General features: G+C 39.7%; 6 protein-coding genes and 1 long non-coding RNA gene across 7 annotated transcripts in view; 5 read left to right on the top strand and 2 right to left on the bottom strand.

Annotated features, from left to right (window-relative positions):
* The window catches only part of LOC148098941 (dehydrogenase/reductase SDR family member 11-like), a 3,335-nt gene extending 956 nt beyond the window's left edge, over positions 1–2,379 (top strand). The window contains exons 2-7 of the mRNA XM_087851085.1: positions 1–2; positions 268–362; positions 1,455–1,584; positions 1,727–1,819; positions 1,905–1,970; positions 2,094–2,379. The exon at positions 1–2 is cut by the window's left edge and continues 208 nt beyond it. Coding sequence (XP_087707211.1) covers positions 1–2; positions 268–362; positions 1,455–1,584; positions 1,727–1,819; positions 1,905–1,970; positions 2,094–2,123 — 416 coding nt within the window. The 3' untranslated portion in view covers positions 2,124–2,379. The remainder of the gene's footprint in view (positions 3–267; positions 363–1,454; positions 1,585–1,726; positions 1,820–1,904; positions 1,971–2,093) is intronic.
* Positions 2,380–3,950: 1,571 nt separating this feature from the next.
* Positions 3,951–5,348, top strand: LOC118454975 (dehydrogenase/reductase SDR family member 11-like). The gene is made up of 2 exons (XM_035912426.2): positions 3,951–4,034; positions 5,085–5,348. Exons 1-2 carry the CDS (start codon positions 3,951–3,953, stop codon positions 5,346–5,348), a joined length of 348 nt encoding a protein of 115 aa, XP_035768319.2.
* Positions 5,349–21,328: 15,980 nt separating this feature from the next.
* On the top strand, positions 21,329–34,123 carry LOC102799627 (dehydrogenase/reductase SDR family member 11-like). The gene is made up of 7 exons (XM_087851083.1): positions 21,329–21,571; positions 30,852–31,061; positions 31,327–31,421; positions 32,514–32,643; positions 32,786–32,878; positions 32,964–33,029; positions 33,153–34,123. Exons 1-7 carry the CDS (start codon positions 21,440–21,442, stop codon positions 33,180–33,182), a joined length of 756 nt encoding a protein of 251 aa, XP_087707209.1. The 5' UTR covers positions 21,329–21,439; the 3' UTR covers positions 33,183–34,123.
* A 164-nt stretch (positions 34,124–34,287) lies between these two features.
* LOC102799907 (dehydrogenase/reductase SDR family member 11-like) lies at positions 34,288–39,620 on the top strand. The gene is made up of 7 exons (XM_006801503.3): positions 34,288–34,579; positions 35,531–35,740; positions 37,075–37,169; positions 38,837–38,966; positions 39,086–39,178; positions 39,277–39,342; positions 39,458–39,620. Exons 1-7 carry the CDS (start codon positions 34,352–34,354, stop codon positions 39,485–39,487), a joined length of 852 nt encoding a protein of 283 aa, XP_006801566.3. The 5' UTR covers positions 34,288–34,351; the 3' UTR covers positions 39,488–39,620.
* A 6,320-nt stretch (positions 39,621–45,940) lies between these two features.
* On the top strand, positions 45,941–47,311 carry LOC148098940 (uncharacterized). Its single transcript, XR_015720038.1, has 3 exons — positions 45,941–46,171; positions 46,341–46,404; positions 46,742–47,311. It is a non-coding gene; the product is annotated as an uncharacterized LOC148098940 (long non-coding RNA).
* Positions 47,312–52,691: 5,380 nt separating this feature from the next.
* On the bottom strand, positions 52,692–57,689 carry LOC102779004 (dehydrogenase/reductase SDR family member 11-like). Its single transcript, XM_087851612.1, has 7 exons — positions 57,459–57,689; positions 55,181–55,390; positions 54,558–54,652; positions 53,608–53,737; positions 53,402–53,488; positions 53,250–53,315; positions 52,692–53,120 (listed from the first exon to the last, which is right to left on the bottom strand). Exons 1-7 carry the CDS (start codon positions 57,588–57,590, stop codon positions 53,088–53,090), a joined length of 753 nt encoding a protein of 250 aa, XP_087707738.1. The 5' UTR covers positions 57,591–57,689; the 3' UTR covers positions 52,692–53,087.
* Positions 57,690–63,609: 5,920 nt separating this feature from the next.
* LOC102779297 (dehydrogenase/reductase SDR family member 11-like) lies at positions 63,610–68,795 on the bottom strand. Its single transcript, XM_087851610.1, has 7 exons — positions 68,638–68,795; positions 65,741–65,950; positions 65,119–65,213; positions 64,187–64,316; positions 63,975–64,067; positions 63,823–63,888; positions 63,610–63,707 (listed from the first exon to the last, which is right to left on the bottom strand). The coding sequence occupies exons 1-7, from the start codon at positions 68,767–68,769 to the stop codon at positions 63,678–63,680; spliced, it is 756 nt and encodes a 251-aa protein (XP_087707736.1). The 5' UTR covers positions 68,770–68,795; the 3' UTR covers positions 63,610–63,677.
* Positions 68,796–70,613: the final 1,818 nt, after the last annotated feature.

The raw sequence follows: 70,613 nt of genomic DNA, 5'->3' as shown, positions 1-70,613 counted from the left end.
ACGTAAGAGCTCAGATATTTTAGAAAACATAATTATCTTGATTTAGACTTCAATAATATTTTGTGTGCGGTATGTGGAAATACATTCACTGGAATGTTTTCTTTGCAGAATATTGAATGAAATAAAATTATCACTTTTATGTAGCTCTAAATGTTGGGGAATTATTCTGTTACAGCAGCAAAACATCAAAAACAATTTAGCCCATTAGAATAATAATAATAATTATAATAATTTTTACTTTTTATATTTCTGCATGGTTTCTTGCAGGTAAACGTTCTTGCACTGAGCATCTGTGCACGTGAAGCTTATCAGTCAATGAAAGAGAGAAATGTGGATGATGGACACATCATAAACATAAACAGGTGCAGTTTTATTTACTGATGATCAACGACGGCCATGCCTGTGAAGTCTGATGATTTAAACATCTTTCAAATATCTTTGAATATAATCATGCTCAGATTCCGATTGAGATTATGAGCTTCTGTTGGTAACACTAATGGCAAACAAAGAACAATCAAAAGAACAAGATAAAATATACAAACAATAAGTTCACAGCGAACATGCAGACTTGAACAGAGAGGTTTTAAGTTGAGATTTCAACTGGGGGAGAGAACCAGTGTTTCTTATATCTGGAGGTAGAGAGTTCCACAGGCTGGGAGCAGAGCAGCTAAAAGCTCTGCTTCCCATGGTGCTGAGGGGGAAAGAAGGCAAGCTGGATAGAAGAAGAAGATCGAAGTGAGCGGGCAGAAGAGGTAGTGCTTGACAGGTCAGAAAGGTAAGGAGGAACAAGGTTATGAAGGGTCTTGAAGTTAATCAGATGAAACTTGTATACCATTCAGAATTTCATAGGGAGCCAATGACATTCCTGAAGGATATGGATGATGTGCTGGTATGTGGGCAGCGCAGTTTTGAACCAGTTGAAGCTTATGGAGGGATTTTTGGGGGAAACCATGCAAGAGAGAATTACAATAGACAGTGTGGGATGTAACTATACTATGATCAAGAAAGGATACAGACTGGGTGGAAAGAGAAGGATACAATCAGTCAGTGTTGCGTAGATGGAAATAGGCAGAACAAGTGAGATCATTAATGTGAGATTTATAGGATAGTGAGCTGTCTAGGATGATGCCAAGACTCTTAACCTGAAGTGAATGGAAACTGTGAAGTTTTCAATAGTGAGAATGAAATGATTTGCCTTTATTCCTAATATTGGGAATAAATAGGCATATTTGTGCACATTTTTGTATATTCAAGCCTGGAATTCAGTTCAGTAGATGAGTTTGAGGTGAGGAGGAAGAGGGTGACATTTTATTAAGATGCCAGTGGCGCGGACTCTTTTCATTTCTTTGGTAAAGAGGACTCCTCCTCCAAGGATAAAACACAGGTGTGATCCTGAAATCAGATAAAAAATATGTTGGTAAATGCTGACCTAGTGAAATGTTCTTCTGTTGTAGTGTGGGTGGACATCATGTCTATCCCTTTCCCGATTTACATTTCTACACGGTGACCAAGTTCGCTGTAACCGCGCTGACTGAGGGCCTGAGGCAGGAGCTGCGTGCAGAAAAAACTCATATCAGAGCCACGGTAAGGTTTTAAAGAACACTGATAAACCCAAAAAGTGCCCTTAAAACCAATATCAGCTGCTATGAGACACATTTACAATACTTTCCGAAGTTGACACACAATCACACTTCTTTTACCTTTGTTTTTGTTTTGTTATTTACAGAGCATTTCTCCTGGTTTAGTGGACACAGAATTTGCATCACGGCTCCACCCCGATGAACCTGAAAAAGTAGCTGCTCTGTACCGTGAATTTAGGGTATAATTATTAATCTCACAGTTTATAGACTGTTAATATGATTTCTCTGATAAAAGTTATCAAGCATTTTTCACTTCTCTGACAGCCTTTGGAACCAAAAGACATTGCCAGTGCTGTCACATACGTGCTCAGCGCCCCGCCTCATGTTCAGGTTTGTGGGTTTTCTCTTATTTTCAACTTTTTAAATGTTCACTTATTGAATTTAGCTCATTAATATTCTAAATATCACCAGATTACTCAAAATAAGATAATATTTCTATAACTTTCCTTTCAGGTTGGCGACATTAACTTTGAAGGTGTGTAGCTGGTATCACAGTGCAGGCACACAATCCAGCCTGCACAACAAAGTGGTGTGAACCTCCTGACTGCTCAACACTGCTCTCCATTTATCCTCTGCTAAGAAAAAATAAATAAAAACCACCAACCATTACTGAGCATACTCCTACGTGATCCTAAAATGATAAAAAGCCAAGTCAAAGTTGAATTTTTCATCAAACAGAACTGTCAAAATGACTGTGAGAAAATGACCAAAATAAATTTTTCTAATGCGAACGAAGAAAGACTTGAGAATGTTTTTGTTCAATTCAGATGCACACTGACCTAACATGAAATTGAACACAACAGAATTAACAATAAACTGTTCTTATTAGCTATGCCCTAGAGACTGGTAAGTGGCCTTTGTTCATTAATCTATGTTCTCCAACCAGTTGGTGAATGGTTGCTGGAAGTTGTTGGCAGTCACTAGGTAAAATTCGGGCAAGGAGGTATATGGTGCTGTACTAAAAACTCTGTTGTGGTTCCTTTGTACGGTAGCAGATTTCTACACTCTCCAACAGTTTGTGTAGATGATGCAAATATTTCTGAAAACAGTCACCAAATCGCTGAGTGTCTTGACAATTTGACACTGCTCAGCAAGCACAATGCTCCATTGTCAAGGATGCAATAGAGAACTGTTTGCTAGTGTTAATTTTGGTTGTAATAAATAATACATTTGGTGTAAATAATTAAATGCAGGTATCTGAGAGAGTACACTTTTAAAAGAGTTGTCAATACAAAACTTAGCCTACCAAGAAATCATATAAGTTTGGTTTCAGAAACTGACAGCAGAGTGTCAAAGTGCTGGCCACCTTGGTGTTTTGGTCCCTTTCAAGTGTGACTTGACCAAAGAGCAGTAGATCCTGGCCACGACTGTACTATGACCTGTAGTGGTTAACACTGTAATGGAAGTAAAAGCAGAGCTTTGAAATGCAAAATAGTGATGATCTTCAGAGGTATGTTTTCTTGGGACATTTTGTGCTCTTCATGAAGAACCAGCCATGATTTAAATTCCATACATCAGTATTGCCATGTTTATACCAGTGTTATCTTAATATGAGTAAAGTGTTTGTGTTTAAAATGCAATTAAAAGGAAAGTTCAATAAGTCACAGTAAAAAGCATGAAACAAGAGAAAATCACGACTCTGAAAATGCAGAGAGGCGCTGAGCACATATTATGATGGCACTGGCAACATCTGTTTTTTTCTAGAAGCTATCAGAGAAGAGAAAGCATGTCTGTCAGTCTACAGACAAACTCAACATGTCTTTTCTCCACAACTGTTCCTAAAAGAGAAATCCAATTTAAAATACTCCAACTGCTGCAACTAATACTACTGCCACAAATAATAATAAATTAAGTTAATGATAATGAGGTTTTTCTGCTGTGTCATGCTGAGATGACACCAAGAAACTGGGCGAGCAGCCAGTTTATGTTACTCTATAACCGAGTTCCAAATCATCATCCATTATAACTCTGTACACATGACTCTGTGTCAAAGTTCATTTTTATCAGTATAATTATGTAACAATGTTTGGTGTAGTTTTTTTATTTTATATGGATCGTTTATGTAAGTTTGTTTCTACCCTAACCTAATTCTAACTAAGTAACAAAGTAACTATTTACTTTTAAAAATAAGTAATCAGTAATTAGTAACTACTTACTATTTTCACGTAACTTGATCAACACTGCTGATAACACATGAGAACAATAAACGTATCATTTTCGGTTGTAACCCACAAACTGAACAGTAATGTAACGACACCCGTCTTTAGGTTTTTGACAGTTCGTCACTGTTTCTACGTCTAGTTGGTTGGAATGGAGGCGGAGTCTGTAGCTGTGGAGCTGGTCCGGCTCGGTATGAAAGTGGTGGGCTGCGCCAGGGACGTGGGGAAAATACAGGTTTGCTCTGAAATAACAAACTCGATTTCGGAAGAGTTATGTTATGCCGATATGCAGTTTTCTCCGTTAGCAGTAGTTTACCGTTTTCTTGCGTCTTTTTTGTACATCAAGCTAGTTACCGTTACAACATTCATTTTCGGTCACACGGGAAGTTACCAAAATAAAAGCACAAACGTTATATTACGTGTTGTTGAGCTAGCTTTACATATCCGCCGTTACACTGTTTGTTTTACAGTAAATCATTTAGGCTGTATATATTGGTCTATATGCATGGTTTAAAATAAGCTGCACAATAACAGATCCAAGCTGTGTACTATGCAGTAAAATAAAATAAAAAAAATGGTATAAACAGTATGTTGGCAGTATAGGAGACGGAAGTCAGACATGATAACTTACATACTGATGAGTTGTGTAAATCCACAAAGAGCAGTATACCTCAGGTAAACAGCCACAGCACAGATCAGCTGATCACAGCCTGTATTGTGTATTGCCCCTATTGTGACTCCTGATTCCTTTCCTCACACTGCTATAACCACTACAGTGATCTTAGGGTTCTCAAATCTGCAAATCCCACTTTAGCCCCTGACTATACTCATATAGTATATTAATAATAATTATATAATGATGTATTGTATTAATATTATTAAATTAATATATGTATATTCTGTTTAGATGTAGAGGCAGATTCATCCATCTACAATGTAGGCTGCAGCAAATAGAGCTATAAGTTCATTTGTTTGTCTATGCTTGTGTTCTTACTATCATTCAGGTGTTCATTAGAGTTTAGGTTTAAATTAAGTTTTCATTTCCATGACTAATTTTGCTATTATGTTAAAGTTGTATGAGGTTGGGTTTCCTTTGCAAAATAATTGAAAAGTCCTTATCTTCTTACTTTTTTGCTTTGAATTAATTTCAGAGTCTGGAAAATTTCTATTTTATCTTAGTAAAGAAGTTTAATCCATAATTCAACTTTTACCAGAGTATTTTTACCACAAGAATCTGAATGCGAAAGTGATTATGAAGGTATCATCTTTTGCTTTTTGTTTTCAGAAACTGGCAGCAGAGTGTCAGAGCGCCGGCCACCCTGGTGTTTTTGTCCCTTTCAAGTGTGACTTGACCAAAGAGGAGGAGATTCTGTCCATGTTCGCCGCGATCAAGGAGCAGCACAAAGGCGTGGACGTGTGCATCAATAACGCTGGCTTGGCTCATCCAGAGGCGCTGCTAAATGGCAAAACCAGTGGCTGGAAAAACATGTGGGATGTAAGAACTCAGAGTTATTTTAGAAAGAAAATTGTCCTGGTTGGTATGCAGTAATATGTTGTTGTGTGCTACATATGAAAGCATTCACAGGAGTGGTTTCCCAGCAGAATACTGTATTCTAATGAAATGACAAATCTCTGCGTAGAGTATCACTTCCTGTTGCAACACACAGTGATATTTTTGTGTAGCATATGTGTTGTGATAAAAACTGTATTTACTCGCTAAATTATAGTCACTGTATTCACTCACTGTGTCTTTAGGGATTCACTAGCTTAGCTTAGTTTTTAAATTTTTTATTTTAATGATATTGAATTCGAGCCTCGGTTTTGCACCCTTGAAAACTCTCTAGCTAGCCAGCCTCCTGTAGTCAGTGCAGCCGAAGGTAGAAGGTAGCGCAGGCCCCATTACGTGTCCCCCGGCAGACTGTCGAGTAGCTGGGAAAACAGGATGGCTGGATGACGGGGAGGAGGAATCATAGCCCCCGGTACACTACCAACCTGTTCATGTGGCTAATTGCTTTTCCCCACTCAACGACACACTCACAGGAGATCAGACTCTAGTAATTGCCGATCTATTGTGTTTTAAGACATGTTGGCTAAGGGTAAATGCAAATTCAGTAAAATATTAAAAATCAACAAAAATCGACTTAAACGTTAAAAAAGTCACAAAGAAAGAACAATACAGTATCCTCATGAGCACCAAAGAGTAAAACATAAACATTAGGTCTCTCTCTTTCAAGTCTCTGTTAGTACATGAATTAATAATTGGTCAACAAGTCGATTTACTCTGCCTTACAGAAACCTGGTTACAGCAGGATGATTATGTTAGTTTAAATGAATCAACACTCCTGAGTCTCATTTACCATCAAAATCCTCGAGGCACAGGCTGGGGGAAGGTGTGCCTGCAATTTTCCACACCAGCATATTAATTAACCAAAGACCAAGACATACTTTTAACTCATTTGAAAGCCTGATGCTTAGCCTTGTCCAACTCAGCTGTAAAACTCAAAAACCAGTCGTATTTGTTATCATCTATCGTCCACCTGGGCCTTACACAGAGTTGATGAACTGATTTAGTGCTCTGTTCAAATAAAATAATTATTATGGGTGATATCCATGTAGATGCTGAAAATGACAGTCTCAATCAACGTGGTATTTAATATTTTATTAGATTCAATTGGCTTCCCTCAAGAGGTGAAAAAATTGACGAAAAGCACAGTTGAGCAAAGTATTCCTTTAACGTCAACTAGGAATGACTTAATGAATTTATTCACAAATCAAATTTTAACAATTAGAGAAAAAATTACTCATAATGATCTCACAGATCTAACATTATCTACACATACTTTGAGTACCATTTGTATTTATTCAGTCTTTTTTTCCAATTGACCTTTCTGAGTTAACATAAGTAATTACTTCCTCCAAACCATCAACGTGTCTTTTAGACCCCATTCTTACAAGACTGCTGAAAGACTGTTGCCTATGTACCGCAGGCCTTCAAGCTGGCAGTAGTTAAACTTAAAAAGCCGTTACTTAAAAAGCCATCTCTTGACCCAGCGGTTTTAGATGTTTATAGGCCAATTTCTAACCTTTCATATCAAAAATTGTCAAACAGATCATCTGCAGACAAATGGCTTAGTTGAAGAGTTTCAATCAAGTTTCAGAGCTCATCAAAATACAGAAACGCCTTTAGATAAGTCCCAAAAACTTGATTCTGTTTATCTGGACATAGCATCTCAGTGGGAGAAACGTTTCGTCACTCATCCAAGTGACATCTTCAGTTTCAGATGGCTGAGGGTTTCCCCAACCTCATAAACAGTACCTTTGCACAATGACTGAAACTAGCCCACTGAATGAAAAAAATGGGCTGTGAGGTCAGTTCCTGGATTATTAGTATCCAAACTGGCATGACCAAAGATCAACAACTGCTGAACAAAGACCATTGCTGAACCAATTTTACAATGCTGTGATTGCAGCCATTTGCTAACTCACTTTTAGTGAATGTTACAAATGATCTTCTTGCCCCCTGACAGTAGTGAGTCTAGCTTATCCTGCTAGACCTCAGAGTTCGATAATGTTGACCATAATATTCTATTAGAGAGATTAGAACATGCTGTAGGTATTACAGGTACTGCACTGAAGTGGTTTGTATCATATCGATCAAATAGCCTCCAATTGTTCTGTAGTTTCTGTGCCAGGACCAGTTTACATGCTTCCCTTAGGCAGTATCATCAGAAGGCATAGGATGAATTTTCACTGCTATGCAGATGACACCCAACTTTATCTATCCATGAAGCCAGATAACACACATCAATTAGTTAAAACTGCAGAAATGTCTTAAGGCATAAAGACCTGGATGACCTCTAATTTTCTGTTTCTGAATTCACAAAAAACTGACGTTATTGTACTCAATTCAATTCAATTCAATTTTATTTATATAGCGCCAAATCACAACAAAAGTCGCCTCAAGGCGCTTCAGAGATACAGAGAAAAACCCAACAATCATATGACCCCCTATGAGCAAGCACTTTGGCGACAGTGGGAAGGAAAAACTCCCTTTTAACAGGAAGAAACCTCCGGCAGAACCAGGCTCAGGGAGGGGCGGCCATCTGCTGCGACCGGTTGGGGTGAGAGAAGGAAGACAGGATAAAAGACATGCTGTGGAAGAGAGACAGAGGTTAATAACAGATATGATTCAATGCAGAGAAGTCTATTAATACATAGTGAGTGAGAAAAGTGACTGGAAAAGAAAAACTCAATGCATCATGGGAATCCCCCGGCAGCCTACGTCTATTGCAGCATAACTAAGGGAGGATTCAGGGTCACCTGGTCATATGCTTTAGCAAAAAGGAAAGTTTTAAGCCTAATCTTAAAAGTAGAGATAGTGTCTGTCTCCCAAATCCAAACTGGAAGCTGGTTCCACAGAAGAGGGGCCTGAAAACTGAAGGCTCTCCCTCCCATTCTACTTTTAAATACTCTAGGAACAACAAGTAGGCCTGCAGAGCGAGAGCGAAGTGCTCTAATAGGGTGATATGGTACTACAAGGTCATTAAGATAAGATGGGGCCTGATTATTTAAGACCTTGTATGTGAGGAGCAGGATTTTGAATTCAATTCTGGATTTAACAGGAAGCCAATGAAGGGAAGCCAAAACAGGAGAAATATGCTCTCTCTTTCTAGTCCCTGTCAGTACTCTTGCTGCAGCATTTTGGATTAGCTGAAGGCTTTTCAGTGAGTTTTTTGGACATCCTGATAATAATGAATTGCAGTAGTCCAGCCTGGAAGTAATAAATGCATGAACTAGTTTTTCAGCGTCACTCTGAGACAGGATATTTCTAATTTTAGAGATGTTGCGCAAATGGAAGAACGCAGTCTTACATATTTGTTTAATATGTGCGTTGAAGGACATATCCTGGTCAAAAATGACTCCAAGGTTCCTCACAGTGTTACTGGAGGCCAAGGTAATGCCATCCAGAGTAAGAATCTGGTTATATACCATATTTCTAAGCTTTTCAGCGCCGAGTACAATAACCTCAGTTTTATCTGAATTAAGAAGCAGAAAGTTAGCAGCCATCCAGGTCTTTATGTCTTTAAGACATTCCTGCAGTTTAACTAATTGGTGTGTGTTATCTGGCTTCATGGACAGATAGAGCTGGGTGTCATCTGCATAGCAGTGAAAATGTATGCTATGTCTTCTAATGATGCTGCCTAAGGGAAGCATGTATAATGTAAACAGAATTGGTCCTAGCACTGAACCCTGTGGAACTCCATAATTAACCTCAGTGTGTGAAGAGGACTCTCCATTTACATGCACAAATTGGAGTCTATTAGATAGATATGATACAAACCACTGCAGTGCAGTACCTGTAATACCTATAGCATGTTCTAATCGCTCTAATAGGATATTATGGTCAACAGTATCGAATGCTGCACTAAGGTCTAGCAGGACAAGCACAGAGATGAGTCCACTGTCAGAGGCCATAAGAAGATCATTTGTAACCTTCACTAAAGCTGTTTCTGTGCTGTGATGAACTCTGAAACCTGACTGAAACTGAAACCTGACTGAAAGTAAAAATTACTAGAAATATGGTATGTACATTTTAAACAAATATGTAGGACTGCTTTTTTTTCCATTTGCACAGTATCTCTAAAATTAGAAATATCCTGTCTCAGAGTGATGCTGAAAAACTAGTTCATGCATTTATTACTTTTAGGCTGGATTACTGCAATTCATTATTATCAGGAAGTCCTAAAAACTCCCTGAAAAGCCTTCAGTTAATCCAAAATGCTGCAGCAAGAGTACTGACAGGAACTAAAAGAGAGAGCATATTTCTCCTATACTGGCTTCCCTTCATTGGCTCCCTGTTAAATCCAGAATTGAATTAAAAAATCCTGCTCCTCACATACAAGATCTTAAATAATCAGGCCCCATCTTATCTTAATGTTAAGTAGTATTGTATCCTTGCATTAGAGCACTTCGCTCTCAGAACGCAGGCTTACTTGTGGTTCCTAGAGTATTTAAAATGTGAATGGGAGCCTTCAGTTTTCAGGCCCTTCTTCTGTGGAATATGTGAGACAGACACTATCTCTACTTTTAAGATTAGGCTTAAAACTCCTTTTTGCTAAAGCATATAGTTAGGGCTGGATCAGGTGACTCTGAATCCTCTCTTAGCTATCCTGCAACAGGTGTAAGCTTTTCTCTTCAACAGCATGTCTTTTATCCTGTTTTCCTTCTCTCACCCCACCCGGTCGCAGTCCCTGAGCCTGGATCTGGTGGAGGTTTCTTTCTGTTAGAAGGGAGTTTTTCCTTCCCACTGTCACCACCTTGCTTGATCATAGTGGGTCATTGTATTGTTGGGGTTTTTTCCTCTGTATGTATTATTGTAGGGTCTATCTTACAATATAAAGCACCTTAAGGCAACTGTTGTTGCGATTTCGTTCTGTATAAATAAAATTGAATTGAATTGAATTAAAATAATTTGTTCATTTTGAGTGTAAATAGCAACAAGGAAAAGTATAATTTTGATGCATTGATTACATATATTTGTTTTACCGTTTATTTCACTGCTGGTTTCTTACAGGTGAACGTTCTTGCACTGTGTATCTGTGCACGTGAAGCTTATCAGTCAATGAAAGAGAGAAATGTGGACAACGGGCACATCATAAACATAAACAGGTGCCGTTTTATTTTACTGATGAACAGTGATGGGTATGCTTGTGCAGTTTACACAAACATCTTATAATTCAGTCATTCTTTTGGCAACTCTGCACAATGGACTTTTCTCACAGCACACATTGTATCTCCCCATTTAAGAACCCTACTACAGCCAATGAGTGTTTTTATTACTGGTAGGTCCAATAAAAACAAATGCCAGACTGCTGTGTCAATAACAATATATTAAAACCAAAAGGGACATCTTCATATTGCTTTCATTGGCCGGCTAGCAGTTCAGAACTAAAAGATTTTTGAGTTTACTATGAAAATCATCAAGAAAAATGAAACCAAATCTAATTGCCAGAACTGAGAAATGTTTTGCTTTTTTTTAAATCTCAAAAGACCTCAAAGTACCTGGTTATATATTATATAGAAACTTTTAAATTACAGCACAACAGCATAGTGATGCAGTGGTTAACACTGTTATCTCACAACTTATCTCACAAATCCAGCATCTGGCCAGTGTCTTTCTCTGTGTAGTTTGCATCTTCTCCCTGTGTCTGCAGGAGTTCTCACTTTTAAATTCAAATTCAAATTTTATTTGTCACATACACAGTCATACACAGTACAATATGCAGTGAAATGCTTAGACAACTGCTCGTGACCTAAAGAAAAAAGAAAAGGCTATGAATAAGATAGGAAATAAATATGAAAATTAAAAAGGGTAAATTTAACTAGGAAGGAATAAAATAAAATATAAAAATTAAGTTAAGAATGAGATAACTGTACAACACAAATTAGAATGAAGGGTAAATTTAACTGGGAAAGAATAAGATAAAATATATAAATTAAAGTTGAAAATAAAATAACTGTACAACAAAATACACAAAACACAGTATAGAAATAAATAAGAATGTATGAAGAAATATAAATATATATATATACACAATAACACCAGCTGTACAAGTATTAACTGGAAATGAGGAATATAATGTCCAGTGTTGTGCAATCCACATTATTTAGTGTCTTGTGCAGTGCAAATATGCTTAAAGTGGTGTATAGGAATTTCTTTCACTTAGGTATTAATCACGTTATTGTAATGCCTCGGTGCCACTGGATTTTAACATGTCTGACACTCATACTTAAGACAAATGGTAGGGGGTGTAGTAAGGATGTTGGGGGAAACAGGAAGTCCAGAGGACCAGTCTTTTGTCTCTTCGAAGACTCTGGGAAGTAGCAAGGGAGTGTGAACCTTAAGGTGTGAAACAGCTGTGTACTGCCTTTGTTCCTGGAGAAGATATTTAACTGAGAGCCATGCTAGGCTCAGTGAGACTCTGCTGACCGTCTGTCCCGCGGCCATGCGGGGGCTCCACAAGTGTTGTACAACACAGAAGAGCGACCTCCACAGGACAAGATTCAGCTGTCCATCTGCATCTTAAGGATAAAGGACACTCTTTCGAGGATGCCAATGTTCACATTTTGGACAGAGAGGACAGATGGTTTGAAAGAGGAGTGAAAGAAGCCATCTATGTCCACTGTGAGCGACCATCTTTGAACAGAGGCGGTGGTTTACGACACCAACTCTCTGCCATCTATAATCCAGTTTTGAGATCCCTTCCCAGACGCCTTAACGCCCACTCACACCCTGGGCCATCTGACCTCAGGAATTCGCATGATAAGGTGGGGCCAGGTTTCACAATGAACCTACCCGAAACTCTGGCTGATTGGGACCCACACCCAGTTCCACACCTTGGCTCAGGCGATTAGAGGATCATCAGGGGGTCCTTTTGTCCCTCTGTGGGGGGACACTCCCACTAGGGTTATATCTGGGACTCTCCACCATTTGACCTTAGAACTGAAGAAGCCTCTTGGATGAGAGGTGAAACGTCTTCAAGTAACTTAAAGAAGTCCAGACGCTTTTCTTTGCAAGCTCCTTTGTCCCCCCTTCCTAAACAACTAAATGCCATGTTGCTTTATCATTTTGTGATTGGTCGACATGGTACATTTTTCGACCAATAGCAAAAGAGTAGGGGTTTTCTTTTGGTGTTGTTTTTGCTCACAGGAGAGTGCTTTTGAGGTTTTCCTTATAAAACACAGTTCTTACCGTTTCTTCCCACAGTAAATATAAACAATGATAGTATTCAGGAAGAAAACATTGCATATATTTTTTATCACAACTCTGGTTTTACGTGGCCTATCAACACAATTTAAAAAGTGGTATAAACTCCACACTTTTTCTGTCAGTTGTTCCTTCTGTCCTGCTCACATCTCCAATGATTCTACACGTTGTCATTAACGTGGCTTCGCTCCACATCAGCCATGCCGCTTTGCTAGCTAAAACACCGGTGTCGGCACATAAGGACGTTGTCGTAGCCCCTCAACAACGTTCATTAGCTGCGTATATATACGAATGTGAATCGCATCATTGGCTGGACTATGGGATAAGGTGGCATCGTTCTAATCCCATAAGGGAGCAGCCAGTCACTTACTGACTAACAATTCAGGTTAGATTTTTTTTTGGTGCGCAAAGCAGATTTTCTGTGTGCAGAGACCGTGCCAGCAGTGCGCAATTGCGCACGTGCGCAGCTTAGAGGGAACATTGGCCAGGACTGTACTATGACCATAGCTGGACTGGCCATCAGGCATACCGGGTATTTGCCTGATATGCCTGATGGTGATTTTTTGTTTTTATGGGCCGGTGATTTTTTTCTTTTTCTTTTTTTTTGTAACAGTATAAACAATGAAAGGTGGTGCATTGGCCAGATGGTGGTCGATGTGTAAAAATAACTCAGTTGTTTGGTGGCGGCTATGGCGGAGCTTCCACAGAGGCCAGCATGTGGATGAGGGAAAGGGAAGGCAGGAGGAGGAGAGACAAGTGTCAGGTGAACTGAACTTAGAGTAAGAAGTTATGACCTGCAGTCTATCTGGGTCAGATAGAAACCAAGTTTAGGTGGAGTTTATTTTTGTTCTGCTGACTTTTTACAGTCAGTGACAATAACTCGTACTGCGTACTAGCTAGCATGACAGAGTTTCTATACAGCTGGGTGGGTGCTATGATGTTACTGATAGTGAACTTTATTTTATTCATAAGGTTAGTTAGTAGAGTTGCCAACCGTCCTGTAAAAATTAAATCGTCCCGCATTCAGAGAAAATTTTGTGTTGAGCTGAAAAGGAACACAGTTTGTCCCAGACTTCAGCTACAATAGAAAAAGACACAAAGCTGGAGTTATTCTGTCATTAAGCTGCACAGCTGCCTCTTCTTCTCCTCTCATTCTCTCCCCCTCTCTCTCTTGTTGCTACTTCAATCATGAAACTGATCAATGATCAGCTGATCGGCTTTTCTCTCTTGCTTGTTTATCTTCCACTTTGCGCCAGAAAGCCGAAACCGGTGGTTGTCGCGCTAAACAACAGCAGCAAGTTTAAGCTTTATCAGCTGTTGTTAGAATTTATTTCGGTTTGATTCCCCTGAACAGTTACCCTGAGGTACCCCTGAGCAAGGTACCATCCCTACACACTGCTCCCCGGGCGCCCAATGGCTGCCCACTGTTTCACTGAGTGAATGGGTTAAATGCAGAGAGGAATTTTCCCACGGGGATCAATAAAGTACACTACATCTTCCGACCAAAGTTTTTATCTGACGTAAAATGTATAGAAATCATACATTGACCTCTAGTGGTTAATATTGCAAAGGAAGAACAGTGGGATGCAAAAGTTTGGGCAACCTTGTTAATAGTCACTATTTTCCTGTATAAATCGTTGGTTGTTACAATAAAAAATGTCAGTTAAATATATCATATAGGGGACACACACAGTGATATTTGAGAAGTGAAATGAAGTTTACTGGAGTTACAGAAAGTGTGCAATAATTGTTTAAACAAAATCAGGCAGGTGCATAAATTTGGGCACCACAAAAAAAAATAAAGAAATGAAATCAATATTTAGTAGATCCGCCTTTTGCAGAAATTACAGCTTCTAAACCAGGGGTCGGCAACCCGCGGCTCCAGAGCCACATGCGGCTCTTTAGTCTTTATTTTGCGGTTCTGGGTGGTTTGGGAAAATAAATTATAAGTATTTAGCTGAAGTGTATTTTATTTGTGTTTAGTTCTTTTTTTTTTACTTGTAGTTCTAAATTGGAAGATTATTGTTATTTTGAAATATAAAAATAAAATTATATCTTATTATTTTTTCATCGCTCAAAATAAGCGCCACACTCGCGGAAGCTGGTGTACCCGCCCAAACGCCGTGCATTTATTGAGACTTTCAACCCCAGGTAGGCCAATTATGGATCTTCGGATCCACATTATGTCGGCAGCTATTCCCCACCGTGTTAAAAACAAACACCGCTCACGCCTCACAGATGGCAGCTTACAGTCCTGCGTAAAGATGAAAGCCCCGATTTGCAGACGCTGTGCGCAGAGGTTCGGGACCATAAGTCTTATTGTAAACATATCACGGCAGACCCGACGATGTTTGCATGAACATGCTTTTCAGCATCTCTTTATTGACTGCTTTTCACACACGGTTGCTGTACGCATACAGCCGGCTGTAGCTTTTCAACAGCAGAGAGAGCACAGACTTTAAGGCAGCGAGGCGTGATTGTGGGTCCCGCTCAGGTGCGTCCGCCTCCCCTGCAGCGGCGCTGCAGACCCCGCCCTGCCACACACATTAACCAGGTAAAATACATATTTAGGCAGAATTTTGCAAATATCTATTTTTCATTTTTTAGCAGCATAGTGCTTTTTTTTCCAATTATTTTTTAAAAGTCAGGTCAAGGCTCCAAAAGCCCAAAGGCGATATAAGGCGGGCGGCTCACAACAGTTTTTGTTTGCTACATGGATCATTTTAGTTCAGCTGGGTGTCTTTCCTTTTGTTATATTTCTTTAAGAGTTCAAAATGTGTTATTTACATGAATAAAATGTAATTTTCTCTGTAGCACTTCATGGATTTCATAAGCAACACACCTTAGTTGCTCTGTGGATTCTTTTAAAAAGCAGTTAAAAACTATTCTGTTCAAACAAGCCTTTTGTTGATCTACATATTTTACATTCTTTACATTTGATCTTTTACATTGTGTATAATGTCTATTGATTGTATTGTTTATTTTAATATTTGTGTACAGCGCTTTGTGACTGCCTGTCTGTGAAAAGCGCTTAATAAATAAACTTTACTTACTTACTTTAGTTGTTCACACAAAGCATAAAGGTTAAAAAAAACAAAACAATATATACAGTGTTATCTTCATTTTAGATTTCAAAAAGTATTTGCAGCTCCCAGTGTTTTCTTTTGCGTGGAAACCGGGTCCAAGGCTACGTTCACACTGCAGGTCTTAATGCTCAATTCCGATTTCTTGATCAAATCTGATTTTTTTTGTCTGCGTGTTCACACGACAAATAAAATGCGACAGCAAACGCGCTCTAGTGTGAACGCTCAAAGCAGCCCGCATGCGCAAAAGAAGACTTCACACACAACGCGCTCTGTTTAGACCCAGAGCAAACAGTATTGTTTGACAGATGGCCGTTAATATAAAGACTTTGGACTTTACGTTTCCCAATTTTTGCTTTAAGTTATTTTGTTATTTACATAATAATGTAAATGACTTAATAATTATCCTTATTGCTGTTTAAGAGAGGAGCGGTGCTTCAAAGGATAGTTGCAGATTTCTGTCAGAATCTGCAGATTATACAGTACAAATAAAATGTTCACGTTTCTCCAACGTTGTCTTCCCAACAGTTTCACTGACATCTACACTGGATGGCCAGGAAGTGTTCACGGTGTCTTCTCGGCGCTTCTCTGGCGCTGATAATTGGCGTCTGTCTTGTGTCAGTGACGTAAAAGAAGGATTTAAAGCGACATGACCGTTCAAACAGCAGTCGCTTTCTAAAACATCGGATATGTATCGGATTCAGTACCACAATATCACATATTTGCAAAAGTGCTTCCACGTTTTTGGAGAGCTCTGCTATCCACCAGTGCGATAGCTGACCGGGAGGTCAAGGCTTGATCGAGTCCGCGAGCACAGCTAACTCCTGGCGTATTCTTTTCAACCCCCTGCGGTCTTTTGCTACTCAGGTTAAACATGATATATATAGTTAGTTAGTTAGTTATGGCTATGGATTGAAAATACCGCCCACACCCCACCCCTAAAAGCTGCACCTCCCGAAGAATTTTGTCTGGGCTCTTATCTCACTTTTTTATTTCAAACAATCAACAGAAAATTTCACAGACATATTTTTATGTAAGGTTTTTAAGGCTGTGGTGTTAATTTTTAGGTAGCATGAGCCCAGCGGCAGCAGCAACGTTGCTAACACTAACTAGCTAGCAAGATTATAAACCTGGTGCTAAACTAAGAGAAGCCACAAAATCAGTTTGAATAAGAGTAAACATTTACTCACCAAGTCAGTGTATCAGATAAAGATTCACAGCAATGAAAACAATAATATCTTGAGCTTTTTGATCAAATCCGATTTTTTTGTCTGCTCGTTCACACTACAAATAAAATGCGACAGCAAACGCGCTCTAGTGTGAACGCTCAAAGCGGCCCGCATGCGCAAAAGAAGATGTCACACAAAACACGCTCTGTTTAGACCAGGGGCGATTCTAGGATCAGAGCTTTGGGGGTGCTGAGCACCCAGAGAGCTGCCCATCCAGGCAGGGTAAACTTTACTCATCACAATGAGACTTCTTCCCCGTCTCTGTCAGTCCCTGCATCCCTAAATGCCTCCAGTTGTCCCGAGCTTCTCTGACTGCCTCCTTGGTGCATTTAAACCCCTGTTCCTCCCTGTCCTCATCGTCTGTTGTCTTCTCTTTAACTCACACCACAGATTTTCAATAATATTCAGGTCGGGGGACTGAGATGGCCATTCCAGAACGTTGTACTTGTTCCTCTGCATGAATGCCTTAGTGGATTTTGAGCCGTGTTTCGGGTCGTTGTCTTGTCGTTGTTGAAAGATCCAGCCCCGGCGCAGCTTCAGCTTTGTCACTGATTCCTGGACATTGGTCTCCAGAATCTGCTGATACTGAGTGGAATCCATGTGTCCCTCAACTTTGACAAGATTCCCAGTCCCTGCACTGGCCACACAGCCCCACAGCATGATGGAACCACCACCATATTTCACTGTAGGTAGCAGGTGTTTTTCTTGGAATGCTGTGTTCTTTTTCCTCCATGCATAACACCCCTTGTTATGCCCAAATAACTCAATTTTAGTTTCATCAGTCCACAGCACCTTATTCCACAATGAAGCTGACTTGTCCAAATGTGCTTTAGCATACCCCAAGCGGCTCTGTTTGTTCCTAACTGTGGAAACAGACAGCTTAAATCTGTGAGACAGCTTTCAGTATCCTTCCCCTAAACCATGATGGTGAACAATCTTTGTCTTCAGGTCATTTGAGAGTTGTTTTGAGACCCCCATGTTGCTACTCTTCAAAGAAAATTAAAAGAGGAGGGAAACTTACAATTGACCCCCTTACTCTTTCTCATTATTGGATTCACCTGTGTATGTAGGTCAGGGGTCACTGAGCTTACCAAGCCAATTTGAGTTCTAATAATTAGTTCTAAAGGTTTTGGAATCAATAAAATGACAACAGTGCCCAAATTTATGCACCTGCCTGATTTTGTTTAAACAATTATTGCACACTTTCTGTAAATCCAATAAACTTCATTTCACTTCTCCAATATCGCTGTGTGTGTCTCCTATATGATATATTTAACTGACATTTTTTACTGTAACAACCAACGATTTATACAGGAAAATAATGACTATTAACAAGGTTGCCCAAACCTTTGCATCCCACTGTAAAAGCAGAGCTGTGAAATGCAAAATAGTGATGACTTTCATTGGTATGTTTTCTTGGGACATTTTGTGCTCTTCATTAACAACCAGCCATGGTTTAAATTCCATACATCAGTATGTCCATGTTTATACCAGTGTTATCTTATTATGAGTAAACTGCTTGTGTTTAAAATGTTTAAATGTTAAAGGGAAAGTTCAATAAGCCACAGTAAAAAGCATGAAACAAGATAAAATCAGAAATCTGAACATGCAGAGAGGCGCTGAGCACATATTGTGATGACACTGACAACATCTATTTCTTTCAGAGGCAATCAGAGAAGAGAAAGCATGTGCGTTGGTCTACAAACAAACTTGATATTTCTTTTATCCACACGTGTTCTTTAAAGAGAAATCCAATTTAAAATACTCCAACTGCTGCTACTAATACTACTGCCACAAATAATAATAACAATAATAATAATAATAATAAAATTAATAATGATGAAGTTTTTTCTGCTGTGTCATGCTGAGATGAGACCAAGAAACTGGGATGGCAGCCAGTTTATGTTACTATAAAACCGGTTAGTTGCAATCAGTAGCGGTTTTAGATACGGGCGACACGGGCGGTTGCCCGGGGCGGCATCGTGGTAGGGGGCGGCATCACAGGCATCGGTTAAAAAAAATTTGCTTGTACTCATGCTGCCCCGACATCATGCGAGCCCATATTGGGAATGGCATAGGCACTGATCGATTTTCTATCGCCCATGGGAGTAAGGGCGCCCTCCGTTTGCGAGGTGCGCCTGCTGCTTGCTGCACAGGGAGAAGGGCGGGGCGACGGGGGATTCTCTGGCTGGCTGGAGCAGCAAAAATTACCAACTCTCAAAATAAAACAAAATTAAAAACAAACAACAAACACGAAAACACCAGACATCATGATACAGACTTATAATTTGCACCGATGTTTTTTCGAAATTCTATACACGAAAAGTGAGCGTAAGAGCCCTCGGTGCGCCTGCTTGCTGCTGAAGTCAAAGTAAACTTTATTGTCATCTCCGCTACATACAGTCCAGTATATAGAGAGACGAGACGACGAGGCTCCAGTTACAGCAGTGCAAGAAAACAAACAATAAATACTTAAGAGTAAAAAAAATAAATATACACTTTAGGACTCGGGGTAAAGGGATCAATAACAATTTAAAATGTATATTTTATATTTTGTTTATTTAAAGTCTCACACACAACCTGTTTTTAAAGTTTAAAAAAAGAGAAAAGAAGAGGAGTGTAGCGACTTCCACAGTCGCTAGAGGCCGGGGATGGAGCCTGCCTATTTGCCTGACGCGCTGTCAACTTTACGCAGTAATGCGAGAGGTGGAATTGCTTGCTTGTTTATTAAAGTGCTTGAAAAGTTTACAGAGCAATGTGATCGGCTCGCGATTCAAACTCTTAAAACATCACAGGCTCTAATTCAACAAGGGGAAACTCGTTGTGCTGCGGTCAACAAAAACTACGGCTACCCAGCCCTCCTCTCTGTCAAAATCAAACCAGTGAATGACACACTGACAACGCCCTCTTAATGTCACCGCTAGCACCCACGTGACTCCCGTTACACATCACCATAGCAACCAAACAAATTAAAACCCAGTGATCCTTAAAATTCAATACATTTAATTATGGCTCCTACAAGGAGGAACGAGCAAAAGACACAGGTAAGCAGATGTGTCATTGGATAATGGCAGGTCATGTATCCTAAAACATTAAGAATCAGAATACTTTCTTAATCCCTAAGGATATTATGTGGGTTACAGTTCCTCCAAGAAGAAATGGTAAAAATAGTAACAGTAACAGACTAAACTCCAAACAATATATACAATAATATAATATTAATTAGTCAGTGTCAGTTGTTGATTTGTCCTGTTCTCATTGTATGACAAAGTATGATGTCTGTTTAGTAGCCGTTTGCATACTATGCATACTCTCTCCCTCTTCATATGTATGTGTGTGTGTGTGGGGGGGGGGGGCCGCCAGAGGGGGTGTTCGCCCAGGGCGCCTAACAGGCTAGGACCGCCACTGGTTGCAATTCATCATCCATTATAACTCTGCAAACCTGACTCTGTGTAAAAGTTCATCTCATCAGTTGGTGCACAAAAATGGCCATTTAAAGTTTTCATTGTTACAACAGGGTTTCTGTATCCAATATAATAACAATGTTTGATGTAGTTTTTTATTTTACATGGGTTATTTATGGAAGCTTGTTTGTAACAACCCCCCCCCCCCCCCCCCCCCCAAAAAAAACAAAAAACAAAAAACAAAACAAAACAAAACAAAACAAAACAAAAAAACCTTTCATGATCAAAAATTCAACTTCCTCAGAAGTTTTTAATTTGCGAGTCACAATTCTGGTATAAAGTATTACCAAATCACGCCTTCTTTCCTTCTTGGTTGTTGAGCTATGAAATGCTGATGACCTTCACAAGTTTTCCATTTCTGCAAAATGGAAGGACTCATACTAAAAAAGCATTTCCCCCTGAAAATTAAATGTCTCTTTGCTGCTGTATAGAGCATGACTGAGGAATTATTGACTCTTCCCATATTGTCTCTAATCTTAGCGAGGAAATCCTTAACAGAGGCCGAATGGTCACAAATACTTAATATTATACAGAATGTTACAAATTAATTAGCTCACTAACTTCAGTTTTTATTGTGGCAGTCATGTCAAGGTAGTTGTCCCCGGCAGAATTTGTTTCCCCTGCGTTGAGCACAGGCTTGGTTGTCCAAATCACAGACAAACAATATAAACACAAAAAAAATGTTTATTTTACATGCCTGAATGTGCACAAAATAGGTTTAAATGTTACACAAATTTCTTCAAGTCATAGGTTGTTCCATATAATGTCACTTTTTGCTTGATGCAATGTGCATAAAGTTAAAAGATTAAAAATAATAAAACCAAATTTTAAAAGAGGATTTTTCAAGTGATCCAATTTTAGATGGATTATGCGGGGAAAAAGTAACTGGATAACCTTCTTGGAGAAGTAATCAGTAATTAGTAACTACTTACTATTTTCAAGTAATTTGGTTGGAATGGAGGCGGAGTCAACGGGATCCGTTCTCCCTACCTGGTGCGCGCTCAGACGCAGAGGAAACTAATTCTGTCGGGGATATCTATCTTGGCACGTCCCTCTCTTCATACTTTTGGTGCGTGAGCTGGTTACGACTGTATGTGATGGAGCGCTGGCGGGGCAGAGTGGCTCTGGTGACCGGAGCCTCGGTCGGCATTGGGGCGGCTATAGCCGTGGAGCTGGTCCGACTCGGTATGAAAGTGGTGGGCTGCGCGAGAGATGTTGGAAAAATACAGGTTTGTTCTGAAGTGAAAGACTCATATAATTTTTGATATGCAAATCATTTTTAATTATGTCAGAATGAAAACTCAGACTTTCTGCGAGAGTGCAAAGTATATTTTACACAAGATCTTCCAGCTGTGTCAGGCTGGTAGTTTTATTTAACTGTAATTAAACCTGTTTTACAACAGGTCAGTCATTGTCGCACGGCAATACAGACTGTGTGTAAAACTTGATTATTGATAGATGATCAATAGATTCATTGATAGATGTGGCACAACACTTTCAATTTCAATTTATTCGATTACAGAAAAAGAAGGCTAGACACCACTGAACTGATGACAAACATCTGAATTTCAGTTTTATTTTTATTTTAAGACTTTTCATCGCCACTTTACGGTAACATACTGGCGTCACTGTTGCCAGCGTCACACCGTGACGCCGTGTTACGGTAGCTTACCGTTCTGCAGGATGATACCGTTTTTTGCTGGTGTGGTATAATACTCTTGGACAAATTATGGTAACGCACCGTAGCCTTTTTTACGGTATCTCACTGGCGACAGTGGCGCCAGTGAGATACCGTTATGTCGTTATGTCGTAAATTACGTCAACAAAGTAACATCATACTGTGATTAAGAAATTGGTATACTACCGTTTATTCACGTTATGTCACTGTAAGCCCGCTGCAAGGTAATAAACTGCAATATATTAACCACTAACTTACCGTTATCACGCATCATCAGTACCAAAAATATTCATCTCTGCTAGAGGACACCGTGTCCCAACAGGCGGTCATTTACTGTTTAACAGGTTGTAATTGACCGTAATTTCAGTTAACAGTAACATACTGTAAGAGACTGGAGGGTTCCAAAAAATTGGATGGATAGATAGATAGACACACACACACACACACACACACACACACACACACACACACACACACAAAATATAATTAATGTGCTTTACACCACTTTATTTCAGTTCTGATTTTCCTCTGCAGAAATACACATTTCCAAAATCAAAAACTGAAAAGAACTGAAAACATATTTTCATTGAGGAAGCATTTGTTTTTACTAAACTATGTAATCCATTATTTTCTCAGATGGTTGTACAAACAATAACAATATTATGTCATATCCATATCATGGCAGACAACATATGCTCAAGTGTTGGGTTTTCTTAGTTATATTTTGTAAGGTCTTAAACCTACAATGTGAAGTGCCTTGGCATTCATTTTGTTGGCACCATACAAATAAACTGAATTGTAATGAATATAATATCAAGCCCCACACATCTGCCTTTATATACACTTTGTCCAAAATACTGTCTCACACCACCAAATCAATGCACAAAACAGGGTCCACAAGGACATGGATGAGTGTGTGTGGTGTGAAGGAACTTGACTGACCTGCACTGAACCCTGATCTTGCTTTGTGGACTGAGTTCATTGATTTGTAGGGTGAGCCAATGCATGTGACAATTTAAGTGTAAGTAGCTGAAATAATTTTTAACAAACGGGTAAAAGAAGGAAAAAAAATCAAAACTGTCACACTCAAAAAAAACTATTGGACAGAGACAGTGTCTTGCAAGATGGCAAGAGAGCTTGTCTTCATTGTTGTTCGTCTTGTGTAAATGTCCAGAAAGCATGGGCCATGGATTATCTGTGGAGACACAGGTAACAACACATTGTTCACTTAAATTATACAAGGAATTCACTAAAAACGGCAAAAACAGTTACCTAATTTGAAGTTCTCCACTCAAATTCAGTAAGTCGCTGGAGGAAAGTTGTGACATGAGGGTTAATCGCTTCACAGTGGTCCCAGTCTTTCTGCTTGTCCCAACCTTGGAGGTACATTTTGTTCCCTCTTCAGGGTTTATCTTTACAAAAAAACCTTAGAACATGCCATAATAAATAGTAACATACAGTAACATTGAGTTGTGATTTGAAATAATGAGTTACTTAGGGATAATTTATTCATCATCTATCACTATTAGCTAACTGTTCAAACATACCTCTGAATTAGTTCCAATGTTGCACACGCTGACTCAGGGGCGATTCTAGGATCAGAGCTTTGGGGATGCTGAGCACCCAGAGAGCTGCCCATCCAGGCAAGGTAAACTTTACTCATCACAATGAGACTTCTTCCCCGTCTCTGTCAGTCCCTGCATCCCTAAATGCCTCCAGTTGTCCCGAGTTCTCTCTGACTGTCTCCTTGGTGCATTTAAACCCCTGTTCCTCCCTGTCCTCATCGTCTGTTGTCTTCATCTCCATTATCAGTCATCATAATTTTACCCTCTCTGTGCAAGTCTGCAAATTTCTTTATTAAATCATAAGTTTCTTAAATTCATCAAGTCTCTCTGTGCCTGGGTCCTCGTCACAAAACATGACATCACTGTTTTGTACATTTTAACACAATTTAATCCCCACATTTTTGAAAGAATAGCAAAACACTTTTTTGAAAAGTCTGTAACAAAACCATCAAATCTGATCAAGGTAATTAAAATGCTGCCAAAGAAGAATGGATTGGAATAAAAAAAAATACATATCCTAACTTTAAAGTGTATGTATAATACAATACAGATACATAAAAAATACACTCCAAAAATAGAAGAGTCCTTGAAATATACAAAATATTATTAGAAAATGGAGACACTTGGCCTTTGGTACAATGTATACAATGTATGAAAATATCTTTACTGCAGATACTACTATGGCTCTGCAGATTTTTTCTTTTCTTTTAACCTATGTCGCCTCACCTTGAGGTTGGTAAATCTGTCTATCACATTTTGGTGGTCAAGTCTCTCACGCATCTCTTTCTCAACTGACATCACAGCCAGGTGCTGGAGTCTGCTTTGACCCATGGTCCTTCTCAGCCTGGTATGGAGCTGACTCAAGACACTAAAAGACCTTTCACAGCTACAGCTGCTAACTGGGTTTGTTAGGGCAACCTGAATAACAGTTTTCAGTTTGGGGAAGATCTGATTATCCAGAAGATTGTACAATGTTAACATATCTGGAATGGCACCAGCCTCACTCTTGAGCTTTATAAAGTCTTTGGCAACCGTGACTTTCTCTGACTGAAGCTCAATATGGTAATGCAGTGCCAGGGCTGACAACCCAGTTTGTTTTGCAGATTCTGTATAGCAGCTTTAATATAGGGAGAACACAACTTCCAGATTGTATGAGTTGTTTGTATTAGTTGTTTGTCTTTCTTTTTCTTTGCCAGTTTAACAGTTCCTGTTTTGCCTGTTAGTACTCCCTGTCTGTTTTCTTACCTGGTACTTCCTGATCTTGTACTTTGTCCTCATGTTCCCCTCTTTCCTCTCTCCCTCTTTGGACTGACAATCTGTACACACACACACACACAACAGGAGTTATAAGGTTAATGGGCATCCAGTCAGTTAGCTAGTTAGTACCTTGGGTTCAATATCGGCACATGCACATATGGCAAAATAACCAGTTTCTCTCATTACATTTAAAACAGGACAGTGGTAACAACAGCAGGTTACGGACAATGTTAAGTTTTAGATTTTAAATAGGCTGTATACATTTCAATGAGATCAACAGGGCAGTCAAATATCGCTAATTTTACTACAGAGCAAACATCGTCGGAAAACACGTTTTCAACTAGGGCTGCCACAAACAATTATTTTGATAGTCGACTAGTCACCGATTATTTTTGCAATTAGTCGACTAATCAGAGCATGCATCCATTGGATGTACAGCGTACAGCTTATTGCACCAGCATGCATCTGCTCTCATATAACTATCATTAGCTTACAGCTCTGTTTAAGGTATGTGCTAACTATATAATAATATAACGGGACACCGGAGTATATTCTCGAGCATCTCACACTTCTGATAATCAGTTGTCTGCTTGACGTTTATTCAGCTGTGTAAAAACTATAACTTTAATCTCAGCCTAACCGATTTACTCAGGAACAAATAAAATACTAAAAAAAGCCAAACAATAACATTTTTAAGTTATCTAAGTGACTTATATATGTTTAACCTGAGTAGCGAAAGACCGCAGTGGGTTTGAAAACCATTTGCCGGTGTTCTCACGGGCTCTAGTGAGCCTTGCCGCCGGCTAGCTATCAAGCTAGTGGGTAACAGACGTCTCCGAAAACGTCGGAGCGCTTTTGAAAATATGTGGTGTCTTGATAAACTGAGCAGATATTTGAGGTTTACACAGCTACATTCTCGCCTGAAAATATGCTAAACCTTTATTTTGTGACCCAGAAAGAATAATAAGAGTAATATTAAAACTAACTAGCTGCCGCCATTGTTGGAAACTGAGCTGGGCTGCGCTATGAATTCTGGGACACAGCTCCTTCTTCTTTTTCGGGGTTTAACGGCAGCTGGCATCCTTGTACATGCAGTGCTGCCATCTTCTGTTTCAGTCCGTTATTACACTCTTAAATTCTACTACTTGTTCCTGCGTCTTTTGTGATCTTACAAAGCTTCAAACCACGCGTCGACTATTAAATCAGTCGTCGATGATTTTGATAGTCGACGTAATCGTGACTAGTTGACTAATCGTGGCAGCCCTATTTTCAACACAGCAGGTTACCTGGTGTAATGTTTTGCAGTTAAAAAGAAACACGGTCTGACTCCTACCTAACTATATAAAGAGTAACTGAAAGTTAAATGCAGCCAATATGCCCTGTTTTAAGTCAGGCACTTCCACCTCCGCTCCGCTGCGTCTCAGCCACCATGCTCTGGCAGCAACGGCGCTAGAGCTAGTAGGAGAGAGCCGAACTGGAACAAACCATTTTGGGAGGGGGGAGGGGTTATCTATACTTTTGTTGTTAAAATGTTCCATCTCAATTAAGTACTGTATGCTTTTTATACTTTTAGTAGTGTGTCCCACAAACAGCAAATATTTTCAAAAAAAGTAAGACATCTTTGGGGGTGCTTTGATTCATTTTGGGGGTGCTGAAGCACCTCCAAGACTGGGCTAAAATCGCCCCTGTCTTCAGATATAATCCAATCAACCTTGCATTTAACCCGATTGAACATCCAGTTACCTCTGACTACTTCTAAGTTGCACATGTTAACGGTCTCATCATCACTCTGTGCTGCAGCGAACTGGATCTGTGGCACAGAATATATCACTTCATCCTCTTCTTAAAGTCAATAAAGAGAGAATTAACCTTATTCTTTAGTTTTGTGGGTGACTCAGTCTCTGGTATAACTTGTTTTACAATGATGCGGTGACTTACTCCAATTACATCATTACCCGTATCACATGAATCACAGTAGCTGATGATGCTCCAACCCAAATCTGTTCTCTGAGCGTACGGCTGGTTTTCTTCACCACATACGACCTCTCTGGGCATTAAGGCTTGTGTGCAGTTGTACCCTAACAGGAGTCCTATTTCACAGTCCAAAGGAGGGGCAATATGTTCAGCGAGATGCTCCAAATGTGACCATGCCCTTTCAGTGTCTGGAGTAGGAATATGACTACGATTAGCGGGTATAAAGTCCCGTGTGTAAACAACTGGTACAGTGAGTTTCTTCTTGGAAAACAGTCCTCTTATTTGCAGAGCTTCAAGTTTTGTGCATGGTACAGTGGTTTTCTTGGATGACATTGTAGATAGATTGAGCTTAACTTGAGTTTTGGTTGTGTCCAAGTTATTTGCTACTTCATTAAGAATAAATGAAGAAGCACTCTGTGTGTCCAGCAGAGCGTAGATCAGTACTTCTTTACTGGGCTCATTTTGTGTGGATACATAGACTGGGACTATTGCAGATGTCTGTGTGTTTTTACTTTCATGAGTCACTCTATTAGATGTGGTCTCATTGACTGTGTCTTGTGACTGTGTTACCTGATGCTGGGTTTCCTTCAGTTCACTTACTTGTTGCTCTTTAGGTGGTTCTTTCTTTGTCTCTTGTCTTTGTCTTTCTTCATGCAGGCATGTAGGATCCCGTTTTGAGCATGTGTTGCATGTCATCTTGTTGCAGTTCTTGGAGAGATGGCCACTATTTAAACAGCCAAAACATAATTTTTCACCTTGAATGAATTTGACTCTCTCAGCGACAGGTTTCTCAGTGAACTTACGACACTTGTGTAAGCCGTGTCCTGCTCTTTTACAAAACACACAAGAGACCATGCGTCTTTCAGTAGAGTTAGTTGTGAAGATTTTCACTGTATCTTGTCTCTTAGGAATGGATGTAGGTTGAGGTTTTGTCTTTGGTTGGTCAAAGTCACTTTGTCTTATGGCTTGGTATGATGTAATGGGATTACATGCGATACTTGCCTCCATTGACAGGAATGTTACAAAGTAACTGAAACGTGGGAATCTTTTGTGCTCCAGCTGGTACTCTGTAGCCTTTCGGTTCCACCTGTTACTTAACCAATCTGGTAGTTTAGCAGCAAGTCTTTGATTCTCAATGCCATCATTGAGAATGTTCAGATTCTCATTATTAGTCATTGCAGATTGGCAGCTTTGTAAAAAGTCCACAAACTTTCTTAGCTCTGCACTATCCTTTCCTGTGACCTTTGGCCAGGTGTGTAACTTGTCTCTAAAGGCCTTAGCAATGACAAAAGGCTCTCCATAACGTTCATTGAGCATATTCCATGCTGCCTCATATGAGTCTTCAGAGCCAATCAGAAAATAGCCATCTAAGGCTTCCTTAACACAGCCACCAACATACTTGTGTAGAAAAAATATCTTTTCGGCAGTGGGAATGTTCTTTCTCTCTATTAGAGTCTGAAAGGATGCCTTCCGATGCTTAAACTTAAGTGGATCCCCACTAAATACCGAGGGCTCTGGAATAGGCAGTCCATTAGCTGACATAGCTTCTGCCAAAACCTTTACAAGCTCACCTGTGCTCTCATAAGTGACATTTAACTCTCTTCGTGGTTGTAAGGGTTGATTAGCAGTATTCTTGGACTCTGTTACCTGTAAGTTTGCAGGGTTTAGAGTGACTCTTTCTTGCTTTACTGAAACGTAGTCTTCCTCATAAACTTGTAGTTTTGCCTGTGCTGCCTTGAGTCCTTTCAGATTTTCCAATCTTTCAATTTCTCTTCTTAAGTCTTCAACTGACCTTCTCCTTGCAGCACTTTCCTCTTGTCTCTTTATCACAGCCGCTTTCGCCTTTTCTCTTTGTAACTTGCGCTCAGTTTCCTCCTTTTCCTCTAGGAGACGTTGTGACATTGCAGCAGATGCTTGCTCTGCGGATATGCGTTTGTCTTCTTCTTCAAGCATTTGCATTCTTTCTCTGTACTTCTCTTGTTCTGTCATTATCTGAAGCACAGCCTTTGTGGCTTCATACTCTGCTGCAGCTTCTTGTCTTTAGGAGGAGGAACCATTAGAAAGAACTGTATTGGCTTTAAATGGACTATGAACTGAGACACTAACAGAGCTAGAGGATGTAAATATAGAGCCTGCATCAGGCCATACAATCTCCTCTTGAGTTCCTCCTTTAATGTGACATTTGATCTTCTGCAAAACTACTGTAGTCACTGATGTGCATTTGTCTAGCTTGGAACGCATATCATGAGGTGGTCCATCCATTGCTCTGTATTCATCATAAATATCATTAAGCTCGGCTGCTTCTCTTTGTACAACGTTCATGTGACCTTCAAGAATGTCAGGTGGATCTCCTTTTATAACAGATTTTTTCCACTTTGATTAATGCTTTCCATCTGTCATAAATACTGTCAAAGTGACATTGCAGCCCTTGTAACCTTTCTTTATGGAATTCTTTTCCCTTTTCTGTGAGCACGCGAGGCCTTTCACTTCTACGTTGCTCTATTTGCACTGTTTGCTCTAAAGAGGTTTCATCCACTTGCCTTGCAGCTTGTTCTGCACTGGGAGCTTCAATTTCTGTCTCATTTGTGTCTGACATTTTGATTTTCTTGTAATGCACTTATTTGTTGATCCAAAATCTCCTTTTAACTTGACTTGAGTAATGAATTGTGAACTTGGGTGCATTAATTCCCTTCTTGCTAACTTGTGATGCTGTTGTTGTCAGGCTTAACTCAGGTCCTTATTGTTTATTCCTCCTTGTGTCATCTTTCCAAACATGAACTTTAATGTCTGGCTTCTAGACATCTTTATGAAGAAGCAACTGTGAACTTGTGTGTCCATTAACATTTGCAGCAGCTTGGTCCTTGGTGCATTGGCATGATGTCACCACCAGGGGGCCGGGAATCATGCAGGTCCGAGTTCGACTATCACTTCTACCTCTTCTTAAAGTCAATAAAGAGTTCTTTTACTGATGGCATGAAGTTGGCTTTAATGTTAGTTGTAAGGTCTTGGGGTTGTTACAGCTTCACCTTGATCACAAACTACGCCACCGTCGAACTAAAACATAACATAAAATTCAATGAAATAGTAAGACGAGTGAAATAAAGACATAAAATGATCTATATAACATACAAACATACCTCGCTGGCTGACCCATGCTTTGAGGCAGAAATGAGCACTTTACAGATACTTTTAAGAAACAACTTTCTCTGAATTCTCTGTCAGTTGAGAAAGAGATGCGTGAGAGACTTGACCACCAAAATGTGATAGACAGATTTACCAACCTCAAGGTGAGGTGACATAGGTTAAAAGAAAAGAAAAAATCTGCAGAGCCATAGTAGTATCTGCAGTAAAGACCTTTTCATACTTTGTATACATTGTACCAAAGGCCAAGTGTCTCCATTTTCTAATAATATTTTGTATATTTCAAGGACTCTTCTATTTTTGGAGTGTATTTTTTATTTATCTGTATTGTATTATACATACACTTTAAAGTTAGGATATGTATTTTTTTTTATTCCAATCCATTCTTCTTTGGCAGCATTTTAATAACCTTGATCAGATTTGATGGTTTTGTTACAGACTTTTCAAAAAAGTGTTTTGTGGGGATTAAATTGTGTTAAAATGTACAAAACAGTGATGTCATGTTTTGTGACGAGGACCCAGGCACAGAGAGACTTGATGAATTTAAGAAACTTATGATTTAATAAAGAAATTTGCAGACTTGCACAGAGAGGGTAAAATTATGATGACTGATAATGGAGATGAAGACAACAGACGATGAGGACAGGGAGGAACAGGGGTTTAAATGCACCAAGGAGGCAGTCAGAGAGAACTCGGGACAACTGGAGGCATTTAGGGATGCAGGGACTGACAGAGATGGGGAAGAAGTCTCATTGTGATGAGTAAAGTTTACCTTGCCTGGATGGGCAGCTCTCTGGGTGCTCAGTACCCCCAAAGCTCTGATCCTAGAATCGCCCCTGATTCTTACCTTTCTAATCTTAAAGCTTATCATCTGCCATTTCCTTTTGGTTTCAGAAACTGGCAGCAGAGTGTCAAAGCGCCGGCCATCCTGGTGTTTTGATGCCTTTCAAGTGTGACTTGACCAAAGAGGAGGATATTCTGTCCATGTTTGCAGCGATCAAAAATCAGCACAAAGGCGTGGACGTGTGCATCAACAACGCTGGCTTGGCTCACCCAGAGCCGCTGCTAAATGGCAAAAGCAGCGGATGGAAGAACATGATGGACGTAAGAGCTCAGATATTTTAGAAAACATAATTATCTTGATTTAGACTTCAATAATATTTTGTGTGCGGTATGTGGAAATACATTCACTGGAATGTTTTCTTTGCAGAATATTGAATGAAATAAAATTATCACTTTTATGTAGCTCTAAATGTTGGGGAATTATTCTGTTACAGCAGCAAAACATCAAAAACAATTTAGCCCATTAAAATAATAATAATAATTATAATAATTTTTACTTTTTATATTTCTGCATGGTTTCTTGCAGGTAAACGTTCTTGCACTGAGCATCTGTGCACGTGAAGCTTATCAGTCAATGAAAGAGAGAAATGTGGATGATGGGCACATCATAAACATAAACAGGTGCAGTTTTATTTACTGATGATCAACGGCGGCCATGCCTGTGAAGTCTGATGATTTAAACATCTTTCAAATATCTTTGAATATAATCATGCTCAGATTCCGATTGAGATTATGAGCTTCTGTTGGTAACACTAATGGCAAACAAAGAACAATCAAAAGAACAAGATAAAATATACAAACAATAAGTTCACAGCGAACATGCAGACTTGAACAGAGAGGTTTTAAGTTGAGATTTCAACTGGGGGAGAGAACCAGTGTTTCTTATATCTGGAGGTAGAGAGTTCCACAGGCTGGGAGCAGAGCAGCTAAAAGCTCTGCTTCCCATGGTGCTGAGGGGGAAAGAAGGCAAGCTGGATAGAAGAAGAAGATCAAAGTGAGCGGGCAGAAGAGGTAGTGCTTGACAGGTCAGAAAGGTAAGGAGGAACAAGGTTATGAAGGGTCTTGAAGTTAATCAGAAGAAACTTGTATACCATTCAGAATTTCATAGGGAGCCAGTGACATTCCTGAAGGATATGGATGATGTGCTGGTATGCGGGCAGCGCAGTTTTGAACCAGTTGAAGCTTATGGAGGGATTTTTGGGGGAAACCATGCAAGAGAGAATTACAATAGACAGTGTGGGATGTAACTATACTATGATCAAGAAAGGATACAGACTGGGTGGAAAGAGAAGGATACAATCAGTCAGTGTTGCGTAGATGGAAATAGGCAGAACAAGTGAGATCATTAATGTGAGATTTATAGGATAGTGAGCTGTCTAGGATGATGCCACGACTCTTAACCTGAAGTGAATGGAAACTGTGAAGTTTTCAATAGTGAGAATGAAATGATTTGCCTTTATTCCTAATATTGGGAATAAATAGGCATATTTGTGCACATTTTTGTATATTCAATCCTGGAATTCAGTTCAGTAGATGAGTTTGAGGTGAGGAGGAAGAGGGTGACATTTTATTAAGATGCCAGTGGCGCGCACTCTTTTCATTTCTTTGGTAAAGAGGACTCCTCCTCCAAGGATAAAACACAGGTGTGATCCTGAAATCAGATAAAAAATATGTTGGTAAATGCTGACCTAGTGAAATGTTCTTCTGTTGTAGTGTGGGTGGACATCATGTCTATCCCTTTCCCGATTTACATTTCTACACGGGGACCAAGTTCGCTGTAACCGCGCTGACTGAGGGCCTGAGGCAGGAGCTGCGTGCAGAGAAAACTCATATCAGAGCCACGGTAAGGTTTTAAAGAACACTGATAAACCCAAAAAGTGCCCTTAAAACCAATATCAGCTGCTATGAGACACATTTACAATACTTTCCAAAGTTGACACACAATCACACTTCTTTTACCTTTGTTTTTGTTTTGTTATTTACAGAGCATTTCTCCTGGTTTAGTGGACACAGAATTTGCATCACGGCTCCACCCCGATGAACCTGAAAAAGTAGCTGCTCTGTACAGTGAATTTAGGGTATAATTATTAATCTCACAGTTTATAGATTGTTAATATGATTTCTCTGATAAAAGTTATCAAGCATTTTTCACTTCTCTGACAGCCTTTGGAACCAAAAGACATTGCCAGTGCTGTCACATACGTGCTCAGCGCCCCGCCTCATGTTCAGGTTTGTGGGTTTTCTCTTATTTTCAACTTTTTAAATGTTCACTTATTGAATTTAGCTCATTAATATTCTAAATATCACCAGATTACTCAAAATAAGATAATATTTCTATAACTTTCCTTTCAGGTTGGCGACATTAACTTTGAAGGTGTGTAGCTGGTATCACAGTGCAGGCACACAATCCAGCCTGCACAACAAAGTGGTGTGAACCTCCTGACTGCTCAACACTGCTCTCCATTTATCCTCTGCTAAGAAAAAATAAATAAAAACCACCAACCATTACTGAGCATACTCCTACGTGATCCTAAAATGATAAAAAGCCAAGTCAAAGTTGCATTTTTCATCAAAAAGAACTGTCAAAATGACTGTGAGAAAATGACCAAAATTTTTTCTAATGCGAACGAAGAAAGACTTGAGAATGTTTTTGTTCAATTCAGATGCACACTGACCTAACATGAAATTGAACACAACAGAATTAACAATAAACTGTTCTTCATGAAGAACCAGCCATGATTTAAATTCCATACATCAGTATTGCCATGTTTATACCAGTGTTATCTTAATATGAGTAAAGTGTTTGTTTTTAAAATGCAATTAAAAGGAAAGTTCAATAAGTCACAGTAAAAAGCATGAAACAAGAGAAAATCACGACTCTGAAAATGCAGAGAGGCGCTGAGCACATATTATGATGGCACTGGCAACATCTGTTTTTTTCTAGAAGCTATCAGAGAAGAGAAAGCATGTATGTCAGTCTACAGACAAACTCAACATGTCTTTTCTCCACAACTGTTCCTAAAAGAGAAATCCAATTTAAAATACTCCAACTGCTGCAACTAATACTACTGCCACAAATAATAATAAATAAAGTTAATGATAATGAGGTTTTTTCTGCTGTGTCGTGCTGAGATGACACCAAGAAACTGGGCCAGCAGGCAGTTTATGTTACTCTATAACCGAGTTGCAATTCATCATCCATTATAACTCTGTACACATGACTCTGTGTCAAAGTTCATTTTTATCAGTATAATTATGTAACAATGTTTGGTGTAGTTTTTTTTATTTTATATGGATCGTTTATGTAAGTTTGTTTCTACCCTAACCTAATTCTAACTAAGTAACAAGGTAACTATTTACTTTTAAAAATAAGTAATCAGTAATTAGTAACTACTTACTATTTTCAAGTAACTTGACCAACACTGCTGATAACACATGAGAACAATAAACGTATCATTTTACCACAAACCCACAAACTGAACAGTAATGTAACGACACTCGTCTTTAGGTTTTTGACAGTTCGTCACTGTTTCTACGTCTAGTTGGTTGGAATGGAGGCGGAGTCAACGGGATCCGTTCTCCCTACCTGCTGCGTGCTCCCGACTCAGAGGAAACTATTTCTGTCGGGAATATCTATCTTGTCAGTGATGGAGCGCTGGCGGGGCAGAGTGGCTCTGGTGACCGGAGCCTCGGTCGGGATTGGGGCGGCTGTAGCCGTGGAGCTGGTCCGGCTCGGTATGAAAGTGGTGGGCTGCGCCAGGGACGTGGGGAAAATACAGGTTTGCTCTGAAATAACAAACTGGATTTCAGAAGAGAAACACTTAATGTAAAACTCTAATGCAAAGGACTTTTTAATGTTATGCAAATATGCAGTTATGTAGCTCTGTCAAGCGGACATCATATAATGGCTGTCAAGCGACAGACTTTTTGTTTTACAATAAATAATTTATGCTGTACATATTGGTCAATATGCATGGGTAAAATGAGCTGCACAATACCAGATCAGACATAATATCTTACATACATTAAAAAAACAGTTAAAAACTTTACTGTTTAAACAAGCTTTCTGTTGACCAATGCTTTTTACATTTTTATATTTTTAATTTACATTTAAACTCTATATTGTGTATATTGTGCATTTTGCTATTTATCGTACTGTTTATTTTAATCTCTGTGTGCAGCGCTTTGACTACCTGTCTATGAAAAGCGCTTAATAAATAAACTTTACTTACTTACTTTACTTACTTACATACTGATGAGTTGTGTAAATCCACAAAGAGCAGTGAACCTCGGGTCAACAGCCACAGCACAGGTCAGCTGATCACAGCCTGTAGAGAAAAAAATCTGCCGGAGCTCTCAATAGAGCCTATTGTGACTCTTGATTCATTTCCTCACACTCCTATAACCACTACAGTGATCTTAGGGTTCTCACATCTGCAAATCCCATTTTAGCCCCTGACTATACTCATATATTCATTGTTTTCATTCCCATGTCTAATTTTGCTATTATGTTGGAGTTGTACAAGGTTAAGTTTCCTTTGCAAAATAATTGAAATGTCCTTATCTTCTTACTTTTATGCTTTGAATTCATTTCAGAGCCTGGAAAATTTCTCTTTTATCTTAGTAAAGAAGTTTAATCGATAATTCAACTTTTACCAGAGTATTTTTACCACAAGAATCTGAATGCGATGGTGATTATGAAGGTATCATCTTTTGCTTTTTGTTTTCAGAAACTGGCAGCAGAGTGTCAGAGCGCCGGCCACCCTGGTGTTTTGGTGCCTTTCAAGTGTGACTTGAGCAAAGAGGAGGAGATTCTGTCCATGTTCGCCGCAATCAAGGAGCAGCACAAAGGCGTGGATGTGTGCATCAACAATGCTGGCTTGGCTCATCTAGAGGCACTGCTAAATGGCAAAACCAGTGCCTGGAAAAACATGTGGGATGTAAGAGTTATTTTGGAAAAAAACTTGTCCTGGTTGGTATGCAGTAATATGTTGTTGTGTACAGTGTTGGGAAGGTTACTTTTAAAATGTATCCCATTACAGAATACAGAATACATGCCCCAAAATGTATTCTGTAACGTATTCCGTTACGTTACTCAATGACAGTAACGTATTCTGAATACTTTGGATTACTTAATATATTATCATGCTGTTTACAACTACATGAATGTACTATTGCTGTGATTTATTACTGTTACTGAAGGTCCGCGTCTCCGAACCTTAGTAAAGGGACCTCTGACTAATACAGCGGGTTCCGTGTCGGCTTGTAGCCGAAAACTAGCTTTACTTTGTTGTCTGGGTCAACTTTTCTTGCCAGAGACAGAGAGAGGCGTTGAAAGGCTGCTCCAACGGAACTTATTGTTTTTGGAGGAAAACATGAACACAGTGTACAGTCGAGTCTTAATAGCTTACTTACAACTGGGCTCGTCAGGCACTCTTCTTGGCTGCAGTGGTTATTATTATATTTACATGCTTCCAGCTCCCGTTTTTGCTCGATGACTGCTGTACTTTTCCACTATCCTTTTTCTCCCTCCTCTTGCTCACACATAACACATAACGTGTATGGCGGTCCATTCTCCTTGCAACACGGACTACACTGCCCATGATGCTACATTCTTTAGAGCTATGCTTGTAGCATTCTGCCTGTTAGTTTAGCACAACAACAACAACAACAAAAAGGCCTCTCTCACCCAGGAAACACACAGTGGCAGAGAGAGAGAGAGCAACGCCCTGTAACCATGGCAACCGTAACGCTGCTGCCTGGAACAACAGAACATAACTGTCAAACAAAACCCAAACAGTCCTGACCTGCGACAATATGAAACAGGAAAGTACCGCCGTGTAATCCATTTATTTCAACAAAGTAACTGTATTCTAAATACCACCTTTTTAAACGGTAACTGTAACGGAATACAGTTACTCATATTTTGTATTTTAAATACGTAACGGCGGTACATGTATTCCGTTACTCCCCAACACTGGTTGTGTACTATATATTAAAGTATTTAAAGGAATGGTTAATTGGAAATACTAAAATGGCCCATAGGTGTAAATGCGGGAGCGAATGTGAGTGTGAATGATTGTCTCTGTCTGTGTGTTAGTCCTGCGACAGACTGGCGACCTGTCCAGGGTGTACCCTGCCTCTTGCCCTAAGACAGCTGGGATAGGCTCCAGCGCCCCCTGTGACCCTGAAAGAAGATAAGCAGAAGTGAATGGATGGATGGATGATTCCAAAAATGTTCTTTACTGTTTATTTCACTGCTGGTTTCTTACAGGTGAATGTTCTTGCACTGTGTATCTGTGCACGTGAAGCTTATCAGTCAATGAAAGAGAGAAATGTGGACGATGGGCACATCATAAACATAAACAGGTGCAGTTTTATTTTATTGATGGACAGTGATGGGTATGCTTGTTAAGTTTATTGATTTAATCATAATACAAATATCTTATGATTCAGTCATTCTTTTGGCAACTCTGCACAATGGACTTTTTTCACAGCACACATTTGATCTCCCCATTTAAGAACCTCACTATAGCCAGTAAAGGCAATTAAAAATGTCAATAACAGTATCCTAAAACCATAAGTGACATCTTAATATCACTTTCATTGGACAGCTATCAGTTCAGAACTAAAAGATTTTGAGTTTACTGTGAAAATCATCAAAGAAAAAATGCAGGCCAACCAAATCAAATTAATACATAAATAAGTAATAAATCCGAGCTTCTCTTGGTAGGCACTAAATCAACATTATCCAGAACCAACAGTTTCTCTGTTACTATCAATAACTCGCCGGTCTTCGTTTCTTCCTCTGGGAAAAGCTTGGGTGTCATCCTCGACAGTACTCTCTCTTTCAATTCACACATTAACAATGTCACTCGGTTTGCATATTTTCAATTGTGCAACATTAATCGTCTCCGTCCTTTTCTCACCCTACATGCCGCTGCCATTCTTGTCCATAGCCTTGTTACTTCCCGGATTGATTATTGTAATTCACTTCTTTTTGGTCTTACTCAAAAATCCATCCACAAGCTCCAACGCGTCCAGAACTCTGCTGCTCGTATTATCACCAGGACCCCATCTATCCACCGCATCACTCCTGTCCTGCAGCAGCTTCATTGGCTCCCGGTCAAATATCGTATCAATTTCAAAATACTCTTGTACACATTTAAGGCTATTAATTATCTCTCTTTTCCATATCTCTCTGATCTGGTTCAGATCGCCACCCCATCTCGATGTCTGAGATCTTCTTCTTCCCTTTCTCTCTCTGTCCCCTCCCCCCGTCTTGCCACCATGGGGAGCAGGGCTTTCAGCTGCTCTGCTCCTCGACTCTGGAATTCCCTACCTCCTGATTTAAGAAATATCTCTTCCTTCTCTCTCTTTAAGTCCCAACTCAAAACTCACTTGTTCAAAATAGCTTATCCCACATAACTTCTCCACTCTGCTATTTTAAATTTGTTTTATGTCTTATGCTTTTGTGATTGTGTAAACTGCTTGCTTTTATGTTGCTTTTCTTAATCTACCATGTACAGTGTCCTTGAGTATTCTGAAAGGCGCTTTCAAATAAAATGTATTATTAGTAGTGGTAGTATTATAACTACGTGATTATAAATTATATAGAAACTGTTAAGTTACAGCACAACAGCATGGTGATGCATTGGTTAACACTGTTATCTCACAACTTCTGGGTTCAAATCCAGCATCTGGCCAGTGTCTTTCTCTGTGTAGTTTGCATCTTCTCCCTGTGTCTGCAGGAGTTCTCACTTTCCCACATAGTCCAAAGACATGCAGTTAGTTGGGTTAGTTTAGTTGAATCGTGTCTGTGTCTCTGTGTTAGCCCTGTGACAGACTTGGAACCTGTCCAGGCTGTACCCGAGGCTCCAGAACCCCGAATTAGATAAGCAGAAAAAAAGAGAGGGATGTTAAACTATATAGTAGCTGTTGCCATTGTTGTTGTAACACTAAGGCCTGAGATCAAATCAGAATATGTTGGTAAATGCTGATTTGATTAGCAGCTTGTAAATATCCTTCTGTTGCAGTGTGTGCGGTCATCAAGTGCTTCCTAATGCTGACACACATTTCTACACCGCCACCAAGTATGCTGTAACTGCCCTGACTGAGGGCCTGAGGCAGGAGCTGCGTGCAGAAAACACTCATATCCGGGCCACAGTAAGCCTTTGAAAGACACTGTAACCAGCTCCAAAGTACCTTTAACACTAATGTCAGCTGTTATGAGATGCACACAGAGTACTTCTTGAAGAATCCTCATTAATAATGTCATTTTGCAGAGCATTTCTCCTGGCTTTGTGAAGACAGAATTTGCATCACGCCTCTACAGAGATAATTATGATAAAGCAGCTGCTTTATACACTATATACAAGGTAAAATTATTATTCCTTTATTTCCTACAATTCCTACAGAATTGTTGATGTGATTATTCGGCTAAAATTTTATTAAGCACTTTTAACTTCTTTGATAGCCTCTGGAAGCAAAAGACATTGTCAGTGCCATCACATATGTGCTCAGTGCCCCTCCTCATGTTCAGGTTTGAGATTTTCTCATATTTTCATCTTTTTTGTGACCTTTTGAATGTTTGTCTTTTGCATTTTAAATATTAACAGTTTAGTCATAAGATAACATTCATCTATCTTTTCTTTCAGATTGGGGAGATTTTGCTTGAAGGTCTGTAGCAGGTGTCATGCAACTTGGCCGTGAGACCCATCCCTATCTTTACATCAAAGTAGTGTGACTGGCTCTCCTTACTTCTCAACACTTCAGATTGTAATCAGTTCATAGAAGGATAAAATAAAGGAAACTCATCCAGCTGTTTTCTGTCTAATTGTCTTCTTATCAAAGGCCCCTGTGATACCTTTTTACAAGCGTCCTACTGGCCAACTCCAGGAATGTCCATAAAAACAATTTGATTAATGACAGCTTCCTTCTTATTGTAACAGATCTCAGTTGCTGGATAGTATTTAAGCTCTAAGAGTATTTTTACTGTTGAGCAGGTGTTCATTTCATCTGGTTAGAACTAGAGATGGACCGATCCGATATTACGTATCGGTATCGGTCCGATACTGACGTAAATTACTGGATCGGATATCGGAGGGAAATAAAAAAATGTAATCCGATCCATTAAATATAAAAAAAGCACCTCACAAAACTTGCGACACAGCGTAACTCGGCTCATAACTGTAGCACGTCGGAGCAGTGTGCTCATGTGATAGAGCGGCTGTGTGTATTTGGAGCCTCGCTACCAAACCAGCGTTTCATCTCCAAGAAAGTTATCCCACAGAGAAGTGAAGCAAGTGTGTAAGTTCATCTCTGAATTTTTGTAAAGCATTCCCGCGTTAAGCTTAACAACCGATACCTTGAGCGACTGCCTCTTCTTGCTGCTACTTCGGCTTTTCTGTCGCGACTCCATCTCACTTGTTTATTTTTGGCCCACTTCGCACCAGAAAGAGGAAACCAGCGGCTGAACAACAGCAGCACGTTTAAGCTTGATAAGCTGTTGTTAGGATTTATTTAATATTAATTTCTACACCAGGATCTTTTTCTACGCAGCTGACGGCTGGTAACTGTGCAGGGGCAGATCTAGCAAAGTTTAGCCAGGGGGGCCGATAGGGCATGAACAGGGAAAAGGGGGCACAAAGACATACTTTTCTAGCTATGTCTAGCTTTTAATAAATAATTATCTGAATCTTACACCCAAAGTTTTAATCTTATGTAAAATATATAGAAGTCCATTACTGTATATAGTAACTGTTAAGTCTAATATACCCTGGTAAGCTATAGTACTTTTTCCTTTGGGAAGATACCATCTGTGCAGTCTGCAGTTCTGTTGAAGGAAGATGTTGAATCTATTTAATTATTCTTGAAAAATTTTTTATTTCTGTGCATTTTTTTTTTCACACTGCATCAAATTAAAGTTGATTACGTCGATTAAGCATCATGGGGTGGGGGGTGGTTCCCTATTTTTTTTTTTTTTTTTTTTTTGCTGGGAGTTGGCAACCCTATTAGTTAGGTTGCTTAATATTTCTGCTAAGTACTCTTTAAAATACCAGAATAGGAAGGATTGAGTAGGTTTAAGTTTATTCGATTGATCAGTATTGCTGAACTATGAAATATAGTGCAGTGTATTCTTTACATACGAATAGCTTTAGTGTTGTTGTTTATTTAAACTTGAGTATGAACTTATGCAAAATGCAGCAAGATATTAAAAAAACAGTTTTATTGATTAAAAAACACTATATCGGATTCATATTGGTATCGGCAGATATCCAAATTTATGATATCGGTATCGGACATAAAAAAGTGGTATCGTGCCATCTCTAGTTAGAACCTTCGATGAGGATGTCAGTCTGACATACACAGAGTGCATGTTCTCATCCCTGAGGAGAAACTATTGCATCTTTAATTTGTAGCCTCCTTCTTAAAACAGACTGTGAGACATTTTTTCCATCTCAGTGAGAAGTTGCAGGATGTGACCATAATGTACAGGAAAATTTTACTGACTTTATGTACTCATGAAAACACTCTATAACATTTTACTGATAATTTTCGCTAATTAATAAAACTTTCAGGAAAATTAGTTTCATTGCAGTGTTCTTGTTGCGCTAAAGGATATTTATGTGCTGTGGAGAATATCCAGTACAACATATGTATGTATATATGTATATATATACATATATATATATGAAAAAACAAAGAATATGTTTAAGGTTAAGGCAAAAGATATATGAAATTTTTTTTTTTTTAAATCAATAAAATTGCTTGAATACATTGTAATTAAAGTAAGTATAGTACATTTTTAAAATATCTGCAGAGACATAAATCTCTAAGATTTTGATAAAAACAGCCAGAAGAAATTACTATAACTAACTAGATAGCCAAGGAAATTCCATCCTCTGTCTTTGGTTGAATACATATCAGAAAAACTGTGTCATTTCTGTCAGACACTGCTTATGCTAATTGGCAAATATAATAAAAACTATTAAACGGGGTGGAAATCATGGATCAACTGGGTAACTGGGAGGTATCCTGGGGGAACTCCCAGGTCTGGACCATTGCATTACTGAGCTCCTGGACAGCCTGAGTTGCTACCTGGTGGCATCACATGGACAGAAATATAAGTTGGTTTTATCTCAGGTGATTGTGGACTCATTCAGTGGTATCAATTCCTCCAAGAACTGTAGGTCATTTGTTGGGACTCTGGTAATGCTCTTTATGTTCCTCCTTACACAAAGGAGCAGATACTTGTCCTGCTGATGTTTTAAGGACCTGCGGCGTTGTCCATGTCTCCGAGAGTAACTGCCTAACCTTTGGAATTTCCTTCATGCTCTTGAAACTGTGCTGTGAGCAAAGCAAACTTTCTAGCAATGGTGCATTTGGATGTACCATCCTGGAGGAGCTGGACTACCTACAGATGTGGACAAAATTGTTGATATATACCTAGGCATCGGTGGGCAACAGATGAAAACAGGGCGTTGTTGGAATGCTACTACGCAAGTAACCCTGGCGGAAGGGGCTACATGAATAGGATGAGGGACCTATGGATTCTTCGATACCCAACATCCACAATGACGGCGAAACAACTAGTAGCTCAGTGTTCCAACATTCGAAAGAAGGGACTGCTTTCACAGCTAGAGATTGACGAGGTACAACATAAATGCTACGGCAAGGAGGAGTCAGGACGCCAGGTCAGGGGGGAGATATCATTACCCCCACCCGAGATTGGGTACATAGCCTCAAGTGCGACAGGAGAAGGATCGTTGAGTGTGAGAGGAACTGACCTGAAAGATAGGATCATGGCCAAGCTTGAAACCTGGACCCCCCGTAGCCGGTTACCAAGATTACGTGAAGTACCCTCAGAAGGTCTGCCAACCACAACCACGATTACCGACACTAACAAGCTGATCTACAATACGGCAGCAGTGAGATGCTTGGCTACAAGTTGAACAGCCACAAGGGGCAGTACCCTAGAGGGCAAGATCAAAGTAGCACGGAGGGAGGTTAGCCAACTAACGGAGTTGCAGAAAGGTGCGACAAAGAAGGTGCATAAGAAATACAGCAAGCTGTCCATACCTGAAACTGCCAAGCAAAGACTCACAGCCTTGGCCAGCCGCTTGAGGAGGTACACCAGAGAGATAGAAGGCAGGAGAATAAACCAGCTGTTCTCCACAGAACCAGCAAAGGTGTACTCTCAGTGGCAAGGGAACAATAATAAGAGAACAGCACCACCAAGGCTGGAGACGGAGCAATACTGGAAGAGCATATTGGAGAAGGACGCAACCCATAACGGCAATGCTCAGTGGCTAGTGGATCTGAGGGCAGACCATAGCGACATCCCTGAACAGGGTCCAGTAACCATCACAGTGGCATTTATCCAAGAAAGGGTCTCCAGTATGAAGAGTTGGACAGCACCAGGGCCCGACATGGTTCACGCCTACTGGCTAAAGAAGCTGACTGCACTCCACGAGCGTCTGGCAGCACAAATGAACCAGCTGGTAGTTAACGAGGGACACCCGGAATGGCTAACCGAAGGTCGGACGGTCCTGATCCCCAAGGACCCCAAGAAGGGACCAGTCCCCTCCAACTACCGACCAATAACCTGCCTCAGTACTACATGGAAGCTCCTGTCAGGCATCATATCGGCTAAGATGAACAGGCACATGGGTCAATACATGAGCGGGACACAGAAAGGAATTGGCAAGAATACCAGAGGCGCAAAACACCAGCTACTGGTAGACAGAACAGTCAGCCGAGACTGCAAGACCAGACTAACCAACCTGTGCACTGCCTGGATTGATTACAAGAAGGCCTATGACTCAATGCCCCACAGCTGGATACTGGAATGCCTAGAATTGTACAAGATCAATGGGACCCTAAGAGCCTTCATCAGGAACTCAATGGGGATGTGGCGTACAACACTAGAGGCCAACTCCAAGCCCATAGCACAAGTCACCATCAAGTGCGGGATCTACCAAGGAGATGCTCTGTCCCCACTGCTGTTCTGCATAGGCCTGAACCCCCTCAGTGAGATCATTAACAAGACTGGCTACGGATACCGACTACGGAACAGAGCATTTGTCAGCCACCTCCTGTACATGGATGACATCAAGCTGTATGCCAAGAGTGAACGAGACATCGATTCACTGATCCACACTACCAGGCTATACAGCAATGACATTGGAATGTCGTTCGGGCTGGAGAAGTGTAGTCGGATGGTAACAAAGAGAGGGAAGGTAGTCAGAACTGAGGGGATTGAACTACCAGAAGGCAACATTGCAGACATAGAGGACAGTTACAAGTACCTGGGGATCCCGCTGGCGAATGGGAACCATGAAGAGGCCGCTAGAAAAGCTGCAACCACCAAGTACCTGCAGAAGGTTAGGCAAGTCTTGAGGAATCAGTTGAACGGTAAGAACAAGATCCGGGCCATCAACACGTACGCCCTGCCCGTGATCAGGTACCCTGCTGGGGTAATAGGCTGGCCAAAGGAGGAGATAGAAGCCACTGACATAAAGACAAGAAAGCTCCTTACCATGCATGGAGGGTTTCACCCCAAGTCCAGCACCCTGAGGCTGTACGCTAAGCGGAAGGAAGGAGGCCGGGGGCTGTTGAGTGTCAGCACCACAGTCCAGGATGAGACAACGAACATCCAAGAATACATCACGAAGATGGCCCCAACTGACAGCGTGCTCAGTGAATACCTCAGGCAGCAGAAACCCAAGAAAGAGGAGGGAGACGAGGAACCATCATGGAAGGACAGGCCCCTGCACGGTATGTACCACCGGCAGATAGAGGAGGTGGCTGATATCCAGAAATCCTACCAGTGGCTGGACAAAGCTGGACTGAAAGATAGCACAGAGGCACTAATCATGGCAGCACAAGAACAAGCTCTGAGTACAAGATCCATAGAGGCTGGGGTCTATCACACCAGGCAAGACCCCAGGTGCAGGCTGTGTAAAGATGCCCCAGAGACAATCCAGCACATAACAGCAGGGTGCAAGATGCTAGCAGGCAAGGCATACATGGAACGCCATAACCAAGTGGCCGGCATAGTGTACAGGAACATCTGTGCCGAGTATAACCTGGAAGTCCCGAGGTCAAAATGGGAAATGCCCCCAAGGGTGGTGGAGAATGACCAAGCTAAGATCCTGTGGGACTTCCAGATGCAGACGGACAAAATGGTGGTGGCTAACCAACCGGACATAGTGGTAGTAGACAAACAGAAGAAGACGGCCGTAGTGATCGATGTAGCGGTTCCGAATGACAGCAATATCAGGAAGAAGGAACACGAGAAGCTGGAGAAATACCAAGGGCTCAGAGAAGAGCTCGAGAGGATGTGGAGGGTGAAGGTAACGGTGGTCCCCGTGGTAATCGGAGCACTAGGTGCGGTGACTCCCAAGCTAGGCGAGTGGCTCCAGCAGATCCCGGGAATAACATCGGAGATCTCTGTCCAGAAGAGCGCAGTCCTGGGAACAGCTAAGATACTGCGCAGGACCCTCAAGCTCCCAGGCCTCTGGTAGAGGACCCGAGCTTGAAGGATAAACCGCCCGCAGGGGTTTGCTGGGTATTTTTTATGTGTATATATATATATATATATATATATATATATATATGTGTATATATATATATGTATATATGTGTATATATATCATGTTTAACCATAGTAGCAAAAGACCGCAGGGGGTTGAAAACAATACGCCAGGAGTTAGCTGTGTTCGTGGACTCTTATCAAGCCTTGACCTCCCGCTCAGCTATCGCACTGGAGGATAACAGAGCTCTCCGAAAACGTGGAAGCACTTTTGCAAATATGTGATATTTTGATAAATTAAGTAGATATTTGAGCATTACACAGCTACATTCTCGGCTGCAAATATCTTAAAAGGTTATTTTGTGACCCAGAAAGGGTAGTTTGGGGAAAAGGAGGATCGCATTTGTTGGTTGTCGGAGCCTGTGCGTACTTGTACGAGCGGCAATGGCAGAGGAGCGCGGTTAAAAAACGTATTACTTTTTCTGGGTCACAAAATAAACTTTTAAGATATTTTCAGGCGAGAATGTAGCTGTGTAAAGCTCAAATATCTGTTCGATTTATCAAGACATCACATATTTGCAAAAATGCTCTGACGTTTTCGGAGACGTCCATTTTTTTCATGCTTTGTGGCAGCTTTTGAACATCTCTGGCATCTATTAATGTCAAATCTAGACTTTATTTAACCACGTAAACAAACTCTATGTTACAATAATTGCACAGCCATTAAGGATCAAATCAGTTTCTGAAAAATGTTCTGTTTTTTCTCCCTCTGCTTGCTTCTTACTGTCTTTGAGGCTCGGGACCAGCACTCCTGTTGTTGGACAGAAAGACATCAGTAAGTATTTTGGTTTTCCAATATATTAGCAACTGTCAGTGACATTTATATTAATCAGGCTGAACTTTAATCATACTTTAGATTAGCCTGTTTTTACTTATTGTTTTATTTGTGCTTTGGTTTGGGGAAGTTGTTTCTGTACTGATCTTTTCCTGTCTTCTGTTATTAGACTTGAGATATGACTGCACTATGCTGTTGCTGGTGACTCCAGTTAATTCTACAAGACATGCTGTGTAAGTAAACAAACAACAACAGTTTGGTCTGCATTTCTTGAAAGATCACATCCCCCAAACTTAGTTTAGAGGGTCTACACTGTAAATAGTGAAGTCTGCAAGTTTTCTAACAGCAAAATTTGTTTTGTGCCCAAATCATTTTGCACATCATTAGAATGAAATGACGTGTTGTCACGGCTATCCAGACTGACAATTGAGACATTGAATGTCACCTCTCCAGTGGGGAGAGGGCCTGAGATTGTCCAAATTGGAGTCTGTTTTATACCAAATGCAGAAAAAAATGTTTTAAGAAAGCAATTAAGTTCATGTTCTAAAAAATATGATTGTTTGCTTGCAGGACACCAGGAGAGATGAGTCCTCTGTCACAGATGGTGTGGTCAGTGAAGATGGTCGCCTGCAGGTTCAAGCTCATTGCATCTCCAACCGACATCCACTCCCACTGTACTTAAGGGAAGTTAAAGACTTTGTCTGCACCTACATTTGGATCACCTCGATCCATGACAGTCATTCAGGCAGTAATGCCTGGACTGGAAACAAGCCATCCTTAAAATAATACAACATTCCAGCTTATGTGTTGGAATGAAAAACAAATGTGTTGTTTAAATCAGAGACTGCACTTGTGACAGAACAACAAATATTTTATTTTGATTATATAAGTAATGTAAGTACAAAACAAACTTGTGGTAGGCCTAAACGTATTTTCAGAATAATTACATCTGAGACTTTGTTTCATTGTGAGATTATAACCGTGATGGCAATATAATTGTTTGTTGTTCAGCAGAACAGTGTCCAGTATGTTGGCGGTTATACTTTGTTGTGTTTGAAAGTAAAAGTTGGACTCATTTTAACATCATTACAAAAAGTGTTGTTAATTATTTTTAATCATATTCAGGTTACCACAAATTGTTTTTTCATTTAGTTGAACTTGAAATTTTTTTGTCAGTAGGTAAACAATTCGTATTGTACAGTCAGAAATATCAAGTTAGGCAGCACGGTGGCATGGTGGTTAGCACTGTTGTCGCACAGCAAGAAGGTCCTGAGTTCAATTCCAACATCAGGCCGGGGTCTTTCTGTGTGGAGTTTGCATGTTCTCTCCGTGTTTGCGTGGGTTCCCTCCGGGTACTCCGGCTTCCTCCCACCGTCCAAAGACATGCAGCTTGTGGGGATAGGTTAATTGGATAATCCAAATTGTCACTAGGTGTGAATGTGCGAATGAATGCGAGTTTGAATGGTTGTCTGTCCCTATGTGTTAGCCCTGTGACAGACTGGCGACCTGTCCAGGGTGTACCCTGCCTCTCGCCCTATGACAGCTGGGATAGGCTCCAGCGCCCCCCGCGACCCTGAAAAAGGATAAGCGGAAGCGAATGGATGGATGGATGAAATATCAAGTTATTCTTAATACTGCAGACTTGCAATGTATGAGTTGTCCTAACAGTCATCTTAAGTAAGCTTTACTTAGTTTTTTTGAGTTCTGGGAACTGACAAGGCTGTACAGTGTACTCAAAATGAGTAAGTTGCCCTAACTTGGTCATCTTACGTAAACTTGATCCAATTTTGTTGAGTTCTGGGAACAAATGAGCTTGTACAGAGTACTCAAAATAAATAAGTTGTCCTAATTTAGTCATTTTTAGCTAAGCTTTACTCAATTTTTTTGAGGCAACGAGTTTCCTCAATTTAAACAATTAGATTTTACAGTGCATGTTTCACTCCATGTTTCACAGTAGAGACAGTGTTCTTTTCTAGATATGCTTCATTTTTCCGTCTGTGAACATAGAGCTGATGTGCCTTGGCAAACAGTTTCCTTTTTGTCTCATCTGTCTGTAGGACATTCTTCCAGAAGCTTTGTGGCATGTCAACACAAAGTTTGGCATATTCCAGTCTGACTTTTTCACGATTTGTTTTCAACAATGGTGTCCTCCTTGGTCGTCTCACAAGTAGTCCACTTTGGCTCAAACAATAACGGATGGTGCGATCCGACACTGATGTTTCTTGAGCATGAAGTTCAACTTGAATCTCTTTAGAAGTCTTTCTGGGCTCTTATGTTACCATTCGGATTACCCGTCTCTTTGATTTGTCATCAATTTTCCTCCTCCTGCCACGACCAGGGAGGTTGGCTACAGTCCCATGGATCTTAAATTCCTGAATAATATGTGCAACTGTAGTCACAGGAACATCTAGCTGCTTGGAGAGGGTTTTCTAGCCTTTACCTTTAACATGCTTGTCTATGATTTTCTTTATAATCTGCTGAGGCAACTCTTTCCCTCTCTTCCTCTGGTCCATGTTTAGTGTGATACACACCATGTCACCAAACAACACAGTGACTACCTGGAGCCCTATATATAGGCCCACTGACTGATTACAAGATTGTAGGCACATGTGATGCTAATTAGTGGACACACCTTGAATTAACATGTCCCTTTGGTCACATTATTTTCATTCTTTCTTGGGGATACCATCATTTTTGTCCAGGCCTGTTTCATGCATTGATTTTTAAAATGAAATGAAAGTTATTGTACACATGCAGTGTTTATCCCTGTAAGTAAGGAAATAGAAGTTAATTTAAATCTTGTGTCAAAATAAGTGCTCAGAGACATTTCATGGGTATTTTCAAGTGGGAATTCTTTCTTCCCACTGTCACCAAAGTGCTTGTTCATAGGGGGTCAGCGGGCGGGACAATAGTCTGGGTCCTGAGATGTCAGATACTGAGTCAATGCCTCCGATGGGCTCTTCATCCCATCTGTCCTGGATCATTTGTAGGGCAAGGTCTACAGGGATTCTAGCTGGCCTCATAGCAGCCATGTTACTTTAGATATTAAAAAAAAACATCAGAAAGGACAATGTTTGAGATGCACAGAAAACTTTAAATCATGTATGTTACTGTGGAAAAATGAATTCCTGATCAATCAGAAGCGAAAGTGGGACAATCAGAGGGTTCATAGAAGATTCCATAGGAAGTGCTTGGGGTCATTTTTGACCCCACTTGTGGAAGAGTGGGGTAGTGATACAAAAACTGCATTTTCTTAAAATTGATGAAAAAAATTAATAAAAAATAATTAATTAATTAAAATTAATAAAAATGCAAATGGCCTCATGTTACAAACATATTTTATGAGGAATACCTGGAATATGAATATATTACAACTTTTCATTATAAAGATTTTGAAGAAAAACAACCCGTGGGGTCATTTTGTTTTTACAGCGCATTATTTTCTTTTTCAGAAACTGGCAGCAGAATGTCAGTGTGCCCGCCACCCTGGTGTTTTGGTCCCATTCAAGTGTGACTTGAGCAAAGAGGAAGAGATTCTGGCCATGTTCCTAACATAAGCTAGATTTTTTTTTAAAACCTTAAAGCAGCACCCAGTGAAAGTACAAGGGATCTAGTACCACTTCTTACTGTACAAAATTGATTATGCTGAAAGGTAATTTATGGCCAATCGGCGGGGGATTCTCTGGCTGACTGCAGCATTAAATAGCAGCAGGCCCCCCATCCCCTTTCGACGGCTTGTGTGTGAGACTTTAAATCATCAAACTGTAAATTATACATTTTAAATTGTTATTGATCCCTTTACCCCGAGTCCTAAAGTGTATATTTATTTTCTTACTCTTCTTATATTTATTGTTTGTTTACTTGCACTGCTGTAACTGGAGCCTCGTCGTCTTGTCTCTCTACTGGACTGTATGTAGCGGAGATGACAATAAAGTTTACTTTGACTTCAGCAGCAAGCAGGCGCACCGAGGGCTCTCGCGCTCACTTTTCGTGTAGGCTATAGAATTTCGAAAAAACATAGTGTAACTTATAAGTCTCTATCATGATGTCTGGTGTTTTCATGTTTGTTAGTTTGTTTTAATTTTGTTTTATTTTGCAAGTTGGTTATTAGATGCTGCTCCAGCCAGCCAGAGAATCCCCCGCCGCCCCGCCCTCTCCTCCCTGTGTCGCAAGCAGCAGGCGCACCTCGCAAACGGAGGGCGCCCCAGCAAATGTATGATGGAAAACCGATCGGTGCCTGTACCATTCCCAATATGCGCTGGCTGACGTCGGGGCAGCATGAGTACGAGCATTTTTTATTTATTTATTTATTTTTTATGCTGATGCCCGTGATGCCGCCCCTCACCACGATGCCGCCCCGGGCAACTGCCCGTGTCGCCCGTATCTAATACAGCTACTGCCTCCACTGATATTGTTCCTCTTTCTACACTGTTTACTGTATCTCTCACTTGATCTTCTTTTACCTGATCTAGACGTGTGAATTGCCAAATTATAACTCCGCAGGTTGGATTTTTTAAAACCTAAAAGCAGCACGCAGAGATGATGCAGGAGTCTCGTACCACTTCTTACTGTATGAATTTGTGCAGAAAAGACCCACATTCGAGCCACAGTCACAGTTAAAGTACACCCCAAGCTGCTACAGTGGGGCAAAAAAGTATTTAGTCAGCCACCGATTGTGCAAGTTCCCCCACTTAAAATGATGACAGAGGTCAGTAATTTGCACCAGAGGTACACTTCAACTGTGAGAGACAGAATGTGAAAAAAAAATCCATGAATTCACATGGTAGGATTTGTAAAGAATTTATTCGTAAATCAGGGTGGAAAATAAGTATTTGGTCACCTCAAACAAGGAAAATCCCTGGCTCTCACAGACCTGTAACGTCTTCTGTAAGAAGCTTTTCTGTCCCCCACTCGTTACCTGTATGAATGGCACCTGTTTGACCTCATCATCTGTATAAAAGACACCTGTCCACAGCCTCAACCAGTCAGACTCCAAACTCCGCCATGGCCAAGACCAAAGAGCTTTCGAAGGACACCAGGAAAAGAATTGTAGACCTGCACCAGACTGGGAAGAGTGAATCTACAATAGGCAAGCAGCTTGGTGTGAAAAAATCAACTGTGGGAGCAATCATCAGAAAATGGAAGACATACAAGACCACTGATAATCTCCCTCGATCTGGGGCTCCACGCAAGATCTCATCCCGTGGGGTCAAAATGATCATGAGAACGGTGAGCAAAGATCCCAGAACCACACGGGGGGACCTGGTGAATGACCTGCAGAGAGCTGGGACCAAAGTAACAAAGGTCACCATCAGTAACACACTACAACGGCAGGGAATCAAATCCCGCAGTGCCAGACGTGTTCCGCTGCTGAAGCCAGTGCATGTCCAGGCCCGTCTGAAGTTTGCCAGAGAGCACATGGATGATACAGCAGAGGATTGGGAGAATGTCATGTGGTCAGATGAAACCAAAGTAGAACTTTTTGGTATAAACTCAACTCGTCGTGTTTGGAGGAAGAAGAATACTGAGTTGCATCCCAAGAACACCATACCTACTGTGAAGCATGGGGGTGGAAACATCATGCTATGGGGCTGTTTTTCTGCCAAGGGGACAGGACGACTGATCCGTGTTAAGGACAGAATGAATGGGGCCAAGTATCGTGAGATTTTGAGCCAAAACCTCCTTCCATCAGTGAGAACTTTGAAGATGAAACGAGGCTGGGTCTTCCAACATGACAATGATCCAAAACACACCGCCCGGGCAACAAAGGAGTGGCTCCGTAAGAAGCATTTGAAAGTCCTGGAGTGGCCTAGCCAGTCTCCAGACCTCAACCCCATAGAAAATCTGTGGCGGGAGTTGAAAGTCCGTGTTGCTCGGCAACAGCCCCAAAACATCACTGCTCTTGAGAAGATCTGCATGGAGGAATGGGCCAAAATACCAGCTACTGTGTGTGCAAACCTGGTAAAGACCTATAGTAAACGTTTGACCTCTGTTATTGCCAACAAAGGTTATGTTACAAAGTATTGAGTTGTATTTTTGTTATTGACCAAATACTTATTTTCCACCCTGATTTACGAATAAATTCTTTACAAATCCTACCATGTGAATTCATGGATTTTTTTTTCACATTCTGTCTCTCACAGTTGAAGTGTACCTCTGGTGCAAATTACTGACCTCTGTCATCATTTTAAGTGGGGGAACTTGCACAATCGGTGGCTGACTAAATACTTTTTTGCCCCACTGTATGAGATACATATACATTGCTTCCTTCAGCTCCCTCACTATCCACCTTTTTTGTGCATCTCTCCTGCTTTACTGGACACAGTATTTGCATCACGGCTCCACAGTGACAATCCTGTGAAAAAAGCTCCTACAGTTCATGTACTGTTTATGTTATTAAACCACATTTCACCTCCTGTATCCAAGGTTCAACTCTCTTTCCCACCCTGTTACAAAATTTCCCAGGTAGGGGAAATAACAACAAATTCTTTTGAAAATATTTTTTTATTATATTAGCATCAAATTTTCAGGACAACATCAAAAAGTTATTTCATGACCAGTTTGATAGCACTTTGTTAAATGTAATAAAGAAATTAAAAAAAATGCCAGTAGAATATATGACAGGGTCACATGGTGCAACTTCTCAAAGACACTAAAAAACACAGTGACGGTAAGATCCTCACAGACTGTCATAAGAGGTAGGTCACAGTTAAACATGTGACAGAGGAAGTGCATCATGTTCCAGCATTTTTAAGAAGAAGACAGTTAACTCTTGGACAAATTTCCTTATTGTTTCTTTCCGTATTCTGTAAATTGATCTTGCTGTGTTGGGTAGTCAGATGAGTCAATCACATCACCTTAATGTGAAGACTACCCTGATCCTGGAGTTGCTGGAGCAACAAAAGCTGCATGACACCTACTGTATAGCTTCGAGCAGAAGTTCTCCAATCTGAAAGAAAAGTTATGTGAATGTTATATGATCATCTTAAATTATTATAAGGAAAGTGTTGTTAGTTAAAATGCTAAAGAGGAAAGTTCAAAACAGAAAGGACTGAAAATAAAGAGAAAAATCACAAACCTGAACATGAGGAGGGGCACTGAGGATGTACGTGACAGCACTGGCAAGATCTTCTGCTTGCAGAGCCTGTTAGAGAAGTGCCAAATGCGTCATTTGATTTTATCTGAATGATCATGTCAACCCTCCACAAACTGTAGGATTAATAATTTTACCTTATATGAGGCATATATGCCAGCCACTTGATCAGGATTGTTGGCCCGTGATACAAATTCTGTCGCCACTAAACCAGGAGAAATGCTCTGCAAAAGGAGATAATGATAAAGGAAATGTTGGATGTACTGTGCATGTGTCTCACAGCAGCTTATACTTGTGTTAAAGGCACTTTTCCAGTTGGTTACAGTGTGTTTTAAAGCCTTACTGTGGCTCGGATATGACTCTTTTCAGCGCGCAGTTCCTGTCTCAGTCCCTCAGTCAGAGCAGTTACAGCATACTTGGTGGCGGTGTAGAAATGTAGATCAGCAAAATCAAAGACATGATGTCCACACAAACTGCAACAGGAGTTTTATAAGCCATGAACGAACAAATTCATTTTAAACTATTACTAGTACTTTTTTCAGATTAACTAGCAATTAAAGTAATCATTGCCCTAGTAAAGTCCTTAAACAAAGATCCGTTATTTCCCTTCTTAAATCTTGTAATAATGATGTGATTACAAAATAATCCTGATCTACAAACATTTTCCACAATAGGAAAAAAATCAAATCAATAAATAATGATTACTGCATTTCATTTAGTGGTTTCGGGTTTAAGTGAAAGAAGCACGGTCTGTTGCAGTAGGAAACATGTTTTTGGTGTCACTGGACCAAAAGCCCATAAATGACCTTTATCCATATTGTAATTCTTATAGTAAAGAGTGGTACTATGTTCCGCACCTGCTCTAAGTTTGTTTTTGGGTTTCAGAAAATCTAGTCTATGTTAGGAGAATTTGGCTTCTCGCAAGTCTACATCAGTTCAGAGCAGGGGAGATTTATCAGACAAGAAACACAAAGAGGAACAACATCAGTAGAGAAAATACAGAAAGACATGCCCAGCCAGACTGATTTAATCATCGTTGTGTTGCATTATTTGGCTTGAATTCAACAGATAGTCATCTCTATGCATAAGAACCATGAGTATTGTTAATAGCACCATCTTTGCTTTTCCTGTTAGCCAAATGTGTGCTTTGAAAAAGGTCTGTTGAGTCATGTTGCTACAGGATGGTCTTAATCAGACTAAATGATGATTAGAATCATATTATGACATTTATGTGACATTTAAATCAACAGATTTCAAAGTTCTGTCACTTTCTTTTAGCAAGTAAAACTGCACCTGTTTATGTTTATGATGTGCCCATCGTCCACGTTTCTCTCTTTCATTGACTGATAAGCTTCACGTGTGCAGATGCTCAGTGCAAGAACGTTCACCTGTAAGAGACCAAGCAGAGAAATAAACAACAAAGAAAATCAAAATTCTCCAGTGGAGTTGTTTGCCTACTTTCGTGGAACTTTTCAACTTTTTGAGTTTTGTCCTATTGCACTTATTTTAACAAACTATGTTGTTTTGCAGAATTTTAGTCAGAGTCATGACTTTGGTTGTATAAGAATTTCTTTTTTTTGTGATGGATTATACTCAGCAGAATGTGATTTAATGGATGACTTGTTTGGAAATGGTTATACTGGTTCATTTACATTAAAATAAACTTTCTTTCTCTCTGTCTAATATAAGCCTAATGCAGCTGAAAATTTTCTGCATGATAGTAAGTTTAGTTCTGTCCAAATTTCTGCTTTTGATATGGACTAAATTGAAAGTTTCATGTTTCATATTCTAAAAACTATGAACAAATCAACTTAAAACGGATCATTTAATTGCTCTTCTGGGAAATCACTCTTGTGAACGCTTCTTTCAAACAGAACTGCAGATAATTTTTTTCTAAAATAACTCTGAGCTCTTACATCCATGATGTTCTTCCAGGCACTGGTTTTGCCACTTAGCAGTGGCTCTGGATGAGATAAGCCAGCGTTGTTGATGCACACATCCACACCTTTGTGCTGCTCTTTGATCGCTGCGAACATGGCCAGAATCTCATCTTCTTTGGTCAAGTCACACTTGAAAGGAACCAAAACACCAGGTTTGCCGGCACTCTGACACTCTGCTGCCAGTTTCTGAAACCAAGAAGGGAATGATGACAGAGGTTTAGCTTCAAAATAACTCTGCCCTGTAATTACTGTAAATTTGTGGATTTCAGTTTTCATAACACAGCTGATCAGTAACTTTGTACAACACTGGAAGTCAGATTTTTGTCTCCAACTGCAAAAACATTCTTCTCACTGGGTCTCAACTCATGTCTGAACACATCCTGCCATCAGCTGTTTCATCAGATCTGCTGCACAGTAACTTATCTTTCTAGCTCAAAAGCAACAAGATTATTTTAGTAGGAGGAGGAGTTTTTATCTGACTGGAGCATTTTTACTTAACAAAAGATTCTACTGAACCACTGCAGACTGTAAAAAATTCAGCCCCCAAACATGTTTGAATAGTTCTGTCTAGAGCAGGGGTGTCGAAGTCCAGACCTCGAGGGCCAGTGTTCTGCAGGTTTTAGATAATTCCCTGGGTCAACACACCTGAAATCAAAATGTTCTTTTCTTTTTTTAATCAGGTTCTTACAGCTGTTGTTGGGCTAGAACATCTTAGTTGCAATGTAGAAATTAAGTTACCTTTTAGCTATTAGCTTGTTATTATCAAATTGCTTTAACCATGAGCCATTTATTTTTACCCGAGTCTCTTCCTCTCTCTACCTTATTTGTTAACTACACCTTCCTGTTTCTTCCTCACTCTCTTGTTGGGACTGCTGGTCCTCTTGCGCTCTCCATGGCTAATGCTAGCAACTGTGCCTCTATTCTGAGCGCACATAAATATTTTTTGCAAATGTTGCATTTTAAGGAGACAATTATTTTGAGCAAACAAAATTCATTTCAGTGTTTGCTATTATACATATATCTAATGTATGCTAAATCCAGTGAAGCGGTTTGGTTTAAACTAGATTAAAACCAACATAAAAAAATATATTTTACAATCAAATAATTAAAAATACTAACCGAAAATGTTCTTAACTACACTAATATTTTGTGCCTATGTGGATAATAGCAAACACTGAAATACATGAATTTTGTACAGGAATTTTGTACATGAAAATAATTTTCTACTCAAAATGCAACATTTGTTCTTGCAAAAATTATTTACGTGCGTTTAGAATAGAGACACAGAAATAAAGCCATGAGCTACAGCAGGCTCTTGTGAATGCCAGGGCTTTATATCAGCTGTTTCTGGTACTACTGCACTGCTAACATGTCGGTTAATTTGACACACTTTGCTGTATCTATTTCTTGTTTATTTTTCTCTCTTAGTTTTTTTCCCCTCTTTTCTTTCTTCGTTTGTATCCCGCTTTATTAACACCAACTCTGTTCTAGGGTGCGTAGGTGCACACGGAAAGTAGGAAGGGCCAGAGGCGTTAAGAGATTTGATTGAAAATGAAAATTGAACTAATGCAAACAAGAAGAAAAAAATCACCCACTACAAATGCTTCGGCCCACAGGGAAAATACCAGATTACCAGTCCGGTATTGTGCCAAAAAGTGATTGCCTGCCAAAAAGTGATTTCCAATGTTTCCGTGTGTTTTTTACGTGTAATATCGTAACGTATGTTGTTAAATAGACTTTGGTGAACAGGTATTACAAAGAGGTTATATATAAAATTAAAAAATTTCCTGTTTCTCAAGTATCTTTGTAACTGGTTACATTATAACCAACCAGCTCCCTTTTGTCACTTAAAATATGTTTACAGAACTATTTTTGCTTTTGTTGCAATTTCAGCTGTCCTCTTGGCCAGATTACTCTTAAAAGAGACATTTTTAAAGTCAACAGAATTTTTTTTTTAAGTGCATAAATAAAGGATACATAAAAGTCACTGCCAAAAACTGATCGCGGCTTCTACCTTGTTACAGGAATGTTGTTTGTTGCTCAAGATGACTTGATATCATTGATGAGGGATACATTTGAAATATGTTTCACATATTATAGACCAATAAGTTCTTTATAGCAGTTTAAATACAAGCAATCAGTTTTTGCCAAATACCGGAAATCAGGTTTTGGCAGACAACCACTTTTTGGCACCGCTCCTGGATATAGGTCAAGATACTCTACGCTGAAACTGAGTTTTCACTTCAGAACAAACCTGGATTTTTGCGACGTCCCTGGCGCAGCCCACTACTTTCATACCGAGCCGGACCAACTCTACAGCTATAGCCGCCCCAATGCCGACCGAGGCTCCGGTCACCAGAGCCACTCTGCCATGCCAGCGCTCCATCACAGCGATTACCTGCAACAAGCACGAAAGAAGCACAAATACGAAGAGAGAGAGCGACGGATCTTTCACTGTCCCGTGTGAGCATTTATATATATAGAGAGAAACATCTGAGTCATGTCAGTCCGCCTTTTCCTCTCAAACAGCTACAGTTCTCCGCCCTGCAGGGAGGCTTTCAGCCAATCCTGTTGTCAGGTTTATGATGAAAACAGTTTGAGATAACTTTTACTCTGTGACACGTTACATCATCATTGTTAGAATGACAAACACGTGATGAGCAAGTAAAACGCTAAATGATGTAACTGTTACTACTGTCAAAACAATCTATGTTTATGGCTCCAAGCGTGCAGCGACAGTCGCAAAGGCTTCAGCTATTAATATTTTTATCCTCATATTTCTGTTCTTGGCTGGCAGGAGCCTGATGTGGTCTTCAGCTGTTGTAGCCCATCGAGATCTGCTTGCTTATTCTTAGCACATCATACCTGCAAAGACTGGTTATTCAGGCTGATATAATTCAACACAGCACAGCCAAAGTCAAATGCCTGAATTTTTACTGCCTTTTTTATTGCATGATAAAAGTAGGTATGCAGGTGTGCTGTAAGCTCGGAAATAATCAGTTTCACTTTAACAGCGACCAAAGGGATGCCGAAAGGATACGTAAGAGTAAATCAGTGTCATGATTTGTTGCTATTTCCACAACTGAAGTGTTAAACAAAGTACTCTTTTTTAACCATATGTACTTTACATATTTTAAATATATTTTTAATTTACATTTAGTGTACTATAGGTTTACTTGGGTAAAAAAGTCTAAGTGTTTTTTTTTTTCTTCAATATGCAAAACACTTATATATGGTAAATGGTAAATGGCCTGTATTTGTATAGCGCTTTTACTAGTCCCGCCTAGGGACCCCAAAGCGCTTTTACACGTCCAGTCATCCACCCATTCACTCTCACATTCACACACTGGTGGAGGCAGCTACAGTTGTAGCCACAGCTGCCCTGGGGCAGACTGACAGAAGCGAGGCTGCCATATCGCGCCATCGGCCCTTCTGGCCAACACCAGTAGGCGGTAGGTGAAGTGTCTTGCCCAAGGACACAACGACCGAGACTGTCCGAGCCGGGGCTCGAACTGGCAACCTTCCGATTACAAGGCGAACTCCCAACTCTTGAGCCACGATCGCCCACTTATCTAACACAATACTAAAATAATAGGTCTTTAATAGGTGTACAGACTGGTGGGCTGTGCCTGGGACCCTAGGAAAATCCAGCTTAGCTTTGAAATGAAAACTCAGTTTTAGCAGAGAGCATACAAATGTTGTTTTTTTCCAGCAGTGTCACGGTTATATAAGACAGGAAGGCTGGGTGTGTGGGGCGGTCAGTTTATCATAATGTAAATAAACCAGTTTAACCACTTATACCGGTCTTTTACTTACACTGTAAATCTCTCTGTATAAAAGGTCACCATCATAATTGTTGGACAGAATTATTAGTTTAGTCCAGTACAGTAACACTGGTTATGGAACATGGACATGATTTAAATTTGCCACATGACCCTCAATCTGATTTCAATCCATTTATTTGCTTCTTTTTATTTTGTTATGTTTTATTTTCAGAATGGACTCTGGAGGATGTCACCAGTGTGAGTGTGTGTCTTCAATCTCTTTGACAAGTGACACCATGTCGTCCTCTCTAGTAATATAGAGGGCCATGTTATGTCCTTACTACATTTATACTCAGATGATGTACTCATCTTACTTTAAGATTGGAAATACAAAAATATGAGTGTGGGCATTATATCCAGCAAGATGAAATTAAATGTTTTCTCCCAGCGACAGAGCTTCACTGCTTTCATACAGTAAATGGCCTGTATTTGTATAGCGCTTTTACTAGTCCCCCCAAAGCGCTTTACACACCCAGTCATCCACCCATTCACACACACATTCACACACTGGTGGAGTTGTAGCCACAGCTGCCCTGGGGCAGACTGACAGAAGCGAGGCTGCCATATCGCCATCGGCCCTTCTGGCCAACACCAGTAGGCGGTAGGTGAAGTGTTTGCCCAAGGACACAACGACCGAGACTGTCCGAACCGGCAACCTTTCGATTACAAGGCAAACTCCCAACTCTTGAGCCACGATCGCCCTTGCCCAGTACTCTGTTATTATGGGCACAGCACGATATATGATGTTGTAAGACCTGCTTTGTTTCAGAACATGAGATGTTCATGGACATTAAGCTAAAATATGATTTATTTAAGTGTTATTTGTGATTAAATATTATGATTTTTCTTTTCTTTTCTTTTTTTTTAAGCTTTGTCACGGTTATATAAAACAGAGAGGTTTGGACAGGCAATTTATCTAAATGCTAATCAACCTTTATAACCACTAAAGCACACCCTCTATTCATACTGGAAATCTGACTTTTGGCAAAAGTTCATTGTTAATAAATGGTGCACAAAACTTTGTGTTTGTTCAGCACACACAGTTCACCTTTGCGTAATTTCTCCCATGTACTGAAACAGCAATTTCTTCACATAAATCAGTCAAATCTAGGAAAAGTTCCCACCCCAGACCTTCACAATCAGCTAAGTGGATTTGCAGATTCATACACATACAGTGCTAAAAACACAGTGGATCTTGAAGTCTATAATCTTTTTTCTTTCTGGTTTCAGAAACTCACAGCAGAATGTCAAAGTGCTGCCCACAATGTCATTGTCATGCATTACAAGTGTGACCTGATCAAAGAGAAGGAGATCCAAGTTCACAGCAATCGAAAAGCAGCACAAAGGTGTGCACTTGTGCAGCAACACTGGCTTAGCCACAATCACTGTTATGTGGAAAAACCAGGATTGAAATGCAGGTAAGAGGTCAAAGTTTTAGCAGTTTTGCTGCTTGATCTGCAGTAGAGTAAATGGACAAAGAACCAATATTTCTTTACAGCACTTAAGTTGACTTTTGACTGTTGACTGGCAACTTTTTAATTTTACTCCTGTCACCTAACACAACTCTTTCTGACATTTTGACTTTAGGTTTAACAAATCTGAGGGGGCCTAATATTTCCTGTTGTCACAGTCAGCAGGTGCAGACTGTTAGGAGTGGAGAATAGAGGACGCAAATGCAGACGACAACAATGCTTGGAAATGAACTTAATATTAACTGAACGTGAGCTATTTATTAAAGGCTGGTTTTAACTGGACAAAACAAGAAGCAACAGCAAAATTAAACATTAACCTTCACTGGGTGAACTTGCCAAACATAAAAAACCCTGAAGATGGTCATAGACATGGACATGTAAATCTGACATGAAAAACCTAAAATGTGAAGACTTGTGTATGAAAATCCAGGAAAACATGGCACGAGCATTGCAGAATAGCTGAAGATCAGACGAGGAATGAATGAAAACACACAAACTAAATGTACACAGGTGGTGATCAGGGGAAACACATGGAGAAACAGCTGATTAGAATGAACATAATGGTGCCACAGGGGAAGTGAAACTAAACACAATGAACATGGGACACCAGAGCTCTAAAACAGAAAACAAAATGGGACGCATACATGACATGAGCTTGACAACATAGGACACGCAGAAATGAAACGTTACAGGTTAAGACGCGCAGACTTAAAATGATGAACCGACGAGAGAGACTTACACAAAGGGATTGATAACACAAAGGGAGATCTAAGAAACAATGAACTATAACAGCAACCTAGGCATAATAGAAGTAAGCTTAGATAACTAAATAAGACTTAAACATAAACAATGAATATCATAAGAAAACTCCAAACATTGGGTCAAACAACCCAGGACCGTCACACCTGTCACTACATCAAACTGATTTTAAATGTAAATGGAGGGAACTACAAGTCATTAAAGATAGACCTATTGGTATATCCATCACTGCTATTTGTCACATTTGAAAAGATGAAGAAAGCACAAAGAAAAATCTAATTTATGAGTTATAGCTCTATACTGAAGGGTTAAAGTGGAGCAGATCTGGTGTGGTGCAGATTTCCCTGAGTTGTAGTTATGACACTTCAATATGTAGCTAGTATTGCATATGAGGAGTGGACACAAAGGGAGTAATGATTTATAAGTGGCAGGTAGTTTTTCACAGTTCAACAAGTATCAGCAAACACACAAATTGTTTCTGTGCAGGTTGTCAAGCAGTGAGTCTAAAGATCCAGCTGCTGTATTTTCATGGAGAGTAAAGAATGTGAAATAGTTTCATTCAGAGATGGAAAAATATGTGAGAAAGAGGAGAGGGGAGGAATAGGAGATGTTATATGTAAATGTAACCACTCTCAGTGACACTTGATAAACTAGAGAATTTAAAGCTTGCATGTAATGTCTTAATTAATTTTTCAGTTTACATGAGGTTATGTTATGAAAAGTCTTGCTAAACAAATTAAAGTATACTAATGTTTGTTGTTCAGCGGGTGGTTGAGTGTACATTTTCACAATCTTACAATGCTGAGATTGCAACCATTCCCTACCTCTCTTGATTGGAGGCCATGACAGTTTGCATATTAACAATCATGAAAAGGCAGCACAGTGGTTAGCACTTGCCTCATAGCAAGAAGGCTTCAAATCCAGCATCTGGTGGATAACTGGTGGTTTTCCTCGTGTCTGCTTGTGAGACACTTCAACAACATGCAGTGGTTAGGTTAATTGGTGATTTCAAATTGCCCATTGGGTGTGAATGGTTGTTTGCCTCTCTGGACAGGTTGCCAGTCTGTCGCAGGGCAGACTACCATAGGGTGAGAGGGCCTGTGGTAGCAGATCTCTCACTACAAACATGAATTATGGCACATCCCTCATTTTTAAGCATAATATATATATATATATGTATAATTCAGATTAATAGTTGCATATCTGGAAGACAAATTACAAAGCATTTCAGTAAAATAAGTAGTTCAGATATTTCACATTGCAACAGAAGCCCTCCATAGGGGAAACACTGGAGGGGTTTGATTGTTTACATCTAAGTGCTTGTCAGGCTTAATCTAAATTCGGTGCAGCCATACTTGAGCTCATTGCTTGATGGTATATGTGTGGGCATGAGTTTCTGGAAACAGAAACAGGAAACTGTATAATTAGTAGTGGGTCACTGTAAATTTGATTCATACCACATGTCTTGCAATTGCTGATAGTCAAAATCAGAGCAGGGAAATTTTCCTTATTACTCATTACTTAGAAAAACTGTCCAGAGACATTTTAAGATCAGTGATGACCTGTGAGAGTTGAAGGATTTTGGTATCATGAAAGGTTTAGATTGTGCTTGGAGTGGTAAAGTTGTAAGCTATTCCTTTAAGTAACTCCTTTATTGATCAGAATATCAAAGAATAGTATTTCATATTTCATTTGGCACATTTTATCCAAGAGGCCCTTATGCACCTAGACTTATTATGCTTGGGGTTGAGATTCTTTACTGTTTCTTAAATCAAATATCTTTAACCCAAAGAGAATAATGAAGTCGAGCAAATTTCCCCAGAAAATAAGCATTCATATTATTTAGATCCACCTACACGCTTTTGAGAAGTTTTTTTTTAACTTAACTACTTGCATATACTTTGTGCTACAGAAACCGTTCCAGTATCAAAACATTCATCCTTTTCAGGACTACACTGGTACAACTTTTCTTTTTTTGTAACTTTTAAACATATTTAGACATTTAACATTTTATTCGTTTATTTTTTTCCTTTCAAATGAATGGAGAAGTCTTCAAGCCTTCTTCAAACCCACCCTACTATGAACCTTAACTACTTCAGCACACTTTGAGATAGTTAAGTGTAGACTGATTGATTGGCATAGAAACATAGAGGCAGGTGTGTGTGTGTGTTTGTGTTTTATAGTGTCAGATAACCATACACAACCCACCTGAGAGTGAACATGCTTGTGTGTGTGTCTCAGTCTCAGAGGGTTTTGTTATCTACACACGCACACTCTCACACACACACAATACACTCCCTGTTTTGTTTGTATTCTGTAAATTGATCTTGCTGTGTTGAGTAGTCAGATGAGTCAATCACACCACTTTAATGTGAAGACTAGCCTGGTCCTGGGGTTGCTGGGGCAACATGACACATGCTATATAGGTTCAACCAGAAGTTCTCCAATCTGAAAGAAAAGTTATGTGAATGTTATATGATCATGTTATATTATGATGATGATTATGATCTGTTGTTATTTAAAATGTTTATTAAGTCCAAACAGACTGAAAATAAGCACAAACCTGAACATGAGGAGAGGTACTGAGGATGTACGTGACAGTACTGGCAATGTCTTTTGTTTTCAGAGACTGTAAGAGAAATGCAAAGTGCTTCATTTATTTGTATCTGAATAATCATACCAACACTCCACGAACTGCAGGATTAATAATTTTACCTTGGTTGTAGCATAAAAGGCAGCGACTTCATCAGGATTTTTGCTGCTGGCCCGTGATATAAATTCTGTCGCCACTAAACCAGGAGAAATGCTCTGCAAAAAGAGATAATGATAAAGGAACTGTTGGATGTACTGTGCATGTGTCTCACAGCAGCTTATACTTGTGTTAAAGGCACTTTTTCAGCTGGTTACAATGTGTTTTAAAGCCTTACTGTGGCTCGGATATGGGTCTTTTCAGCACGCAGCTCCTGTCTCAGGCCCTCAGTCAGAGCAGTTACAGCATACTTGGTGGCGGTGTAGAGATGAAAATCAGCAAAAGGAATGACTTTATGTCCACACAAACTGCAACAAAAGATGTTTTGAAAGCCATGAAACAACACATTAATTTTTAACTATTACTATTACTATGACTCCTTTTTTCCAGATTAACTACCCAAGTAAAGTCCTTAAACAAATATCCGTTATTTCCCTTCTTAAACCTTGTAATAATGATGTGATTACAAAATAATCCTGATCTACAAACATTTTCCACAATAAGAAAAAAATCAAATCAATAAATAATGATTACTGCATTTCATTTAGTGGCTTCGGGTTTAAGTGAAAGAAGCACGGTCTGTTGCAGTAGGAAACATGTTTTTGGTGTCACTGGACCAAAAGCCCATAAATGATCTTTATCCATATTGTAATTCTTATAGTAATAAGTGGTACTATGTTCGCACCTCCTCTAAGTTTGTTTTTGGGTTTCAGAAAATCTAGTCTATGTTAGGAGAATTTGGCTTCTCGCAGGTCTACATCAGTTCAGAGCAGGGGAGATTTATCAGACAAGAAACACAAAGAGGAACAACATCAGTAGAGAAAATACAGAAAGACATGCCCAGGCAAGACAGATTTAATCATCGTTGTGTGTTGCATTATTTGGCTTGAATTCAACAGATAGTCATCTCTATGCATAAGAACCATGAGTATTGTTTGCTTTTCCTGTTAGCCAAATGTGTGCTTTGAAAAAGGTCTGTTGAGTCATGTTGCTACAGGATGGTCTTAATCAGACTAAATGATGATTAGAATCATATTATGACATTTATGTGACATTTAAATTGACAGATTTCAAAGTTCTGTCACTTTCTATTAGCAAGTAAAACTGCACCTGTTTATGTTTATGATGTGCCCATCGTCCACGTTTCTCTCTTTCATTGACTGATAAGCTTCACGTGTGCAGATGCTCAGTGCAAGAACGTTCACCTGTAAGAGACCAAGCAGAGAAATAAACAACAAAGAAAATCAAAATTCTCCAGTGGAATTGTTTGCCTACTTTCGTGGAACTTTTCAACTTCCTGAGTTTTGTCCTATTGCACTTATTTTAACAAACTATGTTGTTTTGCAGAATTTTAGTCAGAGTCATGACTTTGGTTGTATAAGACTTTCTTTTTTTGTGATGGATTATACTCAGCAGAATGTGATTTAATGGATGACTTGTTTGGAAATGGTTATACTGGTTCATTTACATTAAAATAAACTTTCTTTCTCTCTGTCTAATATAAGCCTAATGCAGCTGAAAATTTTCTGCATGATAGTAAGTTTAGTTCTGTCCAAATTTCTGTTTTTGATATGGACTAAATTGAAAGTTTCATGTTTCATATTCTAAAAACTATGAACAAATCAACTTAAAACTGATCATTTAATTGCTCTTCTGGGAAATCACTCCTGTGAACGCTTCTTTCAAACAGAACTGCAGATAATTTTTTTCTAAAATAACTCTGAGCTCTTACATCCATGATGTTCTTCCAGGCACTGGTTTTGCCACTTAGCAGTGGCTCTGGATGAGATAAGCCAGCGTTGTTGATGCACACATCCACACCTTTGTGCTGCTCTTTGATCGCTGCGAACATGGCCAGAATCTCATCTTCTTTGGTCAAGTCACACTTGAAAGGAACCAAAACACCAGGTTTGCCGGCACTCTGACACTCTGCTGCCAGTTTCTGAAACCAAGAAGGGAATGATGACAGAGGTTTAGCTTCAAAATAACTCTGCCCTGTAATTACTGTAAATTTGTGGATTTCAGTTTTCATAACACAGCTGATCAGTAACTTTGTACAACACTGGAAGTCAGATTTTTGTCTCCAACTGCAAAAACATTCTTCTCACTGGGTCTCAACTCATGTCTGAACACATCCTGCCATCAGCTGTTTCATCAGATCTGCTGCACAGTAACTTATCTTTCTATCTCAAAAGCAACAAGATTATTTTAGTAGGAGGAGGAGTTTTTATCTGACTGGAGCATTTTTACTCAACAAAAGAGTCTACTGAACCACTACAGACTGTAAAAAATTCAGCCCCCAAACATGTTTGAATAGTTCTGTCTAGAGCAGGGGTGTCGAAGTCCAGACCTCGAGGGCCGGTGTCCTGCAGGTTTTAGATAATTCCCTGGGTCAACACACCTGAATCAAATGATTAGTTCATTACCAGGCTTCTGGAGAACTTCAAGACACGTTGAGGAGGTAATTTAGCCTTTAAATCAGCTGTGTTGGATGAAGGGCACAACTAAAACCTGCAGGACACCGGCCCTCGAGACCTGGAGTTCAACACCTGTGGTCTAGACTCTAGAGTCATCAGCTCATATGTTGCCTTCTGTTTCTGTGTTGGACGAAATTAAAAATCTATTAACAGTGAACTTTTACACATAATCTGATTTATAGCATTACAATAGATTATTGTAAAGCTGGTTTTTCAGGTTTATTTAGTGTTAGTCAGATAAACTGTTCAACTTTTGCCCAGCCGCTCCCTCTGTTCTTTTTTGCTAGGTAACAGTGAACATATATATAAATATAAATATAGACTAAAAAATATAAAATGCAACAGCCGAGATCGAAATACACTAAGTGATAGATGCAGGCCTGGTCTATCAAAATGTTCTTTTCTTTTTTTAATCAGGTTCTTACAGCTGTTGTTGGGCTAGAACATCTTAGTTGCAATGTAGAAATTAAGTTACCTTTTAGCTATTAGCTATTAGCTTGTTATTATCAAATTGCTTTAACCATGAGCAATTTATTTTTACCCGAGTCTCTTCCTCTCTCTACCTTATTTGTTAACTACACCTTCCTGTTTCTTCCTCACTCTCTTGTTGGGACTGCTGGTCCTCTTGCGCTCTCCATGGCTAATGCTAGCAACTGTGCCTCTATTCTGAGCGCACATAAATAATTTTTGCAAATGTTGCATTTTAAGGAGACAATTATTTTGAGCAAACAAAATTCATTTCAGTGTTTGCTATTATACATATACACACACACAATAACTGCCATTCTCGATCAGTTATTGGCATTTGTTCTTGCTCCCTGCACACTCAACCTTTTCTGTACATGGTTATAAATATGCCACAAAACCAACTAATTACAGACTTGAATTCAAAATGAGTGGCTGTTTTGGTCTCCAATCAGCTCGCTAGCCACTGCATTCAGGAAATGTAGCTAAATCCAGTGAAGTGGTTTGGTTTAAACTAGATTAAAACCAACATAAAAATATATTTTACAATCAAATAATTAAAAATACTAACTGAAAATGTTCTTAACTACACTATTATTTTGTGTCTATGTGGATAATAGCAAACACTGAAATACATGAATTCTGTACATGAATTTTGTACATGAAAATAATTTTCTACTCAAAATGCAACATTTGTTCTTGCAAAAATTATTTACGTGCGTTTAGAATAGAGACACAGAAATAAAGCCATGAGCTACAGCAGGTTCTTGTGAATGCCAGGGCTTTATATCAGCTGTTTCTGGTACTACTGCACTGCTAACATGTCGGTTAATTTGACACACTTTGCTGTATCTATTTCTTGTTTATTTTTCTCTCTTAGTTTTTTTTCCCCTCTTTTCTTTCTTCGTTTGTATCCCGCTTTATTAACACTAACTCTGTTCTAGGGTGCGTAGGTGCACACGGAAAGTAGGAGGGGCCAGAGGCGTTAAGAGATTTGATTGAAAATGAAAATTGAACTAATGCAAACAAGACGAAAAAAGTCACCCCCCTACAAATGCTTCGGCCCACACTCGAAAATACCAGATTACCAGTCCGGTATTGTGCCAAAAAGTGATTGCCTGCCAAAAAGTGATTTCCAATGTTCCCGTGTGTTTTTTACGTGTAATATCGTAACGTATGTTGTTAAATAGACTTTGGTGAACAGGTATTACAAAGAGGTTATATATAAAATTTAAAAAATTCCTGTTTCTCAAGTATCTTTGTAACTGGTTACATTATAACCAATCAGCTCCCTTCTGTCACTTAAAATATGTTTACAGAACTATTTTTGCTTTTGTTGCAATTTCAGCTGTCCTCTTGGCCAGATTACTCTTAAAAGAGACATTTTTAAAGTCAACAGAATTTTTTTAAGTGCAAAAATAAAGGATACATAAAAGTCACTGCCAAAAACTGATCGCGGCTTCTACCTTGTTACAGGAATGTTGTTTGTTGCTCAAGATGACTTGATATCATTGATGAGGGATACATTTGAAATATGTTTCACATATTATAGACCAATAAGTTCTTTATAGCAGTTTAAATACAAGCAATCAGTTTTTGCCAAATACCGGAAATCAGTTTTTGGCAGACAACCACTTTCAGGTCAAGATACTCTACGCTGAAACTGAGTTTTCACTTCAGAACAAACCTGGATTTTTGCGACGTCCCTGGCGCAGCCCACTACTTTCATACCGAGCCGGACCAACTCTACAGCTATAGCCGCCCCAATGCCGACTGAGGCTCCGGTCACCAGAGCCACTCTGCCACGCCAGCGCTCCATCACAGCGGTAACCTGCAACAAGCACGAAAGAAGCACAAATACGAAGAGAGAGAGCGACGGATCTTTCACTGTCCCGTGTGAGCATTTATATATATAGAGAGAAACATCTGAGTTATGTCAGTCCGCCTTTTCCTCTCAAACAGCTACAGTTCTCCGCCCTGCAGGGTTGCTTTCAGCCAATCCTGTTGTCAGGTTTATGATGAAAACAGTTTGAGATAACCTTTACTCTGTGACACGTTACATCATCATTGTTAGAATGACAAACACGTGATGAGCAAGTAAAACGCTAAATGATGTAACTGTTACTACTGTCAAAACAATCTATGTTTATGGCTCCAAGCGTGCAGCGACAGTCGCAAAGGCTTCAGCTATTAATATTTTTATCCTCATATTTCTGTTCCTGGCTGGCAGGAGCCTGATGTGGTCTTCAGCTGTTGTAGCCCATCGAGATCTGCTTGCTTATTCTTCCACATCATACCTGCAAAGACTGGTTATTCAGGCTGATATAATTCAACACAGCACAGCCAAAGTCAAATGCCTGAATTATTACTGCCTTTTTTATTGCATGATAAAAGTAGGTATGCAGGTGTGCTGTAAGCTCGGAAATAATCAGTTTCACTTTAACAGTGACCAAAGGGATGCCGAAAGGATACGTAAGAGTAAACCAGTGTCATGATCTGTCGCTATTTCCACAACTGAAGTGTTAAACAAAGTACTCTTTTTTAACCATATGTACTTTACATATTTTAAATATATTTTTAATTTACATTTCGTGTACTATAGGTTTACTTGGGTAAAAAAGTCTAAGTGTTTTTTTTTCTTCAATATGCAAAACACTTATCTAACACAATACTAAAATAATAGGTCTTTAATAGGTGTACAGACTGGCGGGCTGTGCCTGGGACCCTAGGAAAATCCAGCTTAGCTTTGAAATGAAAACTCAGTTTTAGCAGAGAGCAAGCAAATGTTGTTGTTTTTTTCCAGCAGATTTATCTGTTTTTTCCAACAAGATTTATCAGACAAGAAACACAAAGAGGAACAACATCAGTAGAGAAAATACAGAAAGACATGCCCAGGCAAGACAGATTTAATCATCATGTGTTGCATTATTTGGCTTGAATTCAACAGATAGTCATCTCTATGCATAAGAACCATGAGTATTGTTAATAGCACCATCTTTGCTTTTCCTGTTAGCCAAATGTGTGCTTTGAAAAAGGTCTGTTGAGTCATGTTGCTACAGGATGGTCTTAATCAGACTAGATGATGATTAGAATCATATTATGACATTTATGTGACATTTAAATTGACAGATTTCAAAGTTCTGTCACTTTCTATTAGCAAGTAAAACTGCACCTGTTTATGTTTATGATGTGCCCATCGTCCACGTTTCTCTCTTTCATTGACTGATACGCTTCACGTGTGCAGATGCTCAGTGCAAGAACGTTCACCTGTAAGAGAGCTTGTTTTTTTTTTGTGCAGGGAGGAAAGAGATACTTTTGTGTAACTTTTGGAGTTTTGTCATATTGAACTTATTTTAACGAAATATATTGTTTTGCAGGATTTTAGGACAACAGTTTTGTAAGTCAGATGAGAGTCATGAGTTTGGTTGTATCAGACTTTGTGTTTTTATGATGGATTATACTGGTTATTATTTACCCCATCTTTATACAGTGAACTTTTACACAGAATGTGATTTACAGTGTGATTTAATGGATGACTCGATATACCAGTTTAGTTACAGTAGAATAGATGTTTTATTCTCTGTGTCTCGTATAACTGCCTGAAGCAGTTGAAAATGTTCTGCATGATAGTAAGCTCAGTTAGTTCATTTCTGTCCAACTTTA

The sequence above is a fragment of the Neolamprologus brichardi genome, chromosome 14 (genome assembly GCF_056152115.1).
Source record: "Neolamprologus brichardi isolate AB-2024 chromosome 14, ASM5615211v1, whole genome shotgun sequence".
In the NCBI taxonomy this organism is placed as follows: Eukaryota; Metazoa; Chordata; class Actinopteri; order Cichliformes; family Cichlidae; genus Neolamprologus; species Neolamprologus brichardi.
The sequence above is the reverse complement of the archived record's forward strand: the minus strand, read 5'-3'. Positions and strand labels throughout refer to the sequence as shown.

Bases quoted from the DNA above. Each gene is read 5' to 3' on its own strand.
- LOC118454975 (XM_035912426.2), top strand. From the start codon at position 3,951: ATGGAGGCGGAGTCTGTAGCTGTGGAGCTGGTCCGGCTCGGTATGAAA. The intron at 4,035-5,084 runs GTTTGCTCTGAA...TTTTGTTTTCAG, and splicing joins GGGACGTGGGGAAAATACAG to AAACTGGCAGCAGAGTGTCA.
- LOC102799907 (XM_006801503.3), top strand. From the start codon at position 34,352: ATGGAGGCGGAGTCAACGGGATCCGTTCTCCCTACCTGCTGCGTGCTC. The intron at 35,741-37,074 runs GTAAGAGTTATT...GGTTTCTTACAG, and splicing joins CCTGGAAAAACATGTGGGAT to GTGAATGTTCTTGCACTGTG. The intron at 38,967-39,085 runs GTAAGCCTTTGA...GTCATTTTGCAG, and splicing joins ACACTCATATCCGGGCCACA to AGCATTTCTCCTGGCTTTGT.
- LOC102799627 (XM_087851083.1), top strand. From the start codon at position 21,440: ATGGAGCGCTGGCGGGGCAGAGTGGCTCTGGTGACCGGAGCCTCGGTC. The intron at 31,062-31,326 runs GTAAGAGCTCAG...GGTTTCTTGCAG, and splicing joins GATGGAAGAACATGATGGAC to GTAAACGTTCTTGCACTGAG. The intron at 33,030-33,152 runs GTTTGTGGGTTT...CTTTCCTTTCAG, and splicing joins GCGCCCCGCCTCATGTTCAG to GTTGGCGACATTAACTTTGA.
- LOC102779297 (XM_087851610.1), bottom strand. From the start codon at position 68,769: ATGGAGCGCTGGCGTGGCAGAGTGGCTCTGGTGACCGGAGCCTCAGTC. The intron at 64,317-65,118 runs GTGCAGTTTTAC...CTTTTGTTGCAG, and splicing joins CACATCATAAACATAAACAG to TTTGTGTGGACATAAAGTCA. The intron at 64,068-64,186 runs GTAAGGCTTTAA...CTCTTTTTGCAG, and splicing joins AGACCCATATCCGAGCCACA to AGCATTTCTCCTGGTTTAGT.
- LOC102779004 (XM_087851612.1), bottom strand. From the start codon at position 57,590: ATGGAGCGCTGGCATGGCAGAGTGGCTCTGGTGACCGGAGCCTCGGTC. The intron at 54,653-55,180 runs GTAAGAGCTCAG...GGTCTCTTACAG, and splicing joins CCTGGAAGAACATCATGGAT to GTGAACGTTCTTGCACTGAG. The intron at 53,738-54,557 runs GTGCAGTTTTAC...CTCCTGTTGCAG, and splicing joins CACATCATAAACATAAACAG to TTTGTGTGGACATCATGTCT.